Source organism: Arachis hypogaea, chromosome 11 (genome assembly GCF_003086295.3).
Source record: "Arachis hypogaea cultivar Tifrunner chromosome 11, arahy.Tifrunner.gnm2.J5K5, whole genome shotgun sequence".
In the NCBI taxonomy this organism is placed as follows: domain Eukaryota; kingdom Viridiplantae; phylum Streptophyta; class Magnoliopsida; order Fabales; family Fabaceae; genus Arachis; species Arachis hypogaea.
The window spans coordinates 6,282,750-6,354,838 of record NC_092046.1 but is presented as its reverse complement, the minus strand read 5'-3'; the positions used below and the strand labels follow the sequence as shown (position 1 = coordinate 6,354,838).

Below are 72,089 nucleotides of genomic sequence, written 5' to 3'. Positions count from 1 at the left end.
TAAAAATAAAAACTAATCGTTCGGTTGAATCAATCTAAAATAACAATAATGTTGCATTCTTTTAATGTTAATTCTATGGTATCTATAAATTATTGTCTAAATTTTGTCTAATTTATTTTTTGTAGTAAATTTTAATTTTTTTTAAAATTTATTTATTTTTATATTTTTAAATTAAATATTAATTTTTAACCTTTTATGATAAATAAATACTATCTTTTGGGCACCATAACATTCAACTTCTTTTAATTTGCATTTTCGTTATATTATTTGCTGATAATAATACAATACTCCTCATTTTGACAGGTAATAATAGAGCACACGGGATAGAGAAATTCAAATACAAAAAAAAAAAAAAAAAGATTTTGCTGAACAAGGAGAGGTCGATCCCGAAAGCAAGGATTTCGACTTGGATTTTCAAGTTGTTGAACGTCTTATCCATCTCTTCGACTACAGACTCTTGAAGGGAAGCATATTCCTTCCTAGCAGTGTTTAACTCTTCCCTGAGGTCGAGAAGCTCCCCATAAGCACGGGTATAGCTCTCTTCCGCCCTCTTCTGAATTCCCTCCGCCATAGTTTCTGCGGCTTTTGCCGTCTTTATCCGAGCTCGGGCCTTTTCCAAGTCAGAATTCAGCGCAAATCTTTCAGTCTATCCACCTCAGCTCGAACAGCATCAAGAAAGCTTTGAGCAGCGCTGATATGGGTCTTTCTCTGCTCCTTAGCTAGAGCAGTTTACACTCCCGCCATCCGGATACCATTATGGGCCATATGGCTGAGGTGATTTTGAATAGCCACATCGTCCATGCTAATGTGATTTTGAGGCAGGATATTCTTCTCATTCTAAGCCAATCCATCAAACTCTTTATCGTTGATACTCAACTCCCAAGCAGTTTTTTGTTTCTTGGGAGGAGGCTCAGACGACGAGAGAGAAGGAGGAATACCAGAATTGCCTTGAGAAAGGCCAGCATGGATCAACCGACTTGATGGAGTTGGAATTATCTTCCTTTGAGTTACAAAACCGGAATTTGACTTCTTCGGAGAAGATCGGGATGAAATACCCCCGGCCTCTTAATCACCTTGAAGATTGCGGGCCACCACGGTTTTTCTTGTCTGTCGAAGATGCTTCATGGTGCCAGACTTAGAAGCCATGGTATCTGCAAAGCAAAATTTATTTGTTCATAATTATAAAAAAATCCTAATTCAAAATCCAAACAATTTAAGAAAATTAATAAACACACTATAAAAATTAAACTCAAAATAAAAAAGAGTAAAACTATAACTTTATTATACAAAACAGTAATTTAAAAGATATTTCTTTGTATCTAAATTTATAATTGGATAATCTTTTTTGTTATTATTGAATTTTGAAAAAAAAGACTTATTCAAAAATCCAAAATATTTAAAAAAAAATAAACGCACACTAGAAAAATTGAACTGAAAATAAAGAGAGTAAAATAGTAAGTTTACTAAAAAGAAAAAAAAAATAGTAAAGTTGAGGTGCAGTGTTGAAATTGTTTTAGGCATTGAATGAACATCTCATTCTCATCAGTTAATAAAGTGTAGGAAGAATTTCAAGTGTATCAGAAATGCATAATATATATTTTAATCGTTGATTTGAATTATAAAAAATATATATAATATATATTAATTGAAATCAACGGTTAAAATAACTGAAACATAATATTTTTGGTATACTTAAATTTTTTTCTATAATATAAATATACCGAAATTTTATAGATATATGATTAAGATTTTCACATATGCCATTGTACTTTACTGGCATACTAGTATTCTTTAATTTTTTACCGTGGATATAATGAATAAAATAAGTTGGTGATGGAGATTATAAAGAGTTCAATCCTAAATTATAATGGTCTTTGAAATTGACGTCGTGCACTAAAATCGTTTCTGAGATTTCAATTGCATCAATTATGTTCTTGAGATTGACAAAAATACACCACATTAGTCTCTGACCCATTTTTCATTAACGACGTGATGATATGGCTTGATGACGTGGACTATTAGTGACACGTGTCACTCTATGATTTAGCCACATGTAATGGAATGAAGATCTGTTGACCAATGACACGTGACATGCTGATGTGGATGGTTGTACTACGTGCACAATGCTATTTGGCCACGTGCCTTTTTGTATCACGTGTTGCAACAGTGTTCGTTTACGTGTCATTCATTATGTTATCGTTGTAAATGCACCAAATTAGTCCCTCACTTTGCATTAAGTAACTTATTTTTGTCTTTGAAATTTGTACAAGATGTCTCTGGTACGGGTTGAGAGATGGATCGAGAACCTGCGGGTTGAGGCAGATGCCGGATCACTTGACTGGAGCAATGGTGGGAGGTACCTGCAAAGACACTCCGACGCTCAAGTCAGAATGGATCTAAGAGGTAGAAGGTGTGAGGAATGAATGAATACCTGGAGGGACCTGGGTCCTCTATTTATAGGTGATGGTGAATATCTTATCTTATCTTATTTGGCTAAGATAAGAGAGATGTTTGAATTATCTTATCTTATCTTATTTGGCTAAGATAAGGGAGACGTTTGAATTCGAAAGTTGGTTAGGAGCTCTAGTGGGCTGGTTGCGGATCTTCTGGAAGGGCGAAGCGGGTCGGACCCTGGTAACCAAATTCGGGGACCGTTCTAGGTGTAAGATCCGTGGGCCGGATCCGTAACAGTTGCCCCCGGAGCGAGAGATTGAGGGTGCTCGGTCTCATCGCTGGAGAAACCTTTTCCTCGCCGTTGTGGTTTGGCAAGGAGATCGTTGTTTGGGCGTCTCATCACATGTCGGGTTTGATGACCATTCCGAAGGAGGGTCCGGAGATCGGGTCTGGAACAGTTGCCCCCGGAGCATGAGAGTATGCTTTCTTGGTCTCAATGCTAAGTCATTGGAGAGTCCGATTCTCTGTAGTTCGGGAGACTGTGAGGGGCCTGAAAAGGGTGTGACGTCATCCTGCACCAATTGGTAGGATGTTGGTCAGTATGGCTTTTCGCGAGTTGGAAGATCGTCAGCTCATGCTTGTTTTGTGTGGCCTTTTTTGGACCGTTATTGTGAACTTATTTTAGGCCTCTTGGTAGGCCGATTTCAAGACTTTGTTTATTTAGCTTATTTGGATTTCCGTTTTGTTGGCTTTGCGGGTGATCGATTCACGAGTCACTATTTTTGTTATTTGGATATCCGTTTTGCTATTTGGATATCCGTTTTATTGGCCTCGGGTGATCGATTCCCGGGTAGCCATTTACTTATTTGGATATCCGTTTTATTGGCCTCGGGGTGATCGATTCTTGGGTAGCCGTTTATTTGGATATTTATTGGCTTCGGGGTGATCGATTCCCAGGTAGCCGTTTACTTATTTGGATATCCGTTTTATTATTTGGATATCCGTTTTGTTGGCCTCGGGGTGATCGATTCCCGTGTAGCCGCGTTTGGTTTGTGCCGTCGGACGAGACAATGCTTTTGAGAAAATGAATTCCATTTATGGTTTGGGCCTCGTTAAAACCTCCCAATGTGGGTAGAAAAGAGTGCCCAGTAAGAAAATATATGATTAAACGACTTAAGCAATAAATGCAAGTAAAAAAGGCAAAATATAAAGGGTAAAGAGATAGTCTTTAAACGACCTCAATCTTGTTACTTTGGAAGGATGTTTCTACATATAGTAGCACCGTAAGTTGGTGGAATTTCAGGATCATGGAAGCTTGGTCCCGTCTAGTCTTTCGAGCATGTAGGCTCTTTTTTTTATTACCATCCTAATTTGGTAGGGACCCTCCCAGTTAGGCGTGAGCATCCCTTCTCCGGGAGTGGGTGGACCGATATCGTTCTGTCGTAAGACGAGGTCTCCTGGTCCAAAGTCTCATCGTACCGTGCTGCCATTGTACCTTAGACTTATTCTTTGTTTTAGGGCTAGCTCCCGTAGGTGTGCTATGCTCCTGACCTTGTCTGCAAGGTCCCACTCTGCCTCTTTGTCGTTTCCTCGCACGGTTTTGCGCGGACTTTGGTCTTGGTATGCATCGAGGTCGGCGAGGAAGATGCCTGCCGCATCTCGGGATCTCTTGCGAAGGGTAGAGCTGGTGTTCTCACACTCTACCGCGACTTTTCGGTCTCTGTGTATTGTGCCGATAGTGCCGTCATCGGCTTGGAACTTCATGAGTAAGAATTTGGTGAAGATGACCGCCGAGAGGTTGTTAATGGTCTTTCTCCCGAGGATGATGTTTGTAGGTGGTGGAGTTCTTGAGGATGACAAATTCGGAGAGGATGGTCTTTCTTTGATTCCCGGCTCCGATGGTGAGGGGAAGTGTGATGGTGCCGTCTGGTTGAAGGAAGTTATCCCCGAGCCCGGTTACCCCCTTATGGTGGGTTTGTAGGTTTTCGTTTCGAAACCCGAGTTTGTCGAAGGATCCCCTGAAGAGGATGTTGGAATCTGCTCATGTGTCGAGTAGTATTCTTCTGACCAGCCCGGTTCCTATCTTTGCGGAGATAACGAAGGGGGCATCTTTCGCCGAGGTGCCGTATTGGCAGTCCTCGGGGGAGAATGTTATCGCATTATTGGTGATGATTGTCGGGGTTTGGTTTCTGACTGCCAGGACCTTAAGGTTCTTTTTTAGTGCCGATTTCGACTTTTCCGGCTTATCCTTGCTTGTTATGACGTTGACGACTATGGTCGGGTCTGTTTCCGGACTTTCCCGAGGGGCTTGTCTTTGTGTCCTTGGGTTGCGTCCTTCCCTCTCTGGTGATCTGTCTCTTTCTGTGCGCTTCGACTCCCTGATGATCTTGGCAAACTCGGAGAACTTGCCGTCTCGTATGGCTTGCTCCAGAGCGTCTTTTAAGTCGATGCAGTACTGTGTTCTGTGCCCGTATCCTCGGTGGTAGCACAATATAAATTCTTGTTGCCGCCCGTTCTTTCTTTAAGTGGTCAGGCCTTTGGAAGGACGCCTCGGTCAGCTATTTGGTGGTAGATCTCGGTGATGGGAGCTAACAAGAGGGTGTAATTTGAGCATTTGTCGGTTTGGAATGTTCCTTTTGGTTTTCTCTTGGTGGGGTGTTTTGGCGAGGTGCCGTACTGCCGTTTTGTCGTTTATTGGCCGCCACGACTTGGCTCACCTCCTCATCGTTTATGTAATCCTTAGCGACGCTCTGAATCTCGTGCATAGTCTAGACTGGCTTCGCGGTGAGATACTTTCAGAAGTCCTCATTCATAAGTTCATTGGTCAGGCAGAGGCTCGCGACTGAGTCCGTGAGTCCGTCGACCGTCAGGTATTTTCTCGTAGATTCGTCTTGTCTTTGGATAATTCCGAGCAAGCTAATGGGGTGTTTAGCTTTGGTGATTTTGATAGTGAACTGGGCCATGAACTTTCTGGTGATATCGTGGAAGCTGGCTATGGACCCGTTTGGGAGGGCGTTGAATCATTTGATCACAGAACCAGCTAAGGTTATCGAGAAGGCCTTACACCGGATCATGTCGGCGGCTCCTTCCAGGTTCATCCTGGCCTCGAAGGCCGTTAGGTGTTCCCGGGGATCGTTGGTCCCATCCTATTTCATGTCAGTGGGCTTGTTGAATTCCTCTAGGAGTTTGGCTCTCAAGGATTTTTCTGTGAACAGGATGGCTTCCATTATTACGTGCATGTTTCCTGCTCGTTTGGCCTCCCGATGGTGCCGTCGGTCGTCTTCTCCGCGTCGGTGTTTCGGGTCTAGGGAAATGCTGCGATCGTGCTGTTTGCAGTGTTGTTGCTCAGGGGGCCTGGTGTTCCTGGTATCACGATGAGATTAGGTCCTGGAGGTCGCTTGGCTTGTATGCTCCGGGTGGTACCGTTCTTTGGGTGTGACTCGGCCTTTGAGGTTTTGCACCCTGAGGCACAACTCTTGGATTATCTGGACCGCCTTCTCTCCCAGGCCATCGGGTGGCCGGGCTTCAGTGGGAGGATGGTTGTCCTCTCTTGGTTGTTGCTGGGTTGGGGTTGGTTGGCAATGTGCCGCGTTTATTATCCTCCCATGGATGGGAGGAGTGTTATCTTGGAGTTCGGGAGTTGGGCTTTGTGGGTTTGAGTTGGGGTGTCGGGTGGAGGATTGCTCCTCGAGGTTCTCCGTCATGCCGCCACGATTTGGCTGTCCCCCGTATCTGTGCAAGAACCTTGAGAACTTTCTTGATCTATTGGCTCCTGAGAGGTCTGAGCTTGGCCACGGTGGTAGCATTTAAGGAGGTCGTTCATGATGAGCTTCCTTATGAATTTTCAGTAAGGTCCGAAGGGGGATCATGCCGACAGAGTTGTCACAGGTGAGGCGGCGGATGACAGAGGTTTGGAACCTAGTGTTGAAAGAGGTGACCTCATGGGTTTGGAGGAAGAGCTTGAAGAGTTCAAAAGAAGAAGCAACTTCGGTGGGCATGGAGCCGAAGTAGAGGGAGAAGATGGGGCCATGGCGCTTGGAGAGACGGATGAGGGAGTGGTGAATGAGAGGGTCCAAGAGGTGGAAGTGTCCCACTAAAGGGAGGTGAGACTTTGGGCTCAGAGGATTTGAAATTTCACCGTTGGAGTAGGGCGATGGTGCATAAAGAGTGTTATCACTAAGAAGGTAATTGCAAGTAACATTGTTCCTTTGGGATTTCGCCGTTGGAATAGGGCGAAGGTGTGTTATTGCTGCAAAGGTGATGTAAGTTAAGGAAACATTATTCCTTTGGGATTTTGCCGTTGGAGTAGGACGAAAGGGTGCATAAACATGCAAAGGTGATGCAAGTTAAGGAAACATTATTCCTTTGGGATTTCGCCGTTGGAGTAGGGCGAAGGTGTGTTATCCCTGCAAAGGTGATGCAAGTTAAGAAAACATTATTCCTTTGGGATTTCGCCGTTGGAGTAGGGCGAAAGGGTGCATAAACCTGAAAAGGTGATGCAAGTTAAGGAAACATTATTCCTTTGGGATTTCGCCGTTGGAGTAGGGCGAAAGGATGCATAAACATGCAAAGGTGTTACAAGTTAAGGAAACATTATTCCTTTTTGCTCTCAGTTACACGCAAGAAATCTGAGTTTGATGATTGCTCTTCTGGGTTATCCGCCATGCCGCCACAACGTTGGAAAGTCCCCACAGACGGCGCTAATGTACAAGATGTCTCTGGTACGGGTTGAGAGATGGATCGAGAACTTGCGGGTTGAGGCAGATGCCGGATCACTTGACTGGAGCAATGGGGGGAGGTACCTGTAAAGACACTCCGACGCTCAAGTCAGAATGGATCTAAGAGGTAGAAGGTGTGAGGAATGAATGAATACCTAGAGGGACCTGGGTCCTCTATTTATAGGTGATGGTGAATATCTTATCTTATCTTATCTTACTTGACTAAGATAAGGGAGATGTTTGAATTCGAAAGTTGGTTAGGAGCTCTAGTGGGCTGGTTCCGGACCTTCTGGAAGGGCGAAGCGGGTCGGACCCTGGTAACCGAATTCGGGGACCGTTCTAGGTGTAAGATCCGTGAGCCGGATCCGTAACAAAATTGAATATCGTATATCAAACTAGTCACTTCACCAGTTTTTCCTCATTTTTTTTAAAATTTAAAATTTTCAATATCTTGGATGCACTAATTTCAATTCTATTTTTTCACATATCATTTAAATACAAATGTTTTTATAACATTTTTTAAGATTTTAGTTTTAATTATATATTTTTTATAATAATTTAATATTGGTAAATTTTGTAATATACAAGTATGTTATTATAAAAAAAATTATATAATTGATTAAACATTTTTTTTCATAAAAAAATGAGTTTTTAACAAGAAATCAATAATTAAAATACATATTTTTTCGATTATTATGAAATACATGTTTCCGTTGTGTGTAAATAAGCTATACTGAAGGCACTTCAAGCACCCCCACTACCATCTCCGACCTCTTCAAAGAGGTCGGAGATGGTAGTAGGGGTGCTTGACATATCTTCACGTCAACTCCAAGATGGCAGTTAAGGGTACCCGCAAAAAAAAAATATTTTATAAAAGCACTTATATTTAAATAACATGTGAAAAAATATAATTGAAATTAATGGATCTAAAGATATTGAGAATTTTGAATTTACAGAAAAAAGGAGAAAAACTAGGGAAGAAATTGGCTTGGTGCACAACATTCAATTTCAAGGACTAAAATGAGTCACTTAACATAAAGTGAATGACTAATTTGGTGCATCTACAATGATGACATAATAGATGACACGTGGACGAATATTGTTGACACGTGACAGAAACAGATATATAGCTAAATAACATTGTGACACGTGGTACAACCATCCACGTCAGCATACCATTACACATGACTAAATCATGGTGTGACATGTGTCATCAAGTCATGTCATCACGTCGTTAATGAAAATGGGTCAAAAACTAATGTGATATATTTTTGTCAATTTTACTATTTTAAAGACATAATTAATACAATTAAAATTTCAAAGACGATTTGACTGCACAACACTAATTTCAAGATCATTCTAGAGTTTACCTCAATTATAAAGACATCTTTTAATATATTTAATTATTTATACGAAGATGTTAAACACCGTGAGATGAGTACCAACCATTTCGTTAACCGAGGAGTAGATTTTTTCGAAATGTGGCTTGATGCCCTTGTTGTATAAATGATGGCACACATTTAAAGCAGCTCATATTTTGGTATTGTGGAAAGCTAAATTAGTGTTGGACTTGGACCAGCTAAATCTAGTATTAGGGTAAAAGTCAATTGAGTTTGGATGATTGGTTAATGAATTCTTTTATTTAAATAAAATAAAATAAAAATAAATATATAATTATACAATTTTTATAAATTGAATTTAATTATATCTATGTTTAATTTTTTTATATAAATTGTGGTATTTAATTTTAGTATTCATTATTAAGAGAATATTTAAATAACAATAGTATGAACAGTAATTTTAAATTATTAATATTATTCATTATTAAGAAAATATTTATTAAAGACATAAAAATAAAATAAAATAGTCCAGACAATACATGTTAAAATAAAATGAATATTGTGAAGTGAAAAAAAAATTTATTCAAATAAAAAAAATGTTCGTTTACATAAATTTATTTTTGCATCCATATGTTTTATATTTAACTTAAATTCATGTAAGTTATAAACTTCTATACTAATATTAATTTTGATATATAAAAAAAAATGTCAAAAATCAGCCACTAACTATATAAGAATACATATTTAATATTTATGAAAAAGTTTAATTACCTGATTATAATAAATTTTATTCTTTTTCTATACTAAATTTGATTATTCAGGTGATAATATATATATAAAATATAATATAATATATAGACATAAATATATATAGTTGCTGATTATTTATTTTTATAAAATATTTTTATGTGTAATATACACAAATATATAGCAACTATATTTTTGTCACATATTTTATTTTATTTGAATGCAAAATAAATATAATTAACAATAACAAATTTAATCTAATGATTATTCTAATAAAAATTATTCAATTTTATAATATTACAACAATATCATTTTTTCTTTTAATTAATAAATCCTTTACGACTTTTTTATTTTAGTCAAGCCCTTTTACTATATTTGTGCCCAATAACTTCAGCAATATCAAATTGTAAATTTTTATCCAATTTTCATTACTTATCCATTATATTTTTAGGCCTGTATTCTAATAGGTCATCTGCTCCCAATTAGTCACCAAAAAAAATCTGCTCCCAATTGATTTACTACCGCAGTTCTTCAGTTGTCCGCAAAATCGCACCACATGAACTGTTCTTTATCGTCTTTTTACTGTCATTTTATGAACATTAACAACATTACAAAAAAAAAAAATTACACACCTAATAACACGATAAAAATCTTATGAGTTTTTGAACTCTACCTGACACATTGCTATGCCAATAAAGCGGCTGCCACCACAGTGACGGATGTTTGAAAAAAAAAATTTAGAAGGCCAAATATATATATTATATAAGAGTATTTATATTCAAATTAAATATATTAATTTTTATTTTTTAAATTATTATAAATTTATAATTATAGAAATAAATAATTAAAAAACTATAATTAACATAATAGCATCTAAAACTATATTAAATATATAATTTTTTTTGTCTAAATCAATTTTTTTAAAAAAATATTGAAGATCAATAAAAATATAAAATGACAAACTTAAAATATAATAAGAATTTTTTTTATTTAATATTATTATACCAATTACTATATTATGCAACATATTAAAGATAATAGTGATATAAAAAAAATTAAAATATTAGACTTATTTTAATAAATACTTGTATATATAATTTATCTATTTTATAATTTAGTTGAAAAATAATTTTGTTTTATAAAACATTAAAATTAATAAAATAGTATGAAATCATTTATTTGTATTATTTATTATTTGATAGTTGAATTTTATTTAGTTCATTATACTTTAAAATAATAAAATTATTTTTTTATTATAAACATAAAAAATAAAAATAAAAAAATAAAAATTTATTGACCTTAAAAGTAAAAAGAAAAGAATATATATATATATATATATATATATACAAAAAGAAGAATGACTAAGAGTTTGTGAAAAACCTACAATAAAAATAATAGCGAATTGAACAACTTGTACCAAATAAAATAAGTAGTCAAAGTTTTAGTTTTATAAAATATTTGAGGGGCCATGACCCCATTATCTTAATGAAATTCCGCCACTGCTATCATATGTGAAAATTTTTCATGAGATATACAATTATTTCTAATGGAAAAGTAATTTCACATAAGTTTTTGTGTTATAAACAGTAAATAGAAACTCAAAACATCTATTTCTTCTTCATTAGAAAGAACTAATTTTAGTCTTTATTGTGATCTCACTTAATTAATTAATTAAAGTAATTAAAATTAATGTAGTTACTATTTTTTTTACAATAATATTATTAAAATTTATAAATTCAAAAATAATTAACTATTAAAAATATTAATATTAAAAAAATTAATAACTTCATATATAACAATAGTACAAGTGTACAACAGTTACTTAATGACTAGTATTGCAACAGCTAATTTTGTAATGTGATTAGCAATTTAAATTTTATAAATAAAAATAAACAACTCAACCAAAAATTATTTTATAATGTGTAAAATTAAATTTATTTTTTTATGTAAATAAATCTAATTAATTATAATTAAATATGATAATATAAATAATATTTAATATTAATTTTTTATAATTAATTATAATTTAAATAACTAATATAAATAATTAATATAAATTATTAATTAAATAAAAATATAATTATTTAATATAATTAATTATTATAATTATTTAATATAATTAATTATTATAATTATTAACAAATTAATTATTATTTAATTATTTAACAAATTACCGTATGCGAAATTACAAAATTACTTAATATAAACATATATATATATAACGTAATATATATATATTTTAAATTTTTTTTTTAATAACTTACCACATGACAAAAAATTATTAGCTGTTAAAAGTTCTCCTTAGAAAAAATCTCAGCTTCAGTCTTTGTGAAAGAACACTCTCCACTCTTCATTCCAATGATTTTTCTGTTAGTGTGTGTAAGAATAGAACCTCCATTTACTACTATTAGAGTTGAGCGGCAACCCCAAAAGAAAAACGACTTTTAAAAGACGATGATGTGACAACCTACACGGAAGATGTGTTGACTTATATATACCCGCCGCATGGTAGGCATACCACGAAAACTTCCTCCACCTGCACTCCTTTGCCAACCTGGTTTAAAAGACAATATAATTCTAACACGTCACTCCCCGATAATATATATTAGGATTTACCTAATACTATATTTAGACTTGTACAATGCACAAAAGTAAATTTGGTATATATTTTATAAAATATATAAATTAATTTAAAATTTATATATAAATTAAAATTTAAATAAAATTATAAAATATTTAATTTGAATTTATTTATTTAAATTTATATTATTATTATTATATTTTTTATTCTTTTTAGTAGTTATTTTTGTTTTTTTTTAATTATATTTAAATTCTTTAGTACAAATATAAAATTATATATTAGATAAAATATAAGTTTGAATATAATATTTTAATAGTTAAAAATAATATTTTATTTTTAATTTTATTTTTCATAATTCACAATAATATAATGTATTTTCAAATTAGTGTAACTAAATGATATTTAAAAAATATATAAATTGTTGAAAGGAAAAAAATGATATATAGATAATATAGCTAATTAATATAATTAGACAAAAAATAAAAATATAAAAATATAAAAATATAAAGATTTAGTAAAAATTTATCACCTAATATACATGTTTAAAAATTTTAAAAAAAGTTGTAGTCATCAATCAACTGTTCATATACTTGTATAAAACATTCGTAAGAATGGAAGAAAAAAAATAAGAGATATAAAATTTTGTGAAAATAAGAGATAAAAAAGATATGTGAAATGAATGTTGATTTATATAGTAACTATAAGAAGTAGTGAATATAAAGAAAATGATGAATTATATTTTATTATTTAATTTATGTCCGTTAAATATAAATAACATTAATATTAAAATCATATAATATTTTATATAAGAGTAAAGAGTAAGAGAATATAAAAAATATAGAAGAATAACCTAAAAAAATTAAATGCCATAAAAGTGAGAAGAAAAATAAAAAAAATTATAAGTTATATTATTATATAATAAACATAAGAAGAAGTATAAAAAAAGGATGAACTATATTTGTATCTATTAAAGAGAAATAATATTAACATTAAAAGTATATATTATTTTATATAAAAGTAAAGAGTAAAAAAAATGTAATTATAGGATAACCTAAAGAACAAAATATCATGAAAATGAGAAGCAAAATGAAAAAAAATTCTAAATTATAATAATGAGGCACATGAAATAATATTAGAATAATAAAAGGATTAAAAAGTAATTCAATTAAAAATAAAAATTAAAAAATAATTTAATTAGACAAATACTAAGTAAATTATGTCAATTAGTTACGTGGCATAATATTAAAAAAAAATTAAAAATTAAAAATGTATTAAAAAGCTACTTTGAATTTTGTTTGTACCAAATTTTAGAAATGAAAATCAAATTTAATTTGTATCAGAGGTTAGTTCCCTAAAAACACTAGAAAGTGAACATATAAAAATTAATATAATTAATTTTTGAATTTTAAAACCAATTAAAAACTGATGGATTATTGGCGATATAGCATTTCTCATTTACAAATTTTCATCTAAAAATAAAACTCAAAAAATTTAAACTCATTTTTTGAGATTTGTCCTTTGCGTATGGCCACCTAGCTAGGCTATGGATTTAACATTAAGAATGAAGTAGAATATAAGATAATTACTATATTATTTTTCAATGGTCAAATAAAATATAGCTTTTCAATTTTTTTGGACAGTTTCTTTTAATTTTTTTCGTAAACAATATTGTTAAATATTCTCTTTTACTAGATAACATCTTCATATTCTCTTTTATAATTTCTTAATTCTACTTAAAAAAATATGATCAAAGATTACATCTTATAATATTAATTGAAAAAAATAAGAAAAATAATATCCAATTTTCGGGACACTTTTAATTTAAATATTAAACAAATAATAATATTTTTTAATGTTATTGAAATTTGGTGTGCAATTATTCGGATAGTCAAATTTTAAAATACACAAATTTAATCCTTAAATTTTTATAATTTTATAATTTTATTTTTTTTTAAATACACATATTGGCACTCATTTGTATTCCATCATCTAATTTACATTCCATTAAATTTTAAAATTTCAGCATTCATAAAATCTGAAGATCAAATTTCTCTAAAAAATTTACTATTTGTTAACATCCATATTAAAAAACACACCCCAAATTATCATCACGCATTCACGCGTATTACACGCAGTGTACCGTTCTATCTTTAAAAAAATAAGCCCTTTCTGGTGAGCTTATCATTTGAATATTGATTATTCAATTTTGCTTGGAAGCGGTCGTCAAGTAGCACTTCATCTCACCACCCAAAGAATGGATATAAACCGCACGATGAAAGGGATCGAACGGTTCCGCTTAAGCTTCTGGATGCTTCTTGAAGTTCGTTCCCTTATAAATATGCATCATCGATCGGCTGTAGACCTGTATCTAAATTAAACGCCACTTCATTCTCCTCTTCCCAGCAAGAGAGATTGTTCATTTGGCAAGGGGGTTGAATCTACTTCTGGCCGTCATGGACGTCAGGTAAACATTAAAACATACACTTTGATCTCACTGCTTTCTATATTTCTTCTGGGCTTATAGTTAGTCTGTCTATACATGGATCTGAATGGAAAAATTTTTATTTATCAAAAAGGCTAAGCATCCAAATTTTTTATTTAAAATAATTCATCTCAGCTCCTACTTCCTCTTCTTCTTTCTCTTCCCCCTCCTTCTTCTACCTCTTTTTCTTCTTTCACAACACCATCGTCTTTCTTCTTCTTTATCCTCTTCCTCCTCATCGTATGCAAAAAAAAAATATCTTCTTTTGATTTTTGACAAGTATTATTGATATATATTTTAGCTCTTTATCCAAGTAATTTAGGTTAAGACAACAATATACAGTACTATTTTGATCCGATCCATCAAATCCACTTTAAACCAATATAATATTTTATTTTAAAGAGTGGGAAGGTGTGTTCTTTTAGTGTTGTTGCTGGCTATGCTGGATATGACATGGAAAATTTCTTATTTTGTGTTAATTTTTAGGTGTTGTTCATCCGGTTGTTTTTAATTTTTGCTCTATTCTGTTGTGCTGAGCTCCATTATTTCAAAAAAATATATTTTATTTTATTGTTCTTCCCGATCATATGCATCCCATGCGTTTTGTATAGATAACATTTTACGATTCATATTGTTTATTATATGTGATTTACATTTATTATTTAATTTTTAATGAAGGCTCTATGTTTTTATGTGCTTTAGGTTATTTTACATCGACATACCTTCTTGTTAGTTATGTAGTATTGTAATTTTATAGCTATATTGTGTTTGCACCGTGAATATTTGAACTTATATATTGAAGGTTAACTCTCTGTATTGGTAGGAATTATGTTAAAATAATTTTAAGAATTTGTGGGTTGGGGTGGATAAGATGCGGGATTGGAGTGTTTAAAATTAGGGTAAGATAGGACCAGTGAGTTAATAATTTTCAGTAGAGTAGATTAATGCCTCTTAATTGGTGTGTCAAATTAGTAAAATTCCTGTTGGTAGAGCTTTTATATATATATATATATATATTGATAGCTTCGAAAATTTTACCCAACATGTTTAATTCTTATGCGTTGTCATCTTATGTCTAAAGAATGTAAATATGTGTCATGTGTAGTTTCTCAAATTCAAATTTATTATATACTATAGTATTCATGATTAGATGATTTATGTTTACATTTTTAAATTTTTTATCCATATAAACTCAATATATTATACATTCATCATAAATGGGAATCAAACGACAATTTTCTAAGTTGTTAACAGATTTTTTTTTATTATTGCGGACAAAGGGTCTAAGTCTAACCAAAGTTGTAAACAACACAGCTAAAGATTTGGAACATATCCGGAAAAGTTAATTAAGTGAAGATGGCAAAATAATACAAAGATAAACAAATAAATAATGTTTGGGCCGGCCAAATCAGCAGAGAATGAGAGATACAGACACCGAGTCAAAGTTTCAAGCAAGCAAAAGGCTAAGGCGATCAAGCGAAAGACTTGAAGAAGAGTAGAGATCGGTGCTCACTCCACAAGCGCAGCATTTGGTGACTAGAGGAGAAAAGGGGAGCCGTTTTTTTTCTCTCTTTTAAGGGTTTTTAATTAGGACTTCATTATTATGTTTCTTTGGTCTGTTAACACCCACAATTCAGAAGAACACTAATATAACCTATTTATTGATTATTGATACTAGTGTATTACTAGATGTTAATGTATTTATTAACTCATTATTTATTTATTTATTTTATTTATTAATTATGTTTGAAAATAATAAATGTTGCAATAGTCAACATGATAAACATCTTTTATACTAACAAAAATGTTTTGACTTTAAATTTTAAGAATTATAAACATCTTTTTTATGGATATGAGTACTGTACTGAGAATCAATTTTTGAGAATGTTACATGACTAATAATGTTTTATTATATTTGGCTAATATTTTATTAATTTTAAATACTATAGATTAAATTTTATTTTTAAATTTTAACAATATAAAAATAAAAATATTTATTTAAAATATTGACTAAAATAAAAAATATATATTTTAATATATTTTTAAGTTTTTATAATTAATTAAAATATTTTTAAATTGTTTTTTATCTTTATATTAACAATCTTTCTTCTCTTTTTTTTTTCTTTCTCTTACCACCATTATTAAGATTACTACCACAATTTCATATCTTGCCATCATCTTCAACTCTAAATTTTAATCCTTTCAAAATGTGAAAGTTGAAAAAAACATAAATTTTGACAATAAACAAAAAGGATTGGGTTTGATGTCGGATAATATACATGTCCAATTATATATAAAAGTAGAAATTTGAACTTAAATTTTTTTATAGGTATTTAGTATCACCAAACTAATAATCTGATTTGTTAATAATACATAAATAATATTTAATATTAAAAATGTGGAAAGATTAAATAGTGTTCGAGTAAAAGTAAATTAGTTTTATTCACGTTGGGTTGAGATGTTTTGAATGCGAGTAGGATTAGAGTTAGGTGATTTAAATACGCAGTAGGAATTAAATTAATTTGGATTAGTTGAGTGGTTAGTTTATTCTTTTGTTTAAATAAATATTTAAAGTTCGAATTTTATTTTATGCGTGCAACAATCCATTAACTTAAATAGCTGGAATTCGAATTTCATTTTATACGTACAACAACCCATTAATTTAAATAAATTTTAGATCTGCAATGAATTAATCGGGAGATACTGTGAACAATAAGAAAAAATGCAATATAATTATGATAGGTTTAATTTCTATCTTATTCTACTATTTTTTTCCATTTCAACAAATTTAAATTAAGAATTAATTTGCCACAAATTTAAATTCTATTTAAGATAACTAATAAATTGCTACATAGACAAGTCGAGATTGGATCTATATTATTTTTTTCTTTTTCAATGAAACATGGTCGTTTTTCTATTTACGTCTCGTTCAAGATAGGGGTGTTTGCGGAGCAGTTTAGATCGATTTTGAGTCAAAAATTCATCCGATTTAAACTCTAATAAAAAATCTGATCCGATCCAATTTCAAGCAATTTTGATTGGAATAGATTTACAGTTTCGTAAATTAAAAAAATTAAATACATATAACAAGTCTCAACATCACATTTTAAATAATCAATAATGATATAATAAGTTTCAACAATATCTTAAAAAGTCAACGATAACATAATAATCGAAATAAAATTATAGATTATTTAAAATAAATAAATAAATAAATAAATAAATAAATAAATCACATTTTAAAGGTAAAATATTTATTTATTAAATAATAATAATATATGAATAATATAAAAATATATAACAAATTGAATATATTATAAATATAATTGTAAATATAATAATAATATTATAGCATATTCTATGGTTTAGATTGGATTTGATTCGTTATAAAAAGTAGATTCGAAATTCGATTAAATTCAACAATTTACAAAAAATAAAATCCAATCAAATTTAAATTAGTACGATTTTAATCGATTTTGATTTGGATTAAATTAAACGGTTTAATTTTTTTTTGAAAGAGAGAAGCTCAACACAACAAGTGGAGCGAACCAACATAAGAATCAGTGAACATCATAAGCAATCTAGGTACTCCTAGCAACACTAATGCTTATCCCCTTGTCATCTCCGGCATTGCCATCTCCGGCATTGCCATCAACAACAAAAAGGGTCTACACCTAACCACTCCTTATAGTTCATGAAAGACATATGAATGACCTCGTCAACCCCTTTTCCTTTATTCTGAAAAATTCTTCGGTTCCTTTCTAGCCATATGTTCCATATAATCGCACAAAATCCCATCAACCACCTCTTGCGCTCCACCTTGCTAGCTGATATCTCAGTCCAACTTATGAAATGTTCTTTCAACGTCCCCGGGCAAGACCATAGCCTCCCAACAAATGATAACCAAGCACACCAAACCTGCCAAGTGAAATCACAACCAAGGAACAAGTGGTGACCATATTCAATACTCTTGTTACAAAACACACATACAACATCTTCGTGGTGAATAACTCCCAACCGACTCAGCCTTTCCTTCGTATTGACCCTACCAGTCAACACAAACCAGACAAACAGTTCAACTCTTGGTGGAACTAAACCTTTCCAGATTGTCTTTGTAAAGTTGTAGCTTGTTATGTCCTCCGGAATGATGTCCTCCTGTAGTACCTGCAAAAAAGAGTTAGTAGAAAAGACCCCTTGTTTATCAAATTTCCATACAACTCTATCCTCACTGCCATAATCCAACTTGACCAGCCTTAATACATCATGCAACTGGTTCACTAGATTCAACTCCCATTGGAATAGCTCTCGCCTCCATTGGAAATTCCATATCCACCCAGCCCCATCCCAAAACCCGCAATCCCCTATAACAGATCCTCTTTGGTTTGAAACTGAGAAAAGCCTCGGAAACTGATCTTTCAGAGCACCACCACGTAACCAGACATCCTCCCAGAATCGAGTCCCTCTTCCATCACCCACCTCCATAGCTAACCCAGTAATCATCTTTTGTCTTACTTGCTGATTCTTGAACTGTATCTGGCAGATATCCTTCCAAGGACCCCCTTAATGGGTAAATCTTGAGAGGACAACAGCATACTTGGGTCCAGGTTATTACAAGCACAAACCACCTTCTTCCACAGCGGACAATCCTCCTTTGAAAAGCGCCACCACCACTTAAAAAGAAGGGCTGTGTTTCGCAGCATGGCATCCCCAACACCCAGCCCACCAAGCTTTTTAGGCGCCTGCACCACCTCCCACTTGACCAGAGCCATACCATTCCTACCATCCTCCTTACTCCATAGAAATCTTCTCTGTAAGGAAATAAGCTTCTCCGCAACAGCCTTCGGCATCTTATACAGGCTTAAATAATATACAGGGAGGCTATTTAGTACAGATTTAATGAGCACCAACTTACCGGCTTTATTAAGGACTTTGGCTTTCCAAAGGCTGAGTTTTTCCTCCACTTTGTCAATGATTGGCTTCCAAGTCTTCACCAACCTTGGATTAGCTCCTAGCGATATCCCTAAGTATTTCACTGGAAGGGAAGCTTCCTTGCAACCCAGCACGCAGCACATACGCTGAACCCACTGAGCATCACAGTTAATAGGGATCAAACTAGATTTATCAAAGTTGATGCTTAACCCCGACATCAGCTCAAAACATCGAAGAATCCTCCTGTAGTTCTTAATTGTCTCTTCCTCTGGAGGACAGAACAGAATGGTATCATCCGCGAACTGTAAATGCGACAGCTCAACCTGATCTCTACCTATCAGTAGTGGAGATATGCGTCTGTTTCTAACCGCCTCCCCAAGCATCCTATGTAGCACATCAACGACAAGGACAAACAGAAAGGGAGACAGCGGGTCACCTTGTCGTAGACCTCTTTCCATCTTAAACGGCTTGGATGGTGAACCGTTTATCAAGACAGACATAGAGCAAGTACTGACGCACTCCATAACCCACCCCCTCCACCTTCTTCCAAACCCCATTTTCTGTAAAACAAAATCCACGAAGCTCCACTTTACTCTATCATATGCCTTCTGGAAGTCTAACTTTATTATCACCGCTTCCTTTCTTCTCAGTTTAAGCCATTGAACAGTTTCGCAAGCAATAAGAGCCCCGTCATGAATTTTCCGGCCCTTAACAAAAGCACTCTGTGTCTCACCTACAAGCCGTGGCATTATTGTTCGCATTCTCCTAACCAGCATCTTAGAAATGACTTTGTATACACACCCGACCATACTGATAGGCCTAAGGTCCTTGATTTCCTTTGCTCCAGTAAACTTAGGAGCCAAAGCAACCCAAGTGAGATTAGTACCCGCCGGTAACCTGGAGGACTGGAAAAAGCCCAACACCGCTCCCGTGAACTCAGAACCAATTTCATCCCAGCACTTCTTTATGAAGTTCATGTTGTAGCCGTCACAGCCAGGAGCCTTTGATGATTCACAATCCCACACTGCTTCTCTAACCTCTTCAGAGGTCGGCTGTATCTCCAAAGCCAAAGCATCAGCCTCACTGATCTTCTCCACCAGACCGTCTCTAAACCTCACCAACGGCGACTTCTCCTGGTGGTACAAGTCTTTGTAGAAGTCCCTTATTGCAATCTTGATTCTAGCTTGATTCCTTATCAATCTTCCATTAATAACCAATACATCAACCCTGTTGTTTCTCCTTCTCGCCGAAGCTATGTTATGGAAGTACCTTGTGTTTTTATCTATTTCCTTGGCATGTCTTGAGCGCGACATCTGCTTCCAATGTAACTCTTTTCTAACGTACCACTTCGAACAACATGTCACAAGCGCTTTCCTTCTTGCCTCCACCGTTTCATCATAAGCTCCATCACCCACCATGTCATCAATTTTCTTAATCTCTTCCTCCAACATCAAAATTTTGTTGTCCATATCTCCAAACTTGTCTTTATGCCATCTTCTCAAAGGACCTGCCAAAGCCTTCAGCTTATCCGTGAATTGCATCTCTTGTAACCCTCTCCATTCCTCCTTTACCATTCTTAAGAAACCTTCATGTGTAAACCACGAGTCTAGGCTTCTGAACGGTCTAGGTCCATCTCTCAATCTCTTATCTTCCACTATAAGAGGACAATGGTCTGACAGTCCCCTTGGACCACCTCGTAATCGAGTCTCCGGGAATTTTTCTAACCACTCCAAACTAATCAAGGCCCTATCAATACGGCTACAAGAACGTCCTCTGAACCAGGTGAACTTACGGTCAGTAATCGGCAAATCCACTAAACCCATGTCTTGTATCCAGTTCTTGAAATCCTCCGCCGACAAAGACAAGCTATCGGTACCTCTCCTTTCTTCAACATGTAGAATCTCATTAAAGTCCCCTATGAAACAACAGGGAACCTGGCATAGACCAGCTATGTAACTCAGCTCCTCCCACACAACAAGCTTCTCATCTCTAGCGTGTGCACCATAAACTAATATAAAAGCACAATTAAAATTATTCTGCAACAGAGTTCCTTCAACACACAACCATCTCTCACTTTTATAGCAATTTCTAACATCAAAAAAGCCCTCATCCCATATTAGCAACAACCCGCCAGATGCACCAGTAGCCTCAACATATTCCCAACCAACACAACTATCCCCCCATATACTTGAAATATCAAATCTAGTCACAGATGGTCTTTTAGTCTCTACCAAACCTAGCATGTTTAATCTATATTTTCTTTTCAGGTCCTTCACCATTCTCAGCTTCCCGTCACCCCTCAACCCCCTAACATTCCAAGAACTAATAATCATTTTAAATAAATACTGCACACCTTTTTTTGTGTTTTGGGTCTGCTTCTTCTAGCTTTTGCCTTCTGTTTTGCCAGTCTTTTTTTCCGAGCTATTTCTTCATTCTGTTGTTGAAGTACTGCCATAATATCCTCTTCTTCATCATATAGTTCGGCTCCTGACTCCTTTGCCAATTCCCAAACCCTTTTGTTTTCTATCAACTGTTCCTTCAATTTTGAACTCTCATTATCACTGACTTCATTGTCATTTGCAAGCATTCTGTCCTCCTTACTATCCTTATCATCACTGAGTTCATTTCGGTCCTGAAACTTTGGTAAAGTTCGGTGGCAAGTCGCTTCAAATTCAGGCGCTTTACAGTCATTTTGTTGCACTCCGTCACTGTTCCCATAAGAAGCACCATTACAGTGTCCATTATTCTGTCCGTCATCTCTATCCTTAGACCCTCGGGCCCGTTCAGACATCCCACCAACTATTAGTTTACTGCATCCTTCCTCCATTACCAAATCTCTTCTGCTACTGAACTTTCTTCGCCTATTATCAGAGTCGGATTCCCCAGCTGATTCGCATGGTTCGGCCTCTATGGGGAGCGTCGGTCTCGTCATTAGCCCATCACCGCCGCCTTCCATCCCGGTTCCTCGCCGCTGCTTCGGACCTGCCCTACCCGCCGACTCGTCGCATCCCCCAACTTCAGGACGTGGCCGTGGCCTGGGTCCCCTGCCTCCCACGATGGGGAGTATCTCGTGCGCGGCTGCAGCAGGGAGCATCGCGTTTCCACGCTGCGAAGCAATCCCAAACTGACCCGTTCCCATGCAACCCGGCCCAGTAGCAGTACCCGTGCCTCCATCATGTTGCAGTGCATTGGCTTGTGGTTCGTGGCCCAACAAAGGATTGCTGCTGATTGTATCTTCGCTGGGCCCATGGTTTATTTTTTTGCTTGTAGGCTTTGTATATTCCTTTGCTAGCCCAATATTCTTGCAGCAATAATTCCAGGAAACCGTTACTTCTGAATCCCCTTTTGTACTCTCCTCATATCCCAGTAAATTAGCTGAACCATGAATGCCAGAATTATGAGGATAATATGTTACTAATTTCATTTGATCGGGACTTAAATATTCATAATTCCATTCGTTCAAAATTGTTTCTGAAATTACCAATCTGTCCTTGTCTTCAACCTCCTCACGCTGTCTCTCCATTATCACTTCTGCAGCCTGATCTATACAGTTCGTCAAATTTATTGAGTTTTCCGACCACCTAACTGCGTCATCACAAGCTCTTGCACGTATATTCTCCTGTTGTTCACAACTGACTGCTTCACCTTCCACTATTCCTACCTGACAATTCACCCCAAACGTTTCACGTCCCACTTCTTTTACCAACACGTCAAAGCCACTGGTGCCAATCGTGATATGGACCCATTCATTGATCACGTCTAACACACAGGTATCAATTTGGATTCGGCCAACACTAAAGGACTGGCATGATTTCGTTACTTCATCGCATCCAACCACCTCACCCCATTGGTTTCCTATTATACTAAAAGTATCCACGGACCATGCATGCAACGGAACCCCAAAGCATTCCAACCAAACTCTTCGAGTTTCACTCTTCTCCGATTCATCCCATCTCCATACCCTATGGAACAACTGTAGCAGACTATTCATTTTGAATGTGTAAGCCTCCTCCGCATTCAACAAACTGTCAAAGGTCAACAGCACTTTATATGCTCCCATTTCTCGCACCTGGATGACTTGAGGAAAATTGTTCGCAACTAATTCCTTCAAAGATCTATAGTCAATGGCTTTCGTCGTTCCACCTACTAGGCTTCTCTGTAACCAGACCAAGTTTTCTGTCGCCACCCCCACTTCCACCTTTTTTGTCCACCCATTCTTGTGCGGATCATGGAGTGTTTTCTCCTTAGTTAGATCTGTAGCAGCGACCGCTGGAGCTTTCTGCTTCTTTTCTCCTTCTGGTGGTTGCTGGCCTCGTGGCTGCACACTGTTCATTTCCTTCACAGCGGACGTTCTCCGATATTTAGCCTCCCCCACGAATACTACTTTCCCTCTCAACCGCATCCGATTCATGTCTGCTATAGCTTTCAAAGCTCCTCCTTTCGTAGTATACCGTATGAACGCAAAAATGTATAAGCCACCATGTTTTTGTTTCCTTGATAAGTATATGTCGTTTATGCGACCAGTCCAATTGAACAGTTCGAACAGCTCCCTCTTGGAAATGTCTTCTGGAAGATTATCCACAAATATTGAGTATGAATCGTGCTCTAAACGTCGATACTCTTCTCGGTTCCAAACTCGAGGATCTTTAACCTGACCTATCCTTCTAAATTAAACGGTTTAATTTATATCGATTTAAATTTAAATACTCCTAGTTCGAGATATTTGAAAGCAGGCGTATGAGTTGCTTCTAATATTGGTATAGTTGATTAAAAAAATAGAGGAAATTAATACATAGCAATATAATAGTTATGAAAAAGTAACTGATGAAAGTAATTAAATACATTAAAATGACTGAATGAAATATTTTAGTTAGTTCAAAAAGGCGAAAGGAAACATGAACAACAATAATTTTGGCCAATCTATTAAAATAAACGATCCCATTAGGAAACTAATTAGGGACAGCTAATTTAGAGTCAATTAATTAAAAAGTAAATTTATTAAAAAAATTAACTTCTACTATCTTAATTTTTTAAATTTTAAAATAAAAATAAAACTTTTTTTTAACTAGTTTACTCCAAATTGACTACCCTCTAATTAGTTCCTTTGACTTTTTCTAAAATAAATTTTGATCGTAACATTTCTAAACGCTTTTTAATCATTCATTGCACACGTTGTAGGTGCACAAGACGGCCATGTCTACTACGGATTGTTACTGCTTAATAATAATGTACCAAATACCTTACCGGCTTTAATTCTTGCCAAGCCTTTTTTTTCCCTAGAAAAGATGACTTCGACGTTGTTCAGTGTGTCATTAGTACATTACTCCCACCTAAACTATCCTGACAGCCTCTAATTGCTGTTTATGGGAATATATCCTCTCAATTGTTTAAAAAAATTGAGAGTGTGAAGTGTAATTTTTTATCTTTTATTATTTTTTTTATATTTATTTTTGATCTCACTTATAAAATTAATGGTGAGAGATCACACTTTACTCTCTCAATTATGAAAAAAAATTGAGAAGATCCATTATCACTATTTACAGCTTTTATTTTCTCACAAACAATCTAATTAAGCTAATGGTGAATGTCAATTTTAATAATCTTGTATCAGCTCCGTTAATTATGAAATCACATATCTATTTCAAAAATACTTGCCCAAAACTTTTAAAAAATGATATTTCAAAATAATAATTCATTTTGAATGTATTTTTTTCATGATACCCTTAACTTAGTTGTGATAAATCAATAAACTTTAATACACATATTTGTTTGTTTAAAAATAATTTTGTCCATTCATACGATCTTATATATAAGTATTCACTAAGATTGTTTTCAGAAGAAAAATTGAGATTAAATTAAGTCTTTATATTATATTTGGTATAAAATATATTGTTGAGTTATATTTTAATATTATATTTAATTTAAAATAAATATAGAGATTAAATGATAAATTTAGAATTTAAAAAATTAAATAAAAATATTTTTGATAAATATTATTAAAATTTCAGTCTTTTGCCTCTAAAATTTTAGTCATTTCTATCTCCATTTTCTAGAAATACTGAAAGAACTAAAATTTTGGGGACAAAAATTTCAATCGCTAACCATCGAATACAATACTAAATCTCAATTCTTCAGTTTGTTAACAAGTATCAAACATTTCAACAACCTTAACCTTACCAAGTGCTTTACAAAGCCATAGCTCTATGAGTCTGGCAGTCAATGTTAAGAGGAGTAGAGGGCCAATTAATGTTGGTTTTTGTTTTTGTTTTTGGTTTCACCGATTAATGTTGTTGACAAATGAAAGTAGGAAAACTACTTCCTTTTTTTCTTATATATATAGGAAAATTACTTTGTTTTTGGTCAGGGCATTGGAAAACTACTTAAGTTACTCATTTTTTCATCTTTTGGGCTAAAACACAGTAGATAGGTTGAAAAGAACGTAACAGACAACAATGGCCTTTAACTCGTTAAAGTCCAAAAACCCCAAGACCAAAAGAATTTACGGAAACCCGACTAACTCATTGGGTTAAGTAATTAACTTAGTCTGTTTATTTTTAAAATTTTATTATTTTTACCTTTTTGGAACCAACTTTTTTTTTTTTAAACTTTGTCGAGCGAAGTCTCTATCATTGATGGGTCAAATAACTAGTTCAAGACACCAAGAAAAAAAAAAAAATCATTAGTTCAAAATTTTAAGGTTTTGTCATGCATTGATAATTGGGTAAATTATACTGTTATCCTACATTTTCAGTAAAATTATAAAGTGATCCTTATATTTTAAAAGTATGTTACGTTTCTAAAGATAATTAAAATTTACAATTTAGTTTTTGTCATTCAAAAAGTATTTGATTTAATAGAATATTTTTAACATATTCCTTATTTTAATAGAATATTTTCAGAATAATATTATGTTAAATCAATATTTTTTGACCGATGAAGACTAAATTATAAATTTAAATTTTTTTTAAGACTCAATTACAAACTTTTAAAATGTAGAGATCAATTTGTAATTTCATTGAAAATGTAAGAACCTACCGCAGAATTTAACGTTGATAATTTGATATATTTTATATTAGGTTAAAGTAGGATAAACTACGGTTTGAGTTTATGGCCCTAGTTACCTAATTTGAAATGATTTTATGTTGTAGTTACCAAAAAAAATGATTTTATGTTGTTAATTAGTTTTTTTTGTCTGCCTTTTAGTATATTTTATTTGAGTAAATAATTAAATTTTTTATTTAAATAAAAAATCCGAAAAGAGAATGTTAATATATTCTAAATAAAATTCAGTATAATGGGTTTTTTTGAATAGGTTTTTAAGAGGTGTTTTTTAAGTAATTTTTGTTTAAAAAAATAAAATTAATTTGATATTTGAGTATAATAATATAAACAATTTTGATTATGAGTTAATGATAGATGTTCTCACAAATTCTGAGTACCACTGACATGCAATTCATTAATTTTTCAGTGGAAATTCAAGTAACGCATATGTCATCTTCCACAAGGTTGCCAAATTGCTTGAAGATGCAGCTGGAGCAATGCGCAAATTGTTACTGGCCAATCCTTATGAAGAACACTGGGCAGCAATGTTGGTTTACCATGTTGCTACCATCTGCTCTATGATTGCAAGAGCAGCCAATCCCAGCCTGGTAACTGCTAGTCTCTTGATTTTTTCCTCTGTGATTGCTTTCGAAGCCATCTTGTGGGTAGTGGCTGCTCAGTTATGGTGCTTCATCATTGTCAATGTGACTATATTATTGGTAGCAGTGATATCCTACTATAAGGACATCTACAACCTCCTCACTACACGCTCTCAATATCAAAGGACTCACGACAGTTCCGATACTGTTGCTTCAGAAGGTCAGGTCTCAGGTGACATAAACTATGGGGTATCACATATCGGACAGTGAGGTCTTTTAATTTAGACGCTTACAGGGATTGTTTGTGAGTTGTGATTTTACTTTTAGAGGAGAAGAGAGAGAGAAAGGAAGGGTTTGTACTTTGTAGTGTAAAACTTCAAATTTTGATACTACACACTTTTCCTTTCTCTCCAAAATCCCAATGCACAAACAATCCCTGACTATCATTTTTCCCTGATCTTAATTAATTTCTTGTAGTAGTGTGTGAAACGGGAGTTAAACCCTAAAATGGTCTGAGATTGACATTGGTCGCTTTCATGGAAAAGATCCGATCCCAAGATTCCAATAGCCAGATTGAAAAAAATGCAGCATATTGGTCCTCACTCCCTTCCCACCAAGTTTGTCATCACATTGTGAGTGGCCTAGCACATATCCTTCTATGCTGAACTAGATGAAAATGCATTGCTTTAGTTTATTCATTTGGTCTAGTCCAGCATGGAAGAGATGTGTTATGCCACCCGCGGCGTGAGGTCTTACTCAATGAAAATTAAAGGGAGTGGAGGATTAATATAGTGCAATTTTTTTAATTTCGAGAATGTTTATGCTGCAATCGGAATCTCGGGGCCTTTTTGGTACAAGAGGCTAATTCCAGGACCACTTTGCGGCTTAACTCGTGAAAAGGAGAAAACAAGGTATATGCTTACTATTGTTCTATTTTTGTATTTTTTTTTCTTTTTCCGTTTCTTTTTGTTTTCGGATGTTACCGTTTACGTATTGTTGAATGAGAATGATATTTTTCCCATCATAACTTATTTAGTTGTTTTTATCATCTTTGTCTGATTCTCTCATTACTTGATGCTTAGCCCATGTATGCTTTGATCTTCTATGGTAGTTGGTAGACATGTTATCAATTTGGTGTACCTTAAGACTTCTTGATATTACATTACATAGTCTAATTTCATCCGAAAGCTGACTAAAATCTCCTTTGAATTTAGGATATGTTCTTGAAAGATTCTCACTTAAGCTTTATGGTCCACTTTATTCCTGTTTTCTGATTGTGCAAGAATGTTGAATGCACAGGTATAAATATCATGGAGCTTCTGCCAAAATGAATTTAATAGAACTTATAGATCGGAGTTGATTTTTCTGTCACAAACTCAATTTCTGTCTTTAAGCTCTCACATTCTAACAGAGGATGCATGATGTTTGGTAAAAGAAGCTGGCTTTAGTTAAAAAACAATATTTTTAAGGTACAATGTTAACATATGATAAGGCCAATGATTGTCTTTATTTATTTATGGAATATAGAATTTGTATGACAATTTTAATTGTTGAGGCCATATCACTTGCATTTTTTTGAACTTAGATATATAGGGTCACTATTATATTCTCAACCTGTTCTTTCAAGATCTATTTGTAGTCCATTGTTGAGAATTGAAAATTTGAGACTCAAATAGGGAAAGATATCTGAAGATAGAAAACAGGGATTAAAAAATATATGGATGCGTTACTCTGATTTTATGATATAGTCACATGGTTAGAGTAGAGAAAGACCCAAGGAAATAATGAAAAAAGTTACTTCAAGAAATTTAAGCATAATTTGGTTGAGTATTTACATGATCCATGGCAAAGTTCAATGACGTCATTTGATCCATGTAACTAATTCGACATAGGGGGATAAAGGCTTTTTTTTTTTTTCATTTTATGTTACAAGAGACAAGACACGATTACAACAATCTATTATAATAGGCAAATCCTAATCGTAATTATATGAGGAAATAATTCTGAAAGAATGGTAAGTATCAAACCTAATCCTAAGAGATGATCTAAGATATTTGTTGATATTCTAAGATATGGTGATATCTTATTTATTTCTAAGATTCAATTCAAGTTGCTTCATTTTGAGTGAGAACATGTTACTATTATGAACTGATATTTTGATTATGATGTTGAATATGTTATACGACATAATATATATTAGGGAAGATGGATGGCTTGCTAAGCAATCTATGGAGTGGTATAACAGTCTTTTGACCCTTGGGCAGTTACAGTGACTGTTAGCAGCCGTTAATGCCAGCTGTCATTACGAGAGCTTGTATCTTCTATAGAGTTTTAGGACACTAATTTTACTGCTCAGGCCTAGTCTATTATGTATTCTTATGTCTGGTTTTGTTGGGAAAATACCCAATTTGGGAAAAATTTTATAAGAAAGATGGGGATAAGACTCAATTTGGTTCCTTGAGTTTTTGAACATGTTTAGTTTCTACCATGAATTAATTTTATAACCATGAATTAATTTGGTATTTTTGTCACCAATCTAGTTAACGTAACACTTATGTGTGCAGTAAAATTAAGTCTCAATGGCTTGTTGATATTTCACTAAAAGTGTGGGAATCAATTTAGTCTCAATGTATTCCCTCAGTCATCTATAGCGAGTCATCTACCATAAAATTTACTCAATTGAGGGATCAAATTAAGTCTCTTAAGATACCAAATTGAGTTTGTCACCTACTTTAGTGTCATATGAGCTAGTGTTAAACTGCTACAATGACAGATGAGCACATACATAAGCAGTCTGTTATTTAGATTGGTTGCAAAAGGAACAATAATGCAGGAGCATATGTCTTTACGTTTGTGTCGTTAATTAAAATAGTTTGTGATAAGGGCAATGATTGTCTTTAAGCATATATTTATTTATTTATTTATTTTATGGAATATAGAATTTGTATGGTAATTTCAATCGTTGAGCATGTATGTCCAGCATTTTTCATTTTACTTTGAACTTAGAGATCTATTTGTTCCATAATTAAGAATTAAGAATGCGATATTTAAATAGGGAAAGATATCAAAAGAAAGAAAATAACGATTGAAATATATATATATATATATATATATATATATATATATATATATATATATGCACACTTAGAATAATGCTACACATTTAAATTTTTTTGTTAACTAAGTCCAACCAAATTGATTTAACATAACAAAAATCAGTTATGACTAGTATTATTCTAAATCTTATTGTTTAACTTAGTTAGACTTAATTCATAAAAAGACTTGGATATATAATATTATCCATAGAGTTATTGCACTGACTCTATGAGATAAGCTGCTGACTAGGGTAGAGAAAGACCCAAGAAAATTCTGAAAGAAATTATTAAAAGAAATGTAAGCATAATTTGGTTGAGTATATAGACATGATGTCCAACAGGGGGCAATGGCCTCATTTGTTCCATATAACCAAGTTGACCTAGTAGAATACAGCTTTGTTGCTGTTATTGTTGTGTTATTCTAGTGAGACAAAGAGAGATCACTTATCATATATATAATGTGGGGAAGGTAGATGGCTTCCTAAGCAAGCTATAGAAGTGTATACAAGTCTTTTGACCCTTAGGCAGTTACCATACCCGTTTGCAACAGTTAGTGACTACTGCCAACTTTCATCAGCAGAGATTCTATGAGACTAATCATACTCCACACGTAGGCCTAGTCTTATTATACTCTTATGTCTTGTTGGGAAAATACTCAATTTGGAAAGAATATATAGTAAGAAAGATGATATGAATATAAAACACTAACATATATAAAGTAGACCAACCAACATATGTAAAGTTTTATTTATGATTTCTCCATGATTGGGAGTGGTCGTTGGTTCAATGCCTGCATCATACAAAATACAAACAAAGATGGTGTTAAGTGGAAAATAACTGGTTAAACTTGATGCTTAAACATGTTTGATGCTGGTAGACTAGATGATCTGCCTTTTGGTGCAGCCATTCTAACAAGCTAAAATCTGTTTCTGAGAATTTAGTACTTCATGTTTTAGGCTCATAGAAATAGAAACTATCAAGTAAAAGAAACTGGTTCATATCAAATACTCAAGTTTATCCATCAATACATCATATTCTTAGAAGTACTATATAACAGAGTTCGTAAGTAGAGAGATATATACCTTTAATGGCTTCTGAAGCATGGAAAACTACGAGGTACTTTGAAAGACAGCGAATTGTGATAAAAACCAGTGACTTCATGTATTCAGGGTCCACTGAGAAAAGCATGAAGTTCAAAATAATAAGCATTTTAGGACTTTCTAGTTAAGGCAAATAAAGTATTATTCCCTCAATATTATTAGATCACACAAATATAAGAACATCGAAATGGAAATAAATACATATTGAAAATGATCACACACGCTCTCTGTTGGGAAAACTCAACACCGGTTTAAAAACAAGAATCTGTCTAACAGCAGAAGCACCAAAATTAATTTTTCCTACAATCTGTGCAATTAAATGGACAACACTAAAGATACTCCAAGCAACATATATAATGGCAGAAATTAAATAATCAGACACCAGAATTTTTAACATGGAAAAACCCCCAAAAGAGGGACAAAAAACCCACGGGACCTAGTCCAGAAAAAACTTCCACTATCAGAATAATGGGTACACAAACAGTCTTCCTAGTGACACTAGGACATCTCAACAATCAACAAAATACATCATCAAAACTGATGGAAATTAACATAAACCCTCCACAAAGTGGGTATCTCAAATCAAGCAAAAGAGAAGGCAATACAACTAACAAATTATATCCTAATGTTCATCTCTACACCAAGAATAACATACTAAAATTTCATAAGAAATGGAGCAAGTTTACCAAGTCAATGTGATCAAGGTTGACATGCCCTTTTCCCCAATTTTCTTCTTCCTCGACGCCGATGCTCTCTGTTTCTTTCTTTCTTTTCAAAAAAGAAAAGATCCAACTCTCTCTCACTCTCACACCGTGGCTTAGCCACTTTCTCTCTTTATTTCTTTTTTTTTTTGTTTTAAAAACTTGTGGGCCCCACTTGGTTGGGGATCCACCAACAAATCTCCCCCTCACCAACTCAAGTGGGGTTAGGCTGCTTCACCAAGCCCGCCTTCTCTTTGCAGGAATCAAACTTCACTGCAGGTAAACTCTTAGTCATCATATCTGAACCATTATTATCAGTATGGATCTTCTCAAGTGCATATGACTTCATCTCAAGCGCTTGACGTATCCAATGATACCTCACCTCTATGTGCTTTGATCTGGAATGAAACGTCGGATTCTTACTGAGATGGATAGCACTCTGACTGTCACAGAATAACACAAACTTCTCTTGATTGATGCCTAACTCTTGTAGAAATTTTTTCATCCACAAGAGTTCCTTAGAAGCTTCAACAACAGCAATGTATTCTGCCTCTGTAGTAGACAAAGCAACACATTTCTGAAGTCGATATTGCCACGACACAGCTCCCCCTGCAAAAGTCATCATATAACCAGAAGTAGACTTCCTTGAATCAAGATCCCCAGCCATATCCGCATCTGTGTAACCATCCAACACAGGTTGGCCACTCCCAAAGCATAAACAAACTCTGGAAGTACCATTAAGGTATATGAGAATCCACTTCACTGCTTGCCAGTGTTCCTTGCCAGGATTAGAGAGAAACCGACTAACAACTCCAACGGCATGAGCAATATTCGGCCTGGTGCAAACCATAGCATACATCAAACTGCCAACTGCAGATGCATATGGAATCTTCTTCATTTCCGCTTTCTCTTTCTCACTTGTAGGACATTGCTGCGAACTCAGCTTGAAATGACTAGCAAGTAGAGTACTAACTGATTTGGAATTACTCATGCTAAACCTCTCTAAAACCTTCTCAATATACTTCTGCTGCGACAACCACAGTTTTCAATTCTTCCTATTAACGAGTGATACTCATACTAAGGATTTTCTTTGCAGGACCCAAATCCTTTATAGCAAAGGATCTGTTCAAGTTTTTCTTAAGACTTTCAATCTTCTTAGTGTTATGACCAACAATCAACATGTCATCAACATAAAGCAAGAGAATTATAAAATCACCATCAGAGAATTTCTTAACATATACACAATGATCAGAAGGAGTCTTACTGTACCCATGACCTTCCATGAAGGAATCAAACTTCGTGTACCACTGCCTTGGCGCTTGCTTCAGCCCATATAAGCTCTTCTTCAACTTGCATACAAGATGCTCCTTTCCTTTAACTTCGAAACCCTCTGGTTGCTCCATATAGATTTCTTTATCTATGTCACCGTGAAGAAATGCAGTCTTCACATCAAGCTGCTCAACCTCTAAATTCAAGCTAGCTGCCAATCCAAGCACAACTCGAATAGAGGACATCTTCACAACTGGAGAGAAAATCTCCTCAAAATCAATACATTTCTTTTGCTCAAAGCCTTTCACAACCAATCGAGCTTTGTACCTTGGCCGTGAGACACTTTCATCCGCTTTCAATTTGAACACCCATTTATTCTTGAATGCTCTCTTACCCTTCGGCAACTTCACCAATTCAAAAGTATGATTCTCATGCAAGGATTTCATTTCCTCTTGCATGGCCTTCAACCAATCTTCTTTATGCTCGTCAGACATAACTTCCTGGTAGCTCTCTGGCTCCCCAGTCTTAGTATTCATCACATACTCATGAGGAGAGTATTTCTGAGAAGGATGACGCTCTCTAGTAGATCTTCTCAATTCAAGCTCAATTGGTGGTTCAGGTGGAACATCAACATCTGGCACCTCAGGTTGAGGTGTAGGTTCATCATGCAAATCATCACCATCATTATCAACTTGTACATCTCCCCCGTCAATAGGAGGTCTAGTGGAAGGACCAGGTTCATCATCAACAGAACGTCTAACAGTTACTGTTGGCTTATCTGTCTTCTCAAGATCTTCAATAGTTTGGTCTTCAAGAAAAATCACATCTCGGCTTCTAATTATCTTCTTGCTCACCGGATCCCATAATCTGTAACCAAAGTCTTCGTGACCATAACCCATGAAGATACACTGCTTTGACTTCCCATCAAGTTTAGACCTTTCATCTCTTGGAATGTGAACAAAAGCCCTGCAGCCAAACACTCGCAAGTGACTATAGGAGACATCTTTCCCTCTCCAAACTTTCTCTGGAACATCACCATTCAGTGGAACTGAAGGAGAAAGGTTGATCAAATCTACTGCAGTCCTCATTGCTTCACCCCAAAAGGATTTAGGCAACTTTGCATGAGAGAGCATACACCTGACTCTATCATTGATAATGCGATTCATTCTCTCTGCAACTCCATTATGTTAAGGAGTCTTAGGAACCGTCTTCTCAAGCTTGATCCCATGTCCTTTACAATACTCTTCAAACGGACCCCTATATTCACTACCATTATCTGCTCGAACACATTTCAATTTCCTTCCTGTTTCTCTTTCAACACTTGCATGAAAGTGTTTGAAGATACCGAGCACCTGGTCTTTAGATTTCAAAACAAAAGCCCACACTTTTCGAGAATAATCATTAATAAAAGTAACAAAATATGATGCACCACCTAGTGTCTTAGCATCCATAGTGCAAACATCAGTGTGAACTAAATCTAGAACATGTGATCTCCTATGAGGTCCAGAATTATGAAATGATACTCTAGCATGCTTTCCAACAAAACCATGAGTGCAAGTATTTAAAGTTGTACCTTTCACTGGAAGTGAGTGCTTCTTGGCCAAGACGCTTAGTCCTTTCTCGCTCAAGTGACCAAGACGTATATGCCACAAAGAAGAGGAATCATCAGCTACATTCACATCTTCTTTGCACAACTTTGCTTGCAACCGGTAGAGAGTAGTAAGACTATTGTCTTCTCTAGCAACAATGAAAGCCCCTTTGATAATCTTGCATTTTCCACTACCAAAGGAAGTGCAATATCCCTCTTGATCCAATGCCTTCACTGAAATGAGATTGAATAGTATATCTGGCGCATGCCTAACATTCTCTCTCTCTCTCTCTCTCTCTCTCTCTCTCTCTCTCTCTCTCTCTCTCTCTCTCTCTCTCTCTCTCTCTCTCTCTCTCTCTCTCTCTCTCTCTCTCTCTCTCTCTCTCTCTCTCTCTCTCTCTCTCTCTCTCTCTCTCTCTCTCTCTCTCTCTCTCTCTCTCTCTCTCTCTCTCTCTCTCTCTCTCTCTCTCTCTCTCTCTCTCTCTCTCTCTCTCTCTCTCTCTCTCTCTCTCTGAGGCTCAATTTCGTCTTCCACAGAGCTATACAAGCAATACCGGTCATGGCTGTCAGGTAAAGCGACTCCTTCGACTCCATGATCTCTATGTATCTTCTCATTTCTCTCCGGTTATATACTTGTTAAAACTTGAAACTTAGGAGCAGGTAATTAATAATCTGGAACATATCCATCAAATTTAAGTAATGATAAACAATGCATAAAATAAACAAATATAGATGCAGAGTCACAGTTTCTAGAAAGAAAAAGCGAATCATTTGAACAAGAGTAGAACACTGTCCACAAGCGCCGCATCAACAATGCAAATTTCAACGTCTGGCATCCAGAGGAGTGGGAAAAGGAGAGCCTTTCTTTTTCTGTCTATTTATTTATTTATTATTTTAACTTTAAGGGGTTTAGGGTTTTTTAGGTTTAGATAAGTTTTATGTTTAAAAATATTGTCAATTTTAGTCCATGTCTTGATACGTTTTTTGGATTTGAAAATAGAAAATAGATATTGTGACTTCCAAATAACTAAGATCACACTGATCTCTTGCTAATTTATAAATGATATAGTGTAACGATTGGTTGGTTTATAGTGTCGCTTAACATGATATAGAAATAAAATAATAATAATTTTTTTAAAGAATAAAACCGTAATGATTAACGAGCTGCCAGTAAAATCTGTAAAATTTTAAAAATTAAAGTATATACAATTATATTTTCAAGAATCGAACTCAAATCTCTTCTCCGGTAGTAGTATATTAGTAACAACTAACAAGTATCCGTAGACAACGAAAATAATAAATAATTTGAATAATAAATATATTAGATGTTTAATTTATTAGATGTGTAAATGATTATTTTAATATTAAAATTTAGATGATTAATTTAAAAATATAGTATATTTTTATTTTATTAAATTAAATTTTAAGTTTATTATTCATATTATTCACAAAAATTATTGTCTACCTAACAAAATCCATAATTTTATTTAGTAAATATAGCTTTCCAAGAGGTGACTATGTTTTTTTTTCTTCTTCTAAGAAAACAAATGCTTAAAATGATTTGTATATTACTCAGGTTCTATAAATCGATTTGGTTATTAAATTAATAAGTTAGATATTTAAATAATTAAATGTAATAAAATAAATTATTTTTATATAAATTATATTTCTAAAAATTAAAATTTTTAATTTTATATTAATCTAAACTAATTCATTGCTAAAAAGCATCGGATTTACCTATTTTTTTAACCCATTTTAGATTTGTTCTCAACCGTTTTCTTTTAATATATAAATCAGACATGTCTAGTGACCAACTTTCTGATAATCTAATTAAATTGACCCGTTTAAGTTGGGATATTACTTACTCATCAGTTGTCCAGTTCACCATGAAAATCAATTATTATTTAATATCCAAAGCAGCGTGTATAGGACCAGTCAATCATTTTGAAAGTCACACAAAATATTTGATATAATGAAAATTAAGAAAAATAAAAAATATTTTACACTTATTAGTATTTTATGTGCAAAAAGTTTGGATGAAACTTAAGTAGGTTGATAAAAAAAATTAATCGATCATAAATCAAGAAATAAAATTATATATTATAAAATTATAAATTTAATAATAACTAATTTATTTTTTTATTTTACTATTTTTTTGTTTTAATTTTTCTTTAACAAATCTACCTTGGGTGACTTGGCTTTTAAGTTTTAACTGGCAAAAGTCAACAAGTATTAAACAACAACCTTAAGCAAATCCTTCAAAAAACATTCTCAAAGTGCAAAAATACTATATACAAATTAAAAATTAGTTATCAAATTATATATATATATATATATATATATATATATATATATATATATTAACATATATTTTATATAAATAAATAATTTAGTAATTAATTTTTTATCTACACGTATCATAATTGCTCAAAGTGAATGGTAAATTGATAATAATTTGTTAGATGACTCACTAACGTTGACAATTAATGACAATTCATCCCATGCTTTGTTGAGGAAAGGATTTCGATTTCTACTCTTAAAATATTATAACTATTTTGTAAAACAGTAGTTTTGGTATAATTCAATTGTTATTGACCTTTTTGTCTTGTCACCCATATTTATATTTGAGTGAAATTTTTTTTTGTGCTAATATATAACTAAATGTCTGGTAAACTTTTCTATTTTTACAAAAGTAAAAAAAAAGGTTAAAATCTTCATATATTATCGAAAAAATTTATTTGTTTTTATCTTCTTAAAATTCGAACCGGATGCCATAGGTATGTTAAATTTTTTAGATTAATCATTGTGCTTGGTGATTGTTGCATTAATTTATTCTTATAATAATTATTAATATTAATATTAGTATTATTTTTTTTCCAAAAATTATAGTAAAATATATCCGAAAAAGCAAGCATTTTTTTAAAAGGAATTATTGAGGAGAGATTACCATTTGCTTCTTGTGTAAAGCTGCTCTCGTGTATTTATTTCCGTTCTTTGCTGATATAGTGATATGGTTTTCCCCTGCCCCTAGTTTAAAGAATTTTACAAAGGATTTATAAGATTTTTTGAAAATCTTTGAAAAATTATAAATTTCTAACAAAGAGATTAATCGTATCTAATATTATAATATTTTAAAATCTATAAATTTAGCATTTCAATTTTTGAAATATTTGTTTAATATTTTTCCTTATAATTTATAAATTCATCAACTTTTTTTCAGATTTATTTGTTTTATTATTCAAATAATAATAATAATAATAATAAAAGATTTTACTGTATATTTGAATTTGATTTGATAAAGTTTTTGAAGAGATATAACACAAATTTTTTATTTTATGTTTGATAAATTGAAAAGATCATATATCTGTGCTTGTAATTTTTAATTTATAAGACGGAAATAATTTTAAAAATACTAAAGTAAAATTTTTCTAAAGTTGATTTATATTTATCAAAATTAAAAAATTTAATATAATTTTTTAAATTAATTAACTTTTAAATTTAAATTTTATATTTCTGTCTATTATAATTTTTTTTAATTTTAAAATTATTTTATTAAATATAATTGTAGTATTTTTACTTATTAAAAATAATTTTTAATTTAATTTTACCAAATACATATCTTAAAAACCTATCACTTTTACTTTTTAAAAGACAGCTTTCATTTTCAAAAATAAAAACTTTATGAAACCAAAATTTGAATCCATCCAAAATCTGAAAATCATAACTCTCAGTCATAGTCTCACAGACACGGTTACCAGTTGCTAATCATACTAATGTGCGCTAATCTTGCAGTGAAGTAGGTGGCAGCTTACACAATCTTGTCAAGTTGGTTGAAGATGCAACTGCAATTCTGCGTGAAGCTTTACCTGTTAATCCCTACGAAGAGCACTTGTTAGCAATGTTGGTTTACCACATTGCTAAATTCTGCTCTCTGGTTGCTTCAAGAACACCCAATCCCAGCTGGGTGACTGCTACTCTCCTGATCTGTTCCACTCTCATTGCTTTCGAAGCCATCTTGTGGATCGTGGCTGATCACTTCTTGTGGTTCGTCACAGCCAATGCGATTCTCTTATTCATAGCAATGATATGCTACTATAAGGACATTCACAGCCAAAGGACTCGCCAAAGTTGATGCTGCTGCTCATAAGGTTGGTTGGTTTAGACGACATAAAATTATTGAATATCACACGTCATGCAATGCTAGTCAATTCAGTTATATTAGCAGGATTCCTTCTTCCTCCTTAGATTTTCACTTACTGTGCTGTGTGTTGTGACAAAACAAGACAAGAAATTGGATGTTTACTATTGTTCTGTTTGGTGAGTTTTCTTTTTCTTTAGGGTGTAATTTTTCCCGTTTACAGTTTACAAATTGTTGAATGCGAATAATGGTTTCCCCGGCATGGCTTATTTTTACCATCTTTGTCTGATTCTCAGATTACTTGATGCTTTCATCTTCGCTCTATGGTAGACATGGTTATCACATTTGATGTACCTTGAGACTTCTAGGTATTGCATTCCATAGTATATTCTCATCCAAAAGCTCACTAAAATGTGGCCGCTTTTGGTTATTGATATGTTCTAGGAAGAGTTTTACTCAAACTTTGTGGTCAACTTTGTTCCTTCTCCCCTCCAATTGCAAGAATATTAATTGAATGCACAGGTATAAATATCGTGGAGCTTCTGCCAAAATGAATTTAACAAAACTTACAGATCGGAATCGATTTTGCTGTTCAAACTCAATTTTTGTCTTTAAGTTCTCGCATTCTAGCAGAGAATGCATGATATCTTGTAAAAGAAGCTGGCTTTCGTTAAATAGCAATATTCTTTAGGTACAAAGTTATGATAAGGGCAGTGCTTGTCTTTAAGCATATATTTATTATTTATTTATTTATTTTTTGAAATATAGGATTTGTATGACAATTTCAATCGTTGAGCATGTATGTCTAGCATTTTTCATTTTACTTTAAACTTAGAGATTAATTTGATCCATATATTGAGAATTAAGAATGCGATATTCAAATAGAAAAAGGTATTAAAAGAAAGAAAATAACAATCGAAATAAGCTGCTGACTAAGATAGAGAAAGACCCAAGAAAATTTTGAAAGAACTTATTAAAAGAAATGTAAGCATATTTTGGTTGAATATATAGACATGATGTCTAATAGAGTGCAATAACCTCATTTAATCCATATAACTACACTGACTTAGTAGAATACAGCTTTGTTGTTAGTGAAATTCTGGTTAAATATGACTTATTCCGGTGTATCTGTATATTTTTGGAGATGACGATAATAATTGTTATTGTTAAATATGACTTAATTTTTTTAGGAGAGTGCTAGTGCTAGGTGAACAATGACTATCTTGAACAACATGAACAACCACCAATCAAATAAAAATACACTACACTCTAATTTAATGCTACTAATTAAATTTAAGATTAATTTACTCTTTTAACCCTATTAATTCACATTGTTCACACATTTTTCAAAAATATTGTTGATTATTTATACTTTTTATTTTTTTTAATTTATAATTAAAAAATTTCTTAAAGAAGCCATGCTTGTTATCTGTGTATTTGTGTGTACTCCTATATACTATTTGGAGATGATGATAATGGATTAAAAATGTGAGATTGAAAAAAATTAAAGAAAGTTCGTCAAGGGATTAGACGAACTTGCTCTATACAAAAAAAAAAATCGTATTTGGAGAATTAAAGTTTAAAAATAATTTTTGGAAAAATAGGATTTTTTTTCTGAAAAAAATCCGACAAAAGAGAGATCACTTTCATATATATATAGTGTGTGTCACCAAAAAAAAAATATATATAGTGTGTGTGTGGGGGGGTTTTTTTTTTTAATATGTGTGTGGCTTTTATTGTTGTGTTATTCTAGTGAGACAAAAAAGAGATCACTTATATATATATATATATATATATATATATATATATATATATATATATATATATATATATATATATATATATATATCTCTGTGTGTGTCTGTGTCACTAATCATACTCCATACCTAGATCTAGTCTTATTGTACTTTTATGTCTTGTTGGGAACATACCCAATTTGAAAAGAATACACAGTAAGAAAGATAATATGAATATAAAACACTAACATATATAAAGTAGACCAACCAACACATGTAAAGTTTTATTTCTATTTTCTCCATGTTTCGGAGCGGTCATTGGTTCAATGCCTGCATCATACAAAATACAAAGAAAGATGGTGTTAAGTGGAAAAATAACTGATTAAACTTGATGCTTAAACTAGATGTCAATGATCTGCTTTTTGGTGCATTCTTCAACCGTCATTCTAACAAGCTAAAATCTATTTCTGAAAATTTAGTACTTTATGTTTCAGACTAAGAGAATTAGAAACTATCAAGTAAAGAAATTGGTTCATATCAAACACTCAAGTATATCCATCAACACATCATATTCTTAGAAGTATTATATAACAGAGTTCGTAATTAGAGAAAGATATATCTTTGATGGCTTCTAAAGCATGAAAAACTGTGAGGTACTTTAAAAGAGAGCGAATTTGTGATAAAAACAGTGACTTCATGTTATTAAGGGTGAACTGAGAAAAGCATGCATTTCAAAATAATAAGTATTTTAGGACTTTCTAGTTAAGGCAAATAAAGTATTATTCCCTTGATATGATTAGATCACACAAATATAATCAGAAAGAAATGGAAACAAATACATATTGCAAATGATCACACAGGCTCTCTGTCTCCCTTCAAAATCATTTTCATCAAATCAACAAGATGAATCCTTTAGTCTTTCACCAAGAATCATGAAGGAAAGGAGTTTAAACTAATAAGATATTTCAACAAGAATTATGAAGGAAAGGAGTTTATAACTAAGAGCCAATCAAAGAGTATATGTGCATTCTTCAAATCAGTTTCCAAGACTCATGCACTCACACAATCCACAGACTGTAGTATCGTGTAGTATCAATAGTTTAAAGGAGATAGTGCCAGCTTCAAATGCATAAAGACACTATAGACATTCAACTAGACATAGAAAGTGGAGGCTCAATTCTTTGCAGAAGACAAATATATGGCAATAGCAAACAACAGGAAATTTAAGCAAGTTTCTTAAAGATAATCCTAACTAACAAGGGACAAATTCAAAATGAAACTACTTTTCTACTTTATGCCTTCTTTCTTCTTCTTCCTCTTCTTTTTTTTTTTTATTACTATAAGTAGTTGATTAAGATAAATTTACAGAATTACAAAGTGTAATTAAGAGGAAAAAGGAATAATCCTCCAAATTAAAGTGTTGATGGCTTGCCTGATTTCCTTTAATTTATCCATCAACACATCATATTCTTAAGAGTTTTACATAAGATAGAGTTTGTAATTAGAAAGAGATATACCTTTGATGGCTTCTTAAGAATGAAAAAACTATGCGGTACGTTGAAGAGAGTAAATCTGTGATAAAAACAGTGATTTATGTTATTGAGGGTCAACTGAAAAACAATCATTTCAAAATAATAAGCAATTTAGAATTTTTAGTTTAGGCAAATAAAGCATTATTCCTTTAGTATTATTAGTTGACAGAAACATAAGCATAAAGAAGTGACAATAACTCAATACATAGAAATGATCACGCACACACACGTACTCTGACACACACACCTCAAACATGAGTGACGATTTCCTTTTTTATTAGCATAATATCCGATTTCCTTTTTTGTTAATTTTGAAATTATTTAATTCATAAATGTGAGTCACGATTTGTTTATTAACTTCTCTATATATAGGGTGTGTGCATGAATGTAATGTCTTGCAATTTTCGATCTCTTTTTCTCTTTTTAATGTTCTTTTTCTACTTCTTATTCTTTTTATTGTTTTTCTTTTTTTTGTGTGCAAACAATTTTTTTGTTGTTTGTTTTTTGGTAAGTTTTTTTTGTTTATTTTAGTTATATAGTTATTTCATTTTGATACTATGATATTTCGTTAATTCGTGTTAAAAATTATAATAGAAATATAATTTTCGTGATGACAAAAATGAATAATAATATTAGTTTTAAAATTTATTATAATGATCAAATTTTATCTGAAATGGGTGAAGGTGTGATATTTATGTGTAATAATTGATAAAATTGTGAAAGAATAGGAAAAGAATAGATGAAGAAATTTTATTGATTGTTGATTGATTGATTGAATTGAATTGAATAATGTTGTAAACTATGAGAGTAAAACTAAATATATATAGTGCATTGCCTACGAAAGTAAAAGTAAAGATAAGATAAGAAGATAACATAAAGATAAGATAAGATAAGATAATAAAGACTAAATTTGTAATTGAATTGATGTATTCTGTTGGGCTGAATTTGTGGGTTACGAGACTTCTTTATTGTTGTCATGGGTTAAGGTGGAAGAGTAGTTTAATACGCCCCCGCAAACTGGTGGATGGAAAATGTCAATAATCCACAACTTGGATAAGTTCTGATGAAATTGTTGAGGAAAACGCGTTTGTAACGCAGAGGAAGATGCGTGCGGCGGAACTTGAGCTGCCGACGGCAAAAATATAAAAGGAGATGCTGTGCTTGAGCAGCGATCTTCAAAAAATTGCGTAGAGCGCGATAAAAAGAGGGTGCGTGGATTGCAATTTTTTTGGGCCATAAGACTTCTTTATTGTTGTCATGGGTTAAGGTGGAAGAGTAGTTTAATAATAATTCTTGTATATCTGTTCTTTCTTTTATTATAATGGTCAAATTTTATTTGTTTTTAAGAATTTAAGAGTTATATTTGTCAAAATATAGATCCTCATATGCCAAAGAGGATGACAAATATTTTATACAAACGACCTATATTAGTATTCGGTGGGTTCGTTCAATTTCATGCGATGTGCATCAATAATGATACAAGTCTGCAAGAAATGTTCTCAATCTACTATCAAGCCCAATCACAAATGTTTGTTATTGAGCTGTATGTGGAGTTCGACCAATTACCGAATACGTGGAACAACATGATCATGATTTCGATTGGGAAAGTTATAACTTATAACAATGACAGCGAAAAGGAATATGAAGGCAATCACGATTTCGTTGATCCGGCAGACGAGGAATAAGAGGACTGCAACATTGAGTTAGACGTAGAAGACGTCGCAAATGCACTAGCGAGCGAGCATCCATTTGAAGAACCGTCTTTTATGCGCGCTTTGGATCTCGATACAATGAATGCTCCAGAATTTCCAGAGTATGCCAATGTAGGTTTGTAATTGCATCACACCATATTTGGATTAGTACATTCAAATCAATTATTATAACTAACTTTTAGTCTATAATAACACTATCAGTAATCATATAACTATTTCAATAATAATAATAATAATAATAATAATAATAATAATAATAATTAAAAAAATAAAATAGTCACTAAACTCTTAAAAACAGGATATCCACATGTTTATTTAGACTAACTATCATGTTCATATTAACTTATTACACTCAAATCTATTATTATAATTGACTTTTACTCCATAATAACACTATCATTATAATAACACTATCATGTAAACATATAACTCTCTCAATAATAATAATAATAATTAAAAAATAAAATAGCCACTAAACTCTTAAAAACAGAGTACTTAAATATTTATTTAGACTAACTACCATATTTATATTAACTTTGTACACTCAAATCAATTATTATAACTAACTTTTAGTCTATAATAACACTATCAATAATAATAATAATAATAATAATAATAATAATAATAATAATAATAATAATTAAAAAATAAAATAACCACTAAACTCTTAAAAATAGGGTACTTACATATTTATTTGGATTAACTATCATATTCATCAATGGCGAATGGACGGGGGACCTAAGGTGGCCATGGACTCCCCAATTTTTTTTTTTAAAAAATTAGTAAATAATAATAATTAATAATATAAAATATTTTTTATATATAATATTTAAAAAAATATAAGTTACAGAATTTTATAAATTAAAGTAATTAAAAATTGTACTATGTATTGGATATTTGGATTATTGTTACTCTTGTTAACAAATAGCCCATTCTAATAATTAATAAAAATGGTTCTATTATACTAGCCCAATAAATAGTAGCCCATATTATTAATTAAAGTAGTACTAGTACATCTTTTAAACATTTATGCAGACTTTTGGTCTTCTACTCTTCTCATTCTAATTTTCTTTTCATACCAAAATAAGGCATATGAAAAAAAATCATTGAAGATTTGAAGTGAACAGCAAAATATTAACCATTGAATGTACAACAAAGACTCAAAGATGTATATCTCAATTTTTTTTTAAGTTAATAGCAATATCAAGTATTATTTACATTATTTATTTAAAATAATTAATTTATTTTTTTATAATGGACAGTTCAAAGATTGAAAACTTGAAGTGAGGGCAAAACTCAATAGAGTTATTTTTGGTGGGACTTGGAACAAAAAATAATCAGGTAAATTAATAATTTTATTTTTGGTTATTATATATTTGTGTTTCTAAAACTATTTGTTATTACTCAATAGGTTTAATATTTTTTTAAAATAACATATATGCAATTATTTTTGTTTTTTTTTTTGTTAGATAGTTCAAGTTAAGTTAACAATGTCAAAGATGAAAACAATTCACTCATTTTTCAAGAGAAAAGAGAGAATATATGATGAACAAAATTCAGCTTCAGATTCTTTGAGTAATGTTCAAAATATTATTGAACAACCTAAGATACAACCTGTGACACAACTTGTTGAGCAAGATATTCAACCCCTACTTCCAAAATAACAAGGACTGAAATAGATCAAGTTAGTATTGATACATTGATGCGTGATCCCGGAAAGCGTCCGCAAATTTGGAATTATCCTATCAATCAACAAGATGAAATCCGTAGAGCATACATAAAGTTTGGACCATATCAATTTATTATGGATGAGTACCCTCTTTCTGGTCTAGAAAGTCATCCTCGTCGTTTCAAAACTCATTGGTTTAAGAGTTTTTCTTGACTAGAATATTTTCCAGAAGTGGATGCTGCATTTTGTCTTCCATGTTATTTATTTTCTAGAAAATCAAGTCCATTCACATCAGGAGAATTTCGCAATTGGAAAAAAGTGAATAATGGAAAGGATTGTGTATTTTTATCTCATGTGGGTAAATCTCTTAATTCTCCTCACAATATTGCTGTTAAGTCTTGTAAAGATTTGCTTAATCAATTATGTCACATTGACAAAGTATTGGCTACGCAAAGCTCACAACAAGTTTTAAGCAATAGATTGCGTCTTAAAGCCTCTATTGATACTGTTAGATGGTTAACATTTCAAGCTTGTGCTTTTAGGGGACATGACGAGAGTCATGAGTCTCAGAATCGAGAAAATTTTTTTTGAAATGTTAAAATTATTAGCTTCTTACAATAAAGAAGTGGATGCAGTTGTCTTGGAGAATGCTCCTCAAAATGCAATATACACATCACCTTCTATTCAAAAGGAAATTCTACATGTTTTTGCTAGAAAGGTGCAAAATGAAATTCGCAATGAGATTGGTAATGTAAAATTTTGTTTGATTGTTGATGAAGCTAGAGATGAATCTAAAAGAGAACAAATGGCACTTGTTGTTAGATTTGTTGATAAGCATGGATTTGTCAAAGAAAGGCTAATAGATGTTGTTCATGTCAAAGATACTACTTCTGCTACTCTAAAACAAAAGATTTGTTCTGCATTATCCCATCACAATCTCAACATTCAAAATGCTCGAGGTCAAGAGTATAACGGGGCTAGTAATATGCGTGGAGAGTGGAAAGGGTTACAAGCTTTAATTATTCAAGAATGTCCTTATGCATTTTATGTTCATTGCTTTGCTCATCAATTACAGCTAGTTCTTGTTGCTGCGGCTAAAGAAGTTGTTGATGTTCATGCTTTTTTCCAAAGTTTGAGTAATATTATCAATGTTGTGTGCTCTTCTTGCAAATGCAATGATGAATTACGATCTGTTTATGCAACTGAAATTTCCCATTTAGTTGCAACTAATCAAATTGAAACAGGAAGGGGAGCAAATCAAATTGGCACATTAAAAAGATCAGGAGATACCAGGTGGAACTCTCACTTCAACTCAATTTGTAGCCTTTTACGTATGTTTGGAGCAACAACTTCAGTGCTGGAAGATTTGGCTACTAATGGATCTACATATTCTCAACGTGGTGATGCTACTTATGCTCTTAAATCTTTATTATCATTTGATTTTATTTTCATTTTGCATATGATGAAAGAAATCATGGGAATCACTGATAAACTTTGTCAAGCATTACAACAAAAATCTCAAGACATTTTGAATGCTATGCATCTGGTTTCTAGTACAAAGTCATTAATTCAACAGTTAAGAGATAGTAGTTGAAGAGCACTTTTGGAGAAAGTTAGTTCTTTCTGCAATGATCATGCTATTCAGATACCTGATATGGGTGCTTCTTTTAGTGACATAATTCGGTCTCGTCGTAAAAAGGATGTTGTCACTGTTGAACAGCACTACTGCGTTGATATTTTTACTAGCGTGATAGATTTTCAATTGAAAGAGCTAAATAGTAGATTTAGTGAGCAAGCAACCAATCTCCTCATATTGAGTACATCTTTGGATCCTAAAGATGTTTTTAAGTTATTCAGTGTTTGCAACATATGCAATCTTGCAAAGAATTTCTATTCTTTAGATTTTTCTGAGCAAGAAAAGATTCAATTGGATTATGAGTTACAACATTATGAACTTGATACAAGGCTTCGAAACAAGATGGAAGATGAATTTTTAGCAGATTATATGATTGTATATATTGAAAAGGAGATTGCTTCAAAATTCATTTCAGAGATGATAATTGATGATTTTAGTTCCATGAAGCATCGTCGAACAAGTTTAAAAATACCAAAATCTTAAAGTATGTAGTTGAACATTGACTTTTATATAATATAATTACTCTTTTGATATATATGCTACAAATCATATTTTGTTATATTTTATATTTAATTGACCCCCTCTTATGAAATTTCTGGTTCTGCCACTGATGTTCATATTAACTTATTACACTCAAATTTATTATTATAACTGACTTTTACTCCATAATAACACTATCAGTATAATAACAGTATCATGTAAACATATAACTATCTCAATAATAATAATAATTATTAAAAAAATAAAAAAAAAACCACTAAACTCTTAAAAACATAGTACTCACATGTTTATTTAGATTAACTATCATGTTCAAATTAACTTATTACACTCAAATCTATTATTATAACTAACTTTTACTCTATAATAGCACTAAGTTCATTTAAGCAACTTATAATTGATATTAACATTATAAATAATTTTATAGGAAAAAAATAACTTATATATAAAGGATGATCAAGATATTTCACAATATGTTTATCCATTGAAATTTTTTTCTTCCCCATCTCAAAAAAGATAAATCTGGAGTTCCACAAAACATACAACCTTCATATGGAAACAATGGCACAAAGAAAAGGAACCGAAGCAGAGAGCAGAGAGTTAACACACACTTATATTTTGGTGTTTTGGTCTTCTCAATAATGAGTGGAAGCGTCTGCGGAGAGAGGAGTCACGGACCACACAAGGGCTCACCGCATGCGAGCCACATGGACACGACATCAAATCGGAATTACCGATTTTCTTCATGCTTCCCAACCATAGATCGCCCATCTTGCGGTTGCTATCCACCGTCTCTCTACTCACCTCCCATGAAATCGGTACCCTCATTTTGTTTATTGATCCTAGCCGTTAGCGCCTAATCCAACGCCTCCGGCTTTTCTTTCCACACTCTCTCTCCTAATACAAAACGCTATTCACAATTTCTTTAAAATCGATATTAACGATTTCTGAATACCCCAATTATCAAACCCATATCTGTGCATAACACATTCGGAACCTCATTTCAAGTTAATTATTTTTTATATGATGGATGAAAGGGTGTATTACGTTGGTATGAGTTAAAATGGGTGTATTTCTCAAGTGTGATGCATAATATAAATAATTACTTATGATTTGCATAACAAAAGAAATCGTTATTCACGATTTCATAAATTACATTTTTTTAAATTAAAAAATTAAAATCGTCACTCATGATTTCTTATTCTTTTTTGTTTTATTTGAAATCGTAATTAACGATTTCTATTAACTTTTTTAAAGTTTTTGTCTTATTTGAAATCGTTACTCACGATTTCTTTTTATCCCATATCACTACATTACACCAAAACATCATAATATTAATGAAAAACACCAATAATAACCCAATGTAAAAAAAATTAGCCCCTCATTTCTGGGTATTACCCACAATCTATCCTAATATTAGAAATAAAAAACTCTAGTAAAAGAGACACCCCCAAAAGAAATACGACTTTAAAAGACGATGATGTGACAGTGGAAGACGTTGACGTATATATACTGCCGACATATCACGCAAAGTTCCTCCACCTATTAGGGGTGTTTATGGGTCGGGTGAAACTGGGTTTGATGTGATACAAATTCGACCCAAAATATATATCAGGCTTATTTTTTAGACCCGAACCCGACTATAGACCCGATGAAATTTGTACACTTTCGGGTAAAAATCGGGCTGTTAATCTTACCTTCTTGTAAGTTAGCATGTGAAAATATCCAAATTTCAAGACTCCAACTATTATTTGACATGGTAAAATTCACTTAGAAAAATATAACAAGAACCAACCCTTCCCTAAAATTAAAGCATAACCAGTTAACCACAATCAATACTAATATTGTCTAATAAAACCAAATATTTAACAAATAACACAATATTATGCATTAGTCTAAAGTCTTATACATTTTAAATATAAAACATTAAGGTTTATAATACTTAAATTCCACATAAAAATAGTCATCATCCATCACTAATAACACAAAATATTAATTGTGTATGATGACCGGGTCACCAGACCGAATTCAGATGACCTGAGCTATGGCCTGGTTGGACCCGATCCGAAATAATGACCGGGTCTATTTTAAGACCCTTACCCGACCATAAACCCAATAAAATCACCTCAAATTAGCCCCTAAAAAATTCGGAATCGAGCCGGATTTTCAAGTCGGGCCGGACCATGAACACACCTACCACCTATACTCCTTTGCCAACCTCGTTAAAAAGACAATATAATTCTAACACGTCACTCTCCGATAATATATTTTGTTAATACTAGATTTAGACTTGGACAATACACAAAAATAAAATTGATATATGTTTTATAAAATATATAAATTAATTTAAAATTTAATAATTATAAAATTTAAAAATTTATATATAAATTAAACTTTAAATAAAATTATAAAAATATTCAATTCAAATTTATTTATTTAAATTTATATTATTATCTTTATTTTTATTTTTTTAAGTAGTTATTTTTTTAAATTATATTTAAATTCTTTAGTAAAAATATAAAATTTTTGGATAAAATATAAATTTGAATATAATATTTTAATAGTTAAAAATAATATTTTATTTTTTAATTTTATTTTTCATAACTCACAATAATATAGTATTTTTAAAATAGTGTAACTAAATGATATTTAAAAAATATATAAATTATTGAAAGAAAAAAATATAGATGAATAATATAACTAATGAATATAATTAGAATAAAAATAAAAAAATATAAATATAAAGATTTAGTATTTTAGGAATTTATCATATGTTTAAAAAACTAAAAAAAAAGTTATGATTATCAATTAAATTCTTCAAATATTTCTACAAAACATTAGTAAGAATGGAAGAAAAAGAATAAGAAATATAAGATTATGTAAAAAGAAGAGATAAAAAGAAAATGAATTATATTTTATTATTTAATTTATGCCTATTAAATAGAAATAACATTAATATTGAAACTATATAATATTTTATATAAAAATAAAGAGTAAGAGAATATCAAAAGTATAAAATAACCTAAAAAAAATACCATAAAAGTGAGAAGGAAAGTAAAGAAGAATTCTAAGTTATAATATTATATAATAAACATAAGAAGTGGGTATAAAAAAATGGATGAATTATGTTTGTGTCTATTAAAGAGAAATAATATTAACATTAAAGTATATATTATCTTATATAAAAATAAAGAATAAAAAATGTAGCACCCTACCACACAGAACTTTACACCTAGGATGTAAAACAGAGGTAGCGAGACGCTACGACCTCTAAAATAAAATACATACGTATAATAGCAGAAAGAATATAATAAACTATGAGCCTTGAAAAACGGGCAAAATAAAATTCGTAAAATAAAAAGCGCAGCGCTCGAGAAAATATAATTACTTACGTGCTAAGAGACTTAAGAGTTGAAGATAGGAATAAGTAAATAGTCATAAGAGTGCTAATAATACAAAGGAACTAGCTCCTGACTCAACCTGCGAAGTCAAGGCTGGCCGGAGAATATTTACAATATATATATATATATAAAGTATCCCAACACCCAAAATACAGAATTAAGCCCCTAACTCTCTTGTAGCCTCTATGAGGAACAAAATAAACAAAATTCTTGGAGAGTAAGCTAAGTTCATAGGTATATATATATATAAACAAAAAATCCAAAATAATCCAGGGACTCCTCCGCTTCAGAAATCTAGACGCCTAGCGAGGAGCCTCTCGACCTGCATCTGAAAAACAACAACACAGTATTGGATGAGAAGTAGAGGTTCTCAGCATGGTAAAGGTGCCACGCGTATAATAAATAAGGTCCTGGGAATGCCAGAGGCAATCCTAGAACTCCGTCATACAATTATAAAATTTAATTTGTAAGCAAAAGCCATACATAGGGGTAGGTACTCTAAGCCTTCCTAAACTTACTCTCTTCTAAACCTAACATCAATACCAACCCATTTTACCTTTCCTCCATTCCTCCGTTGATGAATTTATATTTGACGATGTATTTTGGTTTGATTTGAGTGGATTTCATCATGTAAATCCACATTTATTCACTTAAATAGCATGCTTTTGTGTTTTCTCTCTAGATTGTGCCTAAATATGAAAACATGCTATTTTATGCTTATTTTGATCAATTTTATCCCACTTTTATACAATTCGATGCCCTGACATGTTTGTTGAGTGATTTTAGGTCTTAAAAGCAAGTTTGGCAAGGCAAAAGTGGAAGGAAGCATGTATAAAGGGAGAAAACATGAAGAAAACAAAGGAGAAGCACACAGCCATGTGTGCGTATGCATAACTCTTTGTGCATACGCATAGGTACCAGCGCATGCCTCCATTAAAAAGTCACGTGGACTCGCGTTTTTTGGGCTCTTTTGGCCCATTTTTGATGGCTTGGATGCTGAAATCAAAGGCTATATGAAAGAGCAACAACACATAACAAAAGGAGCTCATTTTTAGATTAGAAAATTCTCTCTTAGGTTTAATTAGGGTTTGTAGCATTTTATACTTCAAGTTTTGATTTGGAATTATAGCAATTACATTGTAAGTATTTCCTTAATTTCTCTTTTAATTACACTACTTGTTCTACACTTTCTTGCATTTTCATTTTCTTTGTCAATATATACATAGTTTTGCAATTTTGAGTTTTAGTTAATAAATTTGATGCTTGATGATCTTTATATGTTTATTGAGTTGCTTTTGTTGATTTTGATCATTTGGTTGTTCTTATTTTTTATCAATTTTCTAATTTTGCCATGTTTTATGATTATGCCCTCTATGTGTTTGATGAAATGCCAATTTTAATTATGGGGTAATTTCCACCCCTTGCCTTGGGAAAAATGAGTGTATGTTTTACTAGAGCCATAATGTCCAACATTTAGTGATAATTCTTGGGTTGTTGGTTGTTATTGTTTCCACTAACGCTAGCTTTTTACCAATTAATTTGGTAAGTTAGTTAGGACTTGTGGATTAATAACAACTATACTCACTTAACTTATCCTTCGATGTTAAGGGTTGACTTAGTGAGATTAATCCATCACAATTATCATAGTTGTGGTTATGGCAAGGAAGGAATTCTATAACTCGTCCCAAGTCAAAGTCTCATTTATGTTTTAAACCATTTTTTTTTCATCACTTTATAGCATTATTTGTCTATATTACATACATAGTTCATTTATTCCTTTATTAGTTTATTAATTGCAATTTTGTCTTGTTCTTTTATCTCTTTATTTGTTTGCTTCCTTATCATTGAAAACCCCTTGCTTTCTCACAACCAATTTTATGCACTCATTGGCATTAGTTCCTAGGGAGATGACCCGGGAGTCTAAATATAAATACCGATAATATTTACTACTTATACATGGTTTAATTATGGTTCAGTTGAAATCTGAAATGAATTCAATGTGTTCTTGTCTTTGGACTCTCTTTTGTTTTTTATAGCTTCCCTCTAGAACCCAAAAAACAGGATATTACGGTGTCTCTTACGAGTTCTGTTATTGAAGAGTTTTTCAAAGATGACTATGTCTATAAAATTTCCGATGAAGAACAACAGCAACAATCCCAAGAACCTCTGATGGCATGGCAATCAGAACAAAAAACTCTAATCTTGTCATCATTTGATAGGTATGTTACTTGCTTTTCTTTAATATCATTTTTGTTTAATATCATTTCGGTTAACTGTAAGTTTGGATTTAGGTTCACTATTAGTTTGGATTTCAGTTCACTATAATGATTAATATCATTTTTGTTTAATATCATTGTTAAATATCTGTCATCTTGTAGTGCTGCTCAACCTACGCAAAGGGAAAATGAAAGGCCTTCCTTTAGCCTTGGAATAAGTCCACCAACATTTCAACCAACTCAGCCCTCTCAAGAGAGTGTTTCACAGCTTGAAATCATGGCAGAGGCGGTGGTAGACGCTGGAGTGACAGCAGCATTAAAGTTTGTTAAAGCAACAACTTCAGAGCCAACCTTACCAGCTGCTGAAGTTTTCATATTTATCTCTTAAATATTTATACAATTTATTTTTTAAATTGTTATATTGGTCTTCTCTAATATAATATAAAAAATAATTTTTCATAAAAATAATTTGTTTAATTATTAATTAAATAATAAAGTACTAATAAATTAAAAATTAAAAAATAAAAATACTATAAAAAATACGATAAAAAAGTTAAATTTTATCATTTTAAATTTCTGTTATTAATTTTAATAATATATTTATTTTTAAATAATATATGTATGATAAAAAAAAATATGTTTATTTGTTTGGAGTACAAATTTTATTATTGTATTTATATGTTCATGATTTTAATTATACTTTTAAATACTTTGAATAGATTTATTTTATTATATTATATTTTACATATAAATATATGTTCCATCACGTAATTAAATAAAGATATGTTTTTTAATAAAAACATTTAATAACCAAATTAACCATTAATTATATGGGTAAGCAGTGATTCACAGCAAAAAGAGGCGCTGGCTATACTGAAAAGAGAGGTTGTGTGGGAGGGTATGGCGATGACGTTGGCGCTTCTTGTCACGAACGCGACGGTGCTTGGAAGGACCAAATCTAGGTAATGAAGTGATAAAGAATGGAGGAATGGAATGTGCTTCAATTAACGATAGTGGAGCTTTGATATTTTAAAAATAATAAATTATAAAATAACTCAACTATGATTAAGATAAGGACCAATTACAATGTGACATCTAATAAAGAATAACTTACATGTTATTTTAGAGATGGTTGGGTAGCATTCACCAAAATAAAATATCTAATAACTCCACATTGGTGAAAGGAATATTAAAATTTTAGAGAAAAGAAAGGTGTTAATTGATTATGGCAAAATGAGACACAGACAACAAATAGTGTTTTTATTGTTATCCGTGAGAACTCAAGAAAATTATTAAAACGATAAGAAGTTTGCTTTTGTACCTACTCTACTATCTACAAACACCTACGTTCAGTAGGTTACATTGTTACAAACTTAAAATGGCAAATTGAGAATGAATACAGTAACATGTTTTTAAATTTTTGTTGTTACTATCATGTGTTATTTTTTTATTTATGACTTTTGGCTACATATTGCAATTAAGTATTTAGATTTTTTTATTATATTCCATTGTTAATAAAGTTTGGTATATTTACGGTAAAAAATACTAGTTTTCTCTGTAGAAGAACCTCCATCTTCTCTATAAAAAACCTCCATCGTGTTTAACTCTGTTAGTGTGTTCCCCTTTCTGACAAAACATAAGGAAAAGGGGTGTTGAACTATTTCCTTATTGTTGTGCTTTCCAAAGATAGAGAGTGAACAACGTAATCCTCTGCTCTTTTTAGTGTTTACTTGAATTCCCCTTTCTCTCTTTTTGAGTATTTCTTTTTCCCCTCTCTCCCCCCACCAAAAAAGGTTCAATTTCGTCTTGGACAGAGTTATAGAAGCAATAGCAGTGATGGCCGTCAGGTAAAGCGACTCCTTCGACTTCATGATCTCTATGTAGTGTTTATATTTTGTTGAAACTTAGGAACATATTTTTCCATGTTATCACTAGGACTCATTTGCGGTTAAATCTATTGAAATCATTCGGTACCCTTGTGGTCCAATTTTAGATTTACAAAATGAGTTTAATTCTGAATCATTGTGTTACATCTAAAGATCAATGTAAACGAATATGTGTCGTCTTTAAATTTCATGAATATATTTTTTAATTATTCTAAATGGGACTCAAACCACAATTCTCTTAAGTTGTAAACTGCCCATAATGCAAATTTAAGTGATGATGGCATAAATACATAAAATAAACAAATGAAGCTGAGCCACATTGACAGATTCAGAGTTGCATTTCAGTTTCTATAGCAAGAAAAAACGAATCATTTATTGGAATAGAGGTCCGTCCACAAGTGCAGCAGGAACAATAATGCAAATTTGCAACAACGTAACGTCCGGCATCCAGAGACCAAACCAGAGGGAAAAGGAGAGCCTTTTTTTTATATATTTATTTATTTTAAGGGTTTATAGGGTTTTTTGGGCTTAGATAAGTTTTATCCTTAAAAATATTGTCAATTTTAGTTTATATCATGAGTCTTTACTCTTTACACATTTTTTGCGTTTGAAAATAAAAATGGATATTGTACCTCCAATTTCCAAATAACTAATACTATAATCTCTTGCTAGTTTCGTAAATTTTTTCAAAATATCATTGTATTTATCTGTTACTTGCATTCAGACTTTGTTCTATATTTAATGTATAGACAAATTGATTTGAATTTTCATTTTTATTTTGCTTACAAATAATTTGTTTTATAAAATATATAGGGAAAATTCCACCCCCTCCCCTGCGAGATGCTAAAATGACACTCCCTTCTCCTCTATTTTATAAATGTACATTCTCCTCTCTTCTAATTTTTAAAAAACCTCCTCTTTAGTCCATTTTAAACTTTTTGTGTTAACTAATGTTAACTTTATCAATTTTTTAAGAAAAAAATTATTTTTAAAAAAAATACCCATTAACAAAAATTTTATTTTTTATCATTAAATTTTACTTACCAAAATATCCTTTAATAAATTATTCTTTTATTGATTAAATTATATTTTAAAAAAAATGAATAATTATATTATTTTTTCTAAAATACCCTTCAATAATTTTTTAATTATTAAATTATAATTTTATCAAAATTTTTGTTAATAATTTTTTTATATTTTACTATTAATTTTTTGATATTTATATATATTATTTTAACATTAAATAAAAAATTTTAGTAAGATTATTTTTTAATATCAATATATATTAATTGTTATACATATTAACAGTAGTAAGATATTTTTATTTAATATTAAAATAATATATATTGATATAAAAAAATTAATAGTAAATATAAAAATAATTGTTAATAAAAATTTTAGTAAAATCACAATTTAATAATTTAAAAATTATTGAAGGGTAGGTATCTTAGAAAAAAATAATTTAATTATTAATTTTTTGAAAATATTTTGGTAAAAATACAATTTAATTAATAAAAGAATAATTTATTAAAGGATATTTTGGTAAGTAAAATTTAATGATAAAAAATAAAATTTTGTTTAATGGATATTTTTTCAAAAAATAATTTATTTTTTCTTAAAAAATGGATAAAGTTAACATTAGTTAACACAAAAAATTTAAAATAGATTAAAGAGGAGGTTTTTTAAAAGTTAGAAGGGAGAAAATGTACATTTATAAAATAAAATGGAAGGGAGTGTCATTTTAGTATCTCGCAAGGGAGAGGAGTGGAATTTTCTCAAATATATATGTATAAGTATAATAGTTAAGAAGGGTTCGTCCTTAAATACTTTTTATTTAAGATGTGTTGTACTTCTTGTTAACTAAATAAAGCTTAATTTTTTATTTATTATATTTTATATTAATAATTTACATATAAAATTTAGAGTTTAGAATTTTAATTTATGTATTTTATTTATTATTTTCTTTATTCTTTTTATCTTTAATGACAAATTAATTTTCAAAAAATACTACACTCTTTACTCTTTTTTTTTTTTTTTTCAAATTGCATTAGAATTCATCTTAAAAATAGCCAATTGATAAGAAGGATGAATTACTACAAAATTATTAACAATGACTTAATTTAAGTTATATTCAAGAAGGAGAAAGAAAAAATACATATAAAATAATAAGAGTTTTAGCCAATCTTTTAATTTCATAAAGATGAACTTCTGCTATTAATAATTTTGTATTGTATGGAATAAAATGATAATCGTATCTCCTATCGCTTAAAAATAAAAATATTTTACAATTTACACTCAACATTGTATATCCAAACATTCTACCTTGCATGACTTGGCTCTTAGCTGCAAAAGTCAACAAGTATTTCAACAGCCTTAAGCAACTCCTTCCTTTCCAAAGGCATGTTCAAAGTGTATGGCAAATTGACAATCAATTTGTTAGATAACTCATTAAAGATGACACAGTTCACAATTTAATTATCTGATATGCTTTGGTATAATTCAATTTTTATTAACTTTTTTGTCTTGTCAGCCATATTTATATTTGAGAGAGTCAAATTATTTTATGTGCTAATATATATCTAAATGTCTAGTAATTTTTTTAGAAAAGTATAAAATAAAAATAAGTTAAAAATCTTCGTATTTTATTGAGAAAAATAATTTGTTTTATTTTTTTTAAATTCGAACCTAAGATCATAGGTAAGTTAAATTATGAGTAATTATCCAATCAAATTCTAAGAATTTTAAAATAAGACGCTTTGAAAGAATTTTTTTTATGTATTTTAAAAATTAAGAGACTAAAATGTTCAATTTTAAAAATCTTAGAAACTGATGATTTGAATAATTGCTCTTTAAATTAACATGCATCCTCATTGTATTCATTTGGGTAGAAAAATTGTCTGTTTTCCAAACAAGTGTTTTAAGAATGTGATCTATCCTCGGCAAATATATCCAAAGAATCAAATATATCCAAATCTATCCCCATTGCTTCTTGTGTAAAGCTGCTCAGCCAATTTTAAAAAAGTATTGAAATTTTTTTAGATGAATTTACAAAATTAAGAAAGAAAATATTAAGGAATCTTTGAAAAATTATAAATTTATAACAAAAAGGTTAATCGTATCTAATATTACAATATTTTAAAATTTGTAAATTTAATATTTCAATTTTTAAAAGATTTATTAATATTTTTCTTTTAAATTTATAAATTCACCACAAATTTTTTTAAAGAATTATTTGTTTTTTTATTAGATCTATCTAATATCTATTAATTTTAATATAAAACAGTTTTACATATATTTAATAATTTAAAAATAACTATTTATATTTACGGCATAAAATCATTCAAAAGAATGATAGTGATTGAATGTCCTAAATGTTAAAAACTTTACATGGTCAAAGTGACGGTACATTAAAATTAAACTATAATAATTAAAAAAAAAAGAAAAATTTTACTTTATACTTGATTTCATGCTAAATCAAAACTCACAGACACGGTTACCAGTTGCTAATCACAGTAGTGTGTGCTGGTCTTGCAGTGGAATTTCAAGTAGAGAAGGTGGCAGCTTATGCAATCTTGTCAAGTTGGTTGAAGAAGGAACTGCAATTTTGCGTGAAGCTTTACCTGTTAATCCCTACGAAGAACACTTGTTAGCAATGTTGGTTTACAACGTTGCTAAAATCTGCTCTGTAATTGCTGCAAGAACACCCAATCCCAGCTGGGCGACTGCTACTCTCCTGATCTGTTCCACTGTGATTGCTTTCGAAGCCATCTTGTGGGTCGTGGCCGATCAGTTCTTGTGGTTCGTCGCCGCCAATGCCACTATGTTATTCATTGCAGTGATATGCTACCATAAGGACATTCACACCCAAGGGACTCGCCAAAGTTGATGCTGCGGGTCATAAGGCATAAAACTATGGGATATGACACTTCATGCAATGCTAGTCTATTCATTTAGATTTGTTAGATTCCTTGTTCCTCATTACATTTTCACTTACTATCTTTGCGATCTTGATTAGGTTTTTGTTGTATGTTGTGACAAAAGAAGATCGAGTTCTGTTTTCAGTGAGTTTTCTTTTTCTGTAGGGTGTACTGTTTGCCGTTTACACGTTGTTGAATGAGAATGATCGTTTCCCAGCATGGCTTATCTGATTCTCTGATTACTTGATGCTTAATTTAGATATTTATTCAAAAAATTAATTCAACGAATATTTAGTGTGTAAGATGAACGCAACACGTTCCCAATATGCATGAGTTCTTTCATAAATAAATAGTTGTCCCCTAGTTCAGCCATAATCCATAAATATTAAAATATTGGATAAACAATCAAGAGAAGTCATCACAGCAGAAATGTAAAATGAATTGAGTCATTGACACATATGAAAGGCGGATCTTCAAAAGGAAAAATTAAAGGCCAATAAATATTCAGTATGTCAAATAGTGGGAATTTATGTTTATAAATAATTTTTTTGATGTTTGCATTCAACCATCTCATTTTGTTGGGGTATTTCTGTACGCAACAAGTCATGAATAATGGCTTCTTGTTGGAAAAAAAATCAGCCATAATGAACTCTTTCATTAGCTGATCTTATGCATTGAACAATACAATTAAATTGAGTTTTTATTAATTGAACAAATTCCTTTTAAACATGCACTAGTTTTTTATTTATTTTTCAAACAATATAATCATATAATGATGTAAATCTACTACTATCTTCAACTATTGTTTAAAATACCTATGATCTGAAATAGATGGAGTGTCAATTGACTTGCCCGATCTCTCACTTTTGAATGATTTTTATCTTATATTTTATTTTTTAATTTTACCTATAAAACAAATAATAAGAGATCATACTTTATCCTTTAAAATAAAATTCAAAATTTAGAGAATCCAAATTTCGCCTATGTCAACATGAATTAAAAGGAAAATTTTATCAGAAAAGACTAGTAGCCTAGTACTAGAGGTGACATTTTCTTTTGTCTGGAAGTGACATGAGTCAAATGTGACATTATTCATCGGACACTCAATTATAGGGTACTTAGCTTCATAGTATTGACTCTATCTGAGGATAGATGTCCTAACCTGCAATGCCAACGGTGCTTGTGACCGTGTTAATGTGATGCTGAAGTTGCAATGCATCTTATAACCTCTCCAATTGTTTAGCGATGAAGATTTATGTACCATTATCTTTGTATAAATAAAGTGGATAATTAAGTATTATTAAATAATAATTTAGTTAAATATATTAAATTATTTAATTAATTTTAATTAATAATTTTATATAAAGATAAATACATGTAAATTTTTACCTTACTTTTAAAATAAAAAATTATACGTTCAATTATAATTACACTAATTGTATAAATCCTTTCATTTAAAATTTTGAAAACACACTTAAAATTGCTCCCACACGGGTAGACCTAATAGTTTTTTTTTTTTTGGACTTATCCCTATAGTATAACAAAAAACAATTAATATTCTAACTTCATTAGTTGTTTAGCATATTTCTATATCGATAATTAAATTTAGGAAATAAATAATTATATGAATAAAGAAAAACCATAAATTACAATAAGCTAAAAATTATATAGATTTTATTGAGGGCTATAGCTTTTTAAATTTAATTCCATAAAAATGAATCCTCAATTGTGGGAAGGATAGATGGATTCAGTTAGTCAATAAATAATGTGTTCCCCTAATCCCCTTTCTGAGAAAGAGACACAGGTGATAGCATCAGTGAGACAGTGACATATGATATTATATTTATGCTCTCCAACTTTTTTATTTGTCCTAATTCTTCCAAGTTCCAAACCATATAATATTATATTCTAAAGCCTTTTCTTTTCCGAACCATATGGATAAATATGATCATTGAATTCAAAATCAAATTTTTTTTAACCTTTTATGTTTATAAGTCGCATTTTTTCTATTTGACTTTTATTAAAAGTAGTATTAAATTGATACTTGATTAAATATAATTTCATTTAAGAGTATGTTATTAGTTAGTAGATTATTACACCCACAATTAATTCCATAAGCACTTTGATATAAATAAAATTTTTAAAATTATTTTTAGTTATAAATGATATTAAACTTAAAATTTGTTTAGTAAAATTTTTAATTTTAATATAAAACTTGACATTTTTTTATTGAAAATGATAAACAAAAGTCAAAGGCTCAAAGATCGCCCCCTGTGCAAGCGTCCACTTTTTGCCAACTAAGATATAAAGGTCTTATCATAAAAAAAAACAGTGAATATTTTACCAATTTTTAATAATTATTTCGAAAAAATAATGAGGTCCTAAAAAAAATACTCAATCCAACTTCTGATTTTTATTTTTGGATTGATTAGTTCTATATAAAAAAAAAATAACATTAATTTTTTTGGTACCAAAACCTCGTTGTCCTTTTGAGATAATTGTCACGAGTCGGATTGAATTTTTTTTTTCAAGAACTTTGTTGTGCGAGATAATTGTTAGGAGCTGTTTTTGATTTTTCTCCCAAAAAAAAAAAGATATATAAAGGTTTTGGGCCTCTCCTTGAATCCTCACCAACAGCCCCCTCCCTTTCTATTCTTCAGTTCTTCTTTCTGCAAGCGTCCACTATTGCTTTTTCCCGTGTCTGACCCCAACAAATCGCAACAAAAATAGAGACCAAAAAAAGGTTTAATTTCGTCTTCGACAGAGTTATGGATGTCAGGTAACGGGATTCTTTCGACTCCGTGATGTCTATGTATATTATCATTTGTTTAGTGTTTATGTTTACTACTTTGCTCAGCTCAGTTATATTACTTTATTTGGTGAAAGTTAGGATCAGAACCGACTGCACTGGCCAGTTGGCTTTGAGACTAGAACTCATTTGCAGTTAATCATTCGGTACCCGTGTGGTTCCACAATTATCTTAAGTTGTAAACAGTTAATAATCTGGTAGAGCTCAAGTTGAATGGCATAAACAACACATAAAATAAACAAACATAGCTGAGTCGAATCGGTAGATTTAGAGATGCAGAGTCACCGTTTCTACTCTAGCAAGAAAAAGCGAGACGATTGAAGAGAGTAGAGCTCTGTCCACAAGCACCGGAGCAACAATGCAAATTTCAACGTGGAGGGGGAAAAGCAGAGGCCTTTCTTTTTATTTATTTATTATTTTTATTTTAACTTTCAAGGGTTTAGAGTTTTTTGGGTTTAGATAAGTTTTATCTTTAAAAATATTAATTTTAAGTTCATGTCTTGATACATTTTTTGGATTTGAAAATAAAAAATGGATTTGTGACTTCCAAATGACTAATATCACACTCCCTTGCTAATTTATAAAGGATATGGTGTAACGATTGTTTGGTTTATATTTAGAGTTTAGCTAACATGTGTTTTTGTTATGAGAACACATGATAAATTTATTATTAATAAAAAATTTTAAATATTTTTATTTAATAAAAGTAAAATAAATGTATTAAAAATTTTAATTTTTTATATTTTTATTAATATTTTTTATTAATAATAAATTTATTATATATTGGTTTAATTATTTTATTGGTCTTTATAGTCTTGCAAAATTTTTAATTAGGTTTTTATATTTTTTTTTCTTTTTAATTGGGTTCATGTACCAATTTTTTTTAATTGAGTTCCTACATTTTTTTTTTTATTTGAGTTCCTATACCAATTTTTTTTTTAGTTGAGTCAGCCAATTAGGCAATTGCTACCAAAAGAGACTTAATTAAAAAAAAAATTGGTGCAAAGACCCAACCAAAAAAAAAATATATAAAGACTTAATTAAAAATTTTACAAAACTACAAGAACCAACAAAATAACTAGACCTTAGTTAAACCTTTATATTTATAATGAGGCACTCAATCTTGTAGGTTAATCGTTAATGTGTCGCTTAATATGATATAGAAATATAAATAATAATCATTTTTTGACGATTAAAATTGTAATGCTAAATGATCTGACAGTAACATAATTTGTAAAATATAATTTTATGAATTAAATTAGAACATTTAACATTTTAGAAATTAAAGTATACACAATTATATGTTCAAAAATCAAACTCAAATCTTTTCTCTCGTAGTAGTACAAGTAACTGGTAATATAGTTCTATTTAGTAACAATAATCTTTGAAGAGGTGACTTTGATATTTTTTTCAAAAGAAAAAGTCTTTTAAGAAAACAAATGCTCAAAATGATTTGTATATTATTCATATTTTTTAAATCAAATCGGATGTTAAATTGATAAAGTTAGATATTTAAATAATTAGATAAAGTAAAATAATATATTTTTATATAAAATATATTTTTTAAGAATATTTTTTAATTTTATATTATTTAAAATTGGTTCATTGGTAAAAAACAAATTGGGTTTAACGACTCTTTAACCTATTTTAGGTTTGCTCTCAACCGGTCGTTTATGTTAAAAGTCAGATATGTCTAATGACCAATTTTCTGTTAATCTAAGTAAATGTAAATTGACCCGTTTTTTTTTTTTTTTTTTTTTTTTTACCAAAGATAGGAAACCTCTTAATTGAGTATGAAAAAACTATGCCATTTGAGTTATAACTCGTTGGCAAATTGACCTTTTAATATCCAAAGAAATCACGAAATTATTTAATATCTAAAGAAACGTGTATAGTATAATCTGATATGCTGCTAAAGTGCTAATAGACCAGTGAATCATTTTGAAAGTCACAAAATATTTTACATGATGAAAATAAAAATAAATAAATAGATATTTTACACTTAATATTGTATGTCCAAATATTTTTATATGTAACTTTAAGTAATTTTTTTCTTTTAACAAAGATAGAGAGATTCGAATTCGCGACCTCTTAAGTGAGTATGAAAATATTATGTCATTTGAGGTATAACTCATTAGCATGTAACTCAAGTAGGTTGATAAAGTAAAAAATAAAATTCTAATCACTAGTAGATCAAGAAAATAGAATAAATATATTATAAAAATGATCATTTTAATGATAATTAATTTATCATTTTATTTTAATAATTTCCTCACTTTAAATATTTTTTAACAAATCTACCTTGCATGACTTGGCTTTTAAGTTTTAACTGCAAAAGTCAACAAGTATTAAACAACCTTAACCAAGTCCTTCACAAAGGCATGCTGAAAGTGCAAAAATATTATATATATATTAAAACTAAGCCATCAAATCTAAAGCCGGCAATGAATATAAAAGAATAGGATTTAAATTTCATTCTAATTCTATCTGTAGATATAATCTCTTTTTTAAATTCAATTCTATCTTACTTCTATTTTACTTATGAATTGACAATCTTTTAACTTTAATTTTATTCGTATTTTAAAATTTTTTACTCTATCCTAAGTTCCTAACTACAAGAAAATTGTTTTTATTTTCAATCAAACACAATATTTAATTTCATAAATATACCTAAAAACAAAATACAAAATTAAGTTCATATTACAAATAAAAACAACAAAATCACAATGAAATTCATATAAAATTATAAATAGCATAATCACCAATCCATCAATTTCGTTATATATGTTACAAAATTATAAATGAGAGTGAATGGATTCAATTTCTTTTAACTTTATTATGTGTATAAATTTTTAGTTACATACTATAATATATCAGGATACAGGTAGGTCGGGTAGAGTTTGACATAAATCTGGATCTGATTCTACTTATAGTTCAACCCATTATGTTTTTCATCTGACTCGTTACGGATTGAATTGCTAATCTTATCTGAACGGATTGGGTCGGATTAGATTTTCGCAATTAAGATTAGTATTGATAACTTGTTCAAATTAACCGTATATGACTAATGTAATGACATTTTATTTTTAATGTATAATATTTATTTTCAAAATATATAAATCCATTACAATTTTTTAAAAGATTTATCTGTTTTATTATAAAAAAAATAATTAAAAAAATTCACTTTATACTTGATTTCATCCAAAATCAAAACTCAGATACGGTTACCACTCGCTAATCATAGTAGTGTATCCTGATCTTGCAGCTTGCAAAATCTAGTCAATTTGGTTGAAGATGCAACTGCAATTTTGCGTGAAGCTTTACCTGTTAATCCCTACGAAGAGCACCTGTTAGCAATGTTGGTTTACCACATTGCTAAATTCTGCTCTCTCATTGCTTCAAGAACACCCAATCCCAGCTGGGTAACTGCTACTCTCCTGATCTGTTCCACTCTCATTGCTTTCGAAGCCATCTTGTGGGTCGTGGCTGATCACTTCTCGTGGTTCGTCACAGCCAATGCAACTCTGTTATTCATAGCAGTGGCATGTTACTATAGGGACATTCACAGCCAAAGGACTCGTCAAAGTTGATGCTGCTGGTCATAAGGTTGGTTGGTTCAGACGACATAAAATTATTAAATATCACACATCATGCAATGCTAGTCTATTCATTTAAATTTGATGGATTCCTTCTTCCTCCTTACATTTTCAATTACTATGTTGTGTTGTGTCAAAAAGAAATAAAGAAATTGCATGTTTATTATTGTTCTGTTTTTGGTGAGTTTTCTCTTTATTTAGGGTGTACTGTTTGCCGTTTACACATTGTTGAATGAGAATACTGGTTTTCCCAGCATGGCTTATTTTTACCATCTTTGTCTGATTGTCTGATTACTTGATGCTTTGATCTTCGTTCTATGCTAGACATGGTTATCATATTTGATGTACCTTGGGACTTCCAGGTATTACATTTCAGTCTATTTTCATCCAAAAGCTCACTAAAATGTGGCCTTTTTTGGTTATGATATGTTCTAGGAAGATTCTAACTTAAGCTTTATGGTCAACTTTAAGTTCTCACATTCTAGCAGAGGATACATGATATCTTGTAAAAGAAGCTGACTTTTGTTAAATAACAATGTTCTTCAGATGCATAGTTATGTAGTCTGCTGGTTGAGTATATACAAATGAGGTACAACAGGGTGGTGGAATGTCGTGATTTGATCCATATAACTGACCCACCTAGTAGAATAAGGCTTTGCTGCTGTGGTGGTTGTGTTATTCTACCGAAACAAGAGATAGATCACTTATGATATACATATATATAGAAGGTGGATGGCTTGCTATACAAGTCTTTTGACCCTTAGGCAGTTACCATGTCTGTTAGCAACAGTTAGTGCCTACTGCCAACTGTCATCAGCAAAGATTCTGACACTAATCATACTCTTCACTTAGGTCTAGTCTTATTGTACTCTTATGTCTAGTTTTGTTGGGAAAAAATCCAATTTGAAAAGAATATATAGTAAGAAAGATGATATGAATATAAAACACAACATATATAAAGTGAACAACCAACATATGTAAAGTTTTATTTCTGATTTCTCCATGGTTGGAGTGGTCATTGGTTCAATGCCTGCATCATACAAAATGGAAACAAAGATGGTGATAAGTGAAAAATAATTGGTTAAATTTAATGCTTAACTTAAACATGTTTGATGCTGGTAAACTAGATATCAATCATGTGCTTTTTGGTGCATTCATAAGCAGTCATTCCAATAAGCTAAAATCCGTTTCTGAGAATTTGGTACTTCATGTTTCAGGCTCATAGAATTAGAAACTATCAAGTAAAGAAACTACTCACATCAAATACTCAAATTTATCCATCAATACATCATATTCTTAGAAGTATTATACAACAGAGTTCGTAATTAGAGAGAGATATACCTTTAATGGCTTATGAAGCATGGAAAACTATGAGGTACTTTGAAAGAGAGTGAATCTGTGATAAAAACAGTGACTCATGTTATTGAGGATCAACTGAAAAGCATGCATTTCAATAATAAGCATTTTAGGATTTTCTAGTTTAGGCAAGCAAACCATTATTCTTGAATATTATTAGTTCATACAAATATAAGCACAAAGAAATGAAAATAAATATATTGAAAATTATCACACATACACTCAGTCTCTTCAAAATCATTTTCATCAAATCAACAAGATGCATCCTTTAGGACGGATATTAGACAGCAAACGATGTGGTGACCCAGAACTTTATAAGCTGGCCTTCATCCAACCATTGAAACTCATTTCTGTTTTCTCTTTTCTGCAACATAAGCTCTACTCGGCAAAGGTACTTGCAGTGTAATGCCAGAGCAAAATTGATTTTGCTGCAACTTTTTATGCTACACTTTCACAGTCCTATCAGCAGAAAGGGAGCATAAGTTGGACTGTAAAGTTAAAGCAGGAATCTCCCTCAAGTTTAGCAGAAACACAGAAGATTATCATGTTTATAACCTGAAATCAGATAAGAGCATGGTCACAAGGGATGAGACAGAACAGAGCAATATTGGCATATTTGTCTAACAAAGAAAATAAGCTTTGCTTCAGAGGTTTTATAGAATTTTCATATGGCAGTCGAAAAGCTGATCTCCATGCTGTTATTTGTTAATAAGAGATTTTAACAAGGATTATGAAGGAAAGGAGTTTATAAGTAAGATCCAATTGAAGAGTATATGTGCTTTCTTCACATCAGTTTTCAAGATTAATGCACTCACACAATTCACAGACTATAGTTTCTTGTAGTATTTGTAGTTAAAAGGAGATAGTGGCAAGCTTCAAAGATATAAAGACATGACAGAAATTCCAATACACATAGAAAATGGAGGCTCAATCCTTTGTATAAGACAAATATATGGCAATAGCAAACAACAGGAAATTTAAGCAACTTTCTTAAAGCTATTCTTAACTAACAAGGGGCAAATTCAAAATGAAACTCCTTTTGTACTTTATGCCTTCTTTCTTCTTATTTTTTTTTTTAATAATTACTACAAGTAGCTGATTAAGATAAATGGACAGAATTACAAAGTGTAATTAGGACGAAAAAGGAAAAATCCTCCAAATTAAAGGGTTGATGGCTTGCCTGATTTCCTTTAATTTCCATCTTCAACTTGCTGTACCACGAAGCCAAACACATCTCCATAATACATGGTGACAAGTGCATAGATGGAGTCATAGTAGCAGAGCAATGTAACCAATGGTATAGGCACATTGATGATGAAGAACCCTAGAAATTGACCAGCGACGAAGATCCACAAGAGTGCTTCAAAAGCAATGAAACCCGAACCGTGGAACAGAATAGTAGTTAGGGGGTTGGGTCTGGGAGCCTTCTTTGCAATCTCGTGACAAATTTGAGCCACCAAATAAATAAAGATGGCTGGCTTGTGTTCTTGAAAGAGATTATTAGTAGCGGTTAAGTCTCCATGAATCATCGCAAGTGCTGATAACACCAAATTTATGAGACAATCGTAGACGCTGTTATCGGTCTCGCTTTCACTCACATCGCCGCTGCAGTTATGAATCTCACGCACTATGTTAGCTATGTGAAGTTGTGAACTCTGAAGGGAGGAAATTCTTCTTAAATAAATTAAGAAAATTAATATTTTTCAAAATAAATTAAAGCAAAAAATGCACTTGAATAATTTTGTTGCTGACAAAAATGTATTCAAATTTTGTTATGGACAAACATTTTAACAAATAATTTAAGAATATGATAAAAGTAAATATCATTTTTTTGCAAGTGATAGATGATTTTTGTATTTGACAAATTGTTTATGCATTTGATCTAAAATTAGATACGAATATTTACATAATATAACTATTTAAAAAGTACACACAAAAACCCGAATAAAAATTTTATCTCTATCCTTTTTTCATTTTTTAAAAGTAGTATTGGTTGTTGACAAAAAAAAATCATAAAATATATATTTAGCGAAAAATTATTAAATTTTAAGAATAAAAATATCTAATTTTTCTAATCATATTTACAAAAAAATTGCATCAAAATTCAGTTTCTAAAGTATTTTTTGAGAATACATATTTTATGGATAACAAAATTCGAATACATTTTGTCTTTGACAAAATTATTCAGGTGTTTTTTTGTGATTTACCCTAAATTAAAACATCATTAACTTTTTTTTAGGAGGGAAAATCCTCATTTGATTATGTTTTTTTTATATTTGTGATATTAGTTTTTAATATATATTTATAATGTTTAATTTTGATGTACTGGTAGTGTAAAATATTTTACATGATCATGCAATCACATTCGTTTTCTGATGTAGTATTATATAATTAAATACACATGTAAAACTATTTTATATTTACAGTGCATCAAAATTAAATTCATATTTATATTAGTTTCAAGGTAAAACTTTTATGATTAGTGTAAATTATATTTAACAAAATTAGTTTAATCTAACTTGTTATTTTAAAAGTTTGTAAATTGTATTAATAATTAATTATTTAATATTATATAAAATTTATATTTTAAAATTATTATTCAGAATCAAACATTATTTAATTTAAAATTAATATAATATTAAAACTAAATATGAAATCAAAATATCAATTAAAATTAACAATTTTATGATTTAAAATTGTCAATTTATTTGGTTTTGTAAAATAATAAAATAATTAAAATTAAGAAATGAATAACTAAAAAATTGTTTTTGAAAAACTAAAAATCTATTTTTACATTAAGAAGCTATGTTTAAATTAAATACAACTATAAGATTCTAACTTTTAAAAAAATTTCAATTAAATAGAAGATCTAATTCAAAGCATAAAATTTTAACTTTTATAGTATTTATTAGTTTAATTTGAATAGAATTTAATTTTAAATTATAATTTAATATATCTTAAATAATATAAAATAATTAATTATTAATGTAATTTCTTAATTTTAAAATTAATTAAATTAACTTAAATTACTTTTATTAAAATTTTTTCTACTAGCTATAAAAATTTTACTACTAAAATAATATAGTATATATGTGTGTCAGTGTGTGTCACAAATGTTAAAAAGGAAAAAATATAAATAAACAGAGTCCACTCGATTTTAGATTTTTAGCAAAGTCCATCCAATTTTTTCTCCTTAAAAAATTTATTTTAGTATTTAACTATGTGTTAATTTACTTTTTGAAATATTAGTTTTTTTTAATTTATTTAAGGAAATTTTTATGTGAAGGGACTAATGAAGGAAGAATAAAAATTTTGTTGAGTGCCCAATAATTGGGTTACCAAAAAACGAGTTTCTACTTTGTAGCTTGTTTAATTGGTAAATGTTATTTTTTATTTTATTTTTTATTCTATTATCTTTATCTATTGGGCTCCACTTGTTCTTTGTCACCTTTATCCTTTTCTATTTCAAGGTGGATACTATTTGCCATCCTACTTTTTTTTTTTTTTTTCTTATAGTATCCTTCGACTCTAAACACTTATTTAAACAGACTAATCACTAGAATAACCTAATTTGATTATTTGCCATCGTACTTTGACCGTATAATTTCATAAACTTTGATACATTTTATCCACCCTTTCATTCCATATCACCATGCCATATCCCATAATTGTCATTTAGTCATTTACATACATGATTATTTCCACTATAATCTATCCAATACCACCATTTTATCCCTTCCTCCTTCACATACACAACCTATTTAATTTAGTATTTAATAAATTGGAGAAAGAAATTGGAGCGAGTATTAGTTAATTCAACGTTCAATTTTGATCTCAACATTATTTTACAACCAATCTTGTATAACAAAGACATCAACAAAGTTTAGCTATTGAAATTAATTCTCTATCACAAAAGAAAGGCAAAATTTATACCTTAATTAATTGTTCTCTTTTCTTTTCTCTTTTATACTGTTGTGAAATTCTCTAGTTGCTTGGCAAAGCATAATGGAATTGATTTTGAAGTGCCAGGATTAAATTAATGTCATTTAATTTATTTTTCCAGAGTTAAAAACATATTTACGTAAAAAAATATATATTGTCATACATTAAATTTATTTTTTTATTAATAAGAATTATATTCAAAATACAAAAAAAAGTTATATTTTTAATAATCTTTTTAAAGATATACCTTTAGAGTATATTTTAATCAAACAATTTTTTTGATAGCACAAACATTCGAATTATGAATTAAAATGTTAAATTAAAACTCATTTTACACTTAACAGAAAAATTTTAATCTCAAAATAAAAAGAGCAAATTACAATTTTTTTTCTATATTTTTATAATCATAATGGATATACATAAAAAATCAATTACTAGATTAGTCATTTATATAAAAAAATATATATTAAAATATAAAATATATATTAAAACTAAATTATATACAAATTAATTTAATGACTGATTTTTGGTACATATAGTATTTTTATATTGATATAACATTAAGATGAAAATGTTTTAGACATGGAAGCTAAGGAACATATGAAGTAAATGCAGGTGCAGTGTTACGGGCACCTCACGGAGACTGGTGTTGAGTTTGCGTTGTTTCCCTCTTCCATTGTGTTTTGTTACGAGCGGAGCCCGCAAACAAAGATCCAATATCTGTATTTATAACCATGCATGCCATGTATGTATATATATAAGGTATAAAGAATACTTTTTATTCTTAAAATTTATTAAAAATTTTAAAAATATCCCTAAATGTGCCATGGTACATTGGTACGATGGCGTGTATGTCGTCGCGTTAATCGTCTGTCTCTGTCATGCATTCATGAAACTGGTTAGTGCATGTCGTGTATTGTGGCTATCCTATGGCTATGTGGGACAATAAACGAATGGACTACTACATGCACGAAATTCTATATATGGAGATGGTGTATTAGCGGGTGTATGACTATGATGGCATTGCATGCATATAATCAATAATTAATAATAAGGAGGTACTGTCTAACAACTAATCTAATTACTTCCATCGCTCTTGTAAGTGACTCTATTTTCCACCATTCATTCACTTAACATCATCTGACCATTCTCCAATTCAAACTTTTCCTTGAATTAATACCTTCTTGTAAATAATAATGATAATAACACCACCACAACAACGTAACCAACCACAACAACTTTATTAAATTTTATTTCAAACGTTGTATTAATAAGTCAGCATGTAAAGTCTAAAGAACCAATAATTTTATTAAATTCTGGTCAGCATGTAACCGGTCAGCAAAAAAAAATGAGTAATTTTATATCATTGGATAAAATCTGACACTATTAAAAATATCATTGATAGTTATTTGATGGCTACAAATCATAAAAATTGCTGACCTCCTAGCATTCTTCAGTCTT

General features: G+C 31.0%; 3 long non-coding RNA genes across 3 annotated transcripts; 1 reads left to right on the top strand and 2 right to left on the bottom strand.

The window, feature by feature from the left end:
• Positions 1–14,114: 14,114 nt before the first annotated feature.
• Positions 14,115–15,934, top strand: LOC112720059 (uncharacterized). The gene is made up of 2 exons (XR_003162031.3): positions 14,115–14,244; positions 15,577–15,934. It is a non-coding gene; the product is annotated as an uncharacterized lncRNA (long non-coding RNA).
• A 14,282-nt stretch (positions 15,935–30,216) lies between these two features.
• Positions 30,217–31,831, bottom strand: LOC112723765 (uncharacterized). The gene is made up of 3 exons (XR_003163158.2): positions 31,713–31,831; positions 31,009–31,101; positions 30,217–30,716 (listed from the first exon to the last, which is right to left on the bottom strand). It is a non-coding gene; the product is annotated as an uncharacterized lncRNA (long non-coding RNA).
• A 34,040-nt stretch (positions 31,832–65,871) lies between these two features.
• LOC112720058 (uncharacterized) lies at positions 65,872–68,334 on the bottom strand. Its single transcript, XR_003162030.3, has 4 exons — positions 67,867–68,334; positions 66,907–67,241; positions 66,672–66,726; positions 65,872–66,360 (listed from the first exon to the last, which is right to left on the bottom strand). It is a non-coding gene; the product is annotated as an uncharacterized lncRNA (long non-coding RNA).
• Positions 68,335–72,089: the final 3,755 nt, after the last annotated feature.